This window comes from Ambystoma mexicanum (assembly GCF_040938575.1).
Source record: "Ambystoma mexicanum isolate Mex_15411 chromosome 12 unlocalized genomic scaffold, UKY_AmexF1_1 Mex_chr12_unloc.2, whole genome shotgun sequence".
Taxonomy (NCBI): Eukaryota; Metazoa; Chordata; class Amphibia; order Caudata; family Ambystomatidae; genus Ambystoma; species Ambystoma mexicanum.
Genome location: NW_027182323.1, coordinates 1,705,102 through 1,776,668, shown reverse-complemented (window position 1 = coordinate 1,776,668; position 71,567 = coordinate 1,705,102). Strand labels below are relative to the sequence as shown.

Genomic DNA, 71,567 nt, shown 5'->3' with positions numbered 1-71,567 from the left:
TTGGCCCGTGGCCGGGGCAAAATCGTCCCTGGGTGGTGGGGGCTGGTTTCTGGCCATGCCAGGGCTGGTTTGGAAGAAAAAAAAAAGATTTTTTTTTTTTCAAAAAGCTTTTCATCCTTCTTAGGTCGATACATGAGTACCACCACAGGTTGGGTGATATTGTATGCATATTCCTTCTACAAAATAAAGAGCTTAAGCGTAAGTGCTATACAATAACATTATCATTTGGCCTTGGACGTCTGCTTCGATTCACAGTAATTTAGTGTACTTAGGGACAATGCTATTTGATGCCACTTTCTGTTTTGTCAAGGGGTGAAAGGTTGTGTTTCATCACTTCCCAGGATGTCACTGTGGGGTCAATGGACATCACTTCTGGTGATGTCATCAGAGGTCAAGGGTCGTGCGGCAAGGGGTGGGCCACTTTTTTGAGGCGAGGGGTGGGCCCCTTTTTTTTGGGTGACCGGGCCTATTTCTTGTCCCAGTCCGACCCTGCTGAGGCCCCACAAAGGCCCGGCCTCTATCGCACTATGAGTGGTAGCAGCAGTGGTGTGGAACTGCCCAAGTGTCACAGAAGTGCTAGAACATATTTGGGCACAGGCACCTACTGTTTTACAAATTAAGCACTTGGTATACACATGCAGTTGCAATTAAATGTTAATTAAAAAAGTATGCCCTCAAGAGTATGCTATCACAAAGAAACGGGGACCCCAAAGCCAGTTCAACTACCCACTCCCAGGTGTGCTACTGAACAGGTAGATGTAAGTCGAGAACCAACCAACCTCTTTCTCCTATCTGTGCTACTGTACCATACAAATTAGGGGGAATCGCTCTCCTGCAGCCTCTCTCCCAGTCATCGTTTCTTGATGATTTACTAGTGCAGTCACAAAAAAAAGATTTTTTGGGGGCTCATTTTGTTTACAAAAGTAGCGCATTACTAAAACCCCCTGGCTGCCAGTTCGTTGTCCTTGGAGCATCCCAGGCTCCCTACCCCCTGAGAGCCACCAACCTTGGGTACTGTTTTATAACAAATGAAAGACGCAGACAGAACAATAACTGTGTGAGTCAACTGAGAGATGAATGCACTCATGCTCCATTCAGAGGGAGGCTTTGAAAATGTAGCTCTGAAAAATCAGAGAATCAGGGGGGCAAAGAAGCACTGCACATCGCTGCTCCCTCTTCATGGGTTTACGGTTGCCACCTGAAAGGTTGCCAGCAGCTAACCTGCCAACCTGTCCCAACTCCATGCCTCATGTGCTATTCCCTGGTCAACCAAACCCTGTGAACTCATAGGCCGCATACGACCCACAGAAGTCTTTTTACCGCCCGTCCTGAACGTCTGTTTCTTGCACTAGTGATATTAACACGTGCAGCTCCAAGGTATAATATTAACAACCAGTGTTTGTGGGTAAAGGGCCGGCATCAAGTCTCTATTTCAGAGCCAGAGTCCAATGATAAGGTGCTTGTGGCAGTATGGAGTTCCAGGCCTCTGCTTGGACACAGGGTTCTGCAACCTTTAGCTCTGCAGATGTGTTGGACTACAATGCTCATCAGCCCCAGCCAGCATTGTCAATTGTGATGGATCATAGGAGTCTTAGTCCAAAACATCTGGAGAGCCACATGTTTAAGACCCCTGGCTTTAAGGAACAGAAAGTAAAATAATCCATGAAAGTAACAGGAGTATGAGGTTCCTGGATCTACATGGGTAGAATAAAAGTAGACTAGAAGAACAGCCTGGGGGCATCAAGTTTATGTAGGATGGAATGGTGGGGGTCTGAGTCACCTGAGGAGACAGGGGTATCTTACAAGTCTGAAACCTGGTAATCCACTTTACAATAAAATACAACATGGCGAGGGGTGATGTCTCTGTGTGGCCTGTAAATCTGCCGAGATACCACCAAACTGTACTACCATTACTGCCACTTGGTCTGGCGGTATTACTGCCGGATTACAAGTGGTGGTAGGCAGTGTTAGTCCCCTAAAGTCATTAGGACTCCATGGTGGATTTCAGCGGTATTACTGCTGGTAGTAATTTTGCTGGTGGTAATACCCCAAATTGTTCTATTTCGTCTACCTTGTCATTGGCAATAGGGAGGTAATCCCAAGGACGAGATACCTCGTTCTTCGCACTTAAGGGGTTAATCCTCTGGTGGGATAATAGTCAGAGTGAATGCATTCAGCTTCCGATGCAACACAGCATTTTCCAGGTCAATTGGTTCAGAAAAGGTGGTGGAAAACACTATTACTGTCGCTTTTTCCCATTGGCCAGATTTTCGTGCATTTTCTGGGTGGAGTTCGGGAGCTGAGTGCACACACCAGGACCCCCTGTATGTTCCGCTCCACCAGACAAATGTGGCCTTAATGCCAGCATGGATTCTCATGCTGGAAATAAGGAAAGGGATTCCTCTGGGATCTGTTTGGAAATGAAACCTGGTAAAAGCGGGTGGAGTCCAGAGGAAGCCATTGTCAATTCTGCCAGCAATCGCTAATTGCACAAGGTATTTACACTCTTCCAAAGTGGAAAAGCAATGTGATTTCACCTGCCTTTTACGCTAAAATCTTCCATTTTGTGGCGCAAAAAGTAAAAACGTGCGCCAATGGAAGTGGTCCACTCCATGTAGTTTACTTTGCGCCTGGATGCTTGGGGGTTTTGTGTGATGCTACACATGTAATAAATAAATAAATACATTTAACATGACCCCAGATAAATTCCAATTCGTAATCAGAATGAGTGAGCATGGCATGTCGCTGATAAGAGGGTGTCCTGTGCTTCCTGAGTGCGTTGGCAAATGCCCTTAATTGCCATCTCGCGTTAAGCAGGTGCTTAAACCCATCTGTGTGAATTGCGCAATATTAAGCCAACAGAGGTATTTCAAATGGCCAATTTCGCTTTTTGGGTGACATTGTCAAAGTGGGAGAATGTTGCCCAGCATGTGCCCATTTCTCTGCAGAGTGAATTGTGCCCACCCTGAGGAAGAAGTGTGAAAAACCCACAAGGGCACTGTGCCCTGCTCTTTCTGCGTGTGTCTTCCCCATAGGGCGACAGATGCCGACTCAGACATGGGTAAGTCTCAGGTGGCAAGCTTGTACCCTAGTTGATGTGGCAAAGGATTCCAGACTTCTGAGGCTGATAATATTAGTAGCATTGAGTTACATGCCACCTGACAGGTATGTGTGATAAAGTTGCAAATCAGAGCTGTTAGTGGGCTAAAGCAGGAGGCATGTCTGCCCACCCTCAAAGGGTACGTACAACCAAAGGTAATAGGCCCCTCGCCCCATCATGGTTGTAGGGGCCAGGCTCCAAACCAGGGCAAGAATGCCCTCCAATCATCCATGCCCACGAGGAGGGTACCGCTCGTGCTGCAGGAACCCTGTTGAGCAACCTCTGTGCTTTCCAGGTGATACTAACGATATTTAAAGCCAGAAGTCTAAAAGGTAATCGCTTAATTGCAGCAGGAAATTAGCTCCTGGCGTGATCAAAATGTCTTAACCGAGTGTGACATCATCCCCTTCATTTATAAGCAATATGTGTGTTCTCGTGTTTCTTCATCCACTGAATTACTGTTAGAAACAAAGGCAAGAGTTGTGTCTCTTGTGTAGACATTAGGAAGGCAGTTGCCAACCACTGGCAGAAAAGCAGAAATAAGAGGCCAATTCAAGACACGGAACAAATAGAAGCTAAGACAGACTGCAACTGCCATTGCTGTGTTAGGGAGAATATGTTGAGTGTTCAAGCAAGGAGGTATGTATTAAGCAAGTATTAAGCAAGCAAGCAGTGAGACAAGGCAGAGGCAAAGAAAGACCAGAGGGGCTCTTTGAATAATGTAACAGGGCAGAGGACCCATGCTCTGCTGTCCTAGTAACATATGAGAGAATCAAATAGATCAGGCTTTGCAGCAAATGTTAAACGAGAAAGGAACAGAGTCCAGCTCTGCATTCAGAATAACAAAGGCAAAGAAAGGCTAGGCTCTGAAGCCAGCATGAGATAGAATAAGAGGGACCAGACTCATCGTGAGAGGCTGGCCTGGCCCTCGCAGGGGCGCTAGAGGGGCAGCCCCCTGGGTCCACATACACCCCACATACTAGGCATCCCCCGGGTCCGACACATCCGGCCATGGGCCTGGGGAATGCTTATAAGGGGGTGGGCTTGCGATCGCTCATCCTCCTTGTTTGCTGTACCCCACTCCCCCGGAGGACAGTCAAAGCAGCAACATCACACACCTGGTCCCTCTACTCCCATAACAGGGCTTACTCAGAGGTACAAACAAGATTTCCTCTTTCTTTGAAACCCCCATCTTTCCATTCCAAGAGACACACACATCTCCTTGCCCCACACAAAAAAAGTAGCAACTTGCAGTTGGTAGAAAAGGCTGCAACTCCTTTATTTGGCAGGAGTCCACTTACAGGTGATCTGCCTCTTAACGAGCTAGCGTCCTAGCTGTGGCCCACTGGAAGTAATTGTTATTTCCTCTCTCTTACCATGAGCTCATAGTCAGATGCAAAATCCAGAAATGCAACATTTAAAGGCATGTTCTTTGCTGTTGCATCCTTTAATTTTCTTCTGTTTTCTTTTCTTCGTTTCTCTTGTTTTATACAGTGATATTTGTAATTTAATACGTCCTGCTATTTTAATTCTAATTTTGTGAAAAGTCGAGTTCTTTGACTAAAACACAAAAAATAAATAAATAAAGCAAAGTCCCAAAGATGTCCCCTGTCTGCCCCAGATTTTGTGTCTCCTACGCCCCTGGCCATGGCTGTGTCATGGCCTGACCTAATAAAAGGAGCCCCTGCATGCACGTGCCTCAGAACGGCTGCAGACTCCAACAATGGAACTGTTGACTCTGTCTCTCATTTCGGGGCCTGCATGCCCATACCGCGTGATTACGGTCCTGCAGCCCTGGACTGAAGGCCCACTCCATGTGATCACGGTCCTGCAGGTCACGCTGGTCAGGGCCCCCCAGTTCAGCATGGTGCCCTGGGTCCACCCAGGCCACCCTCCATCCAGGATGCTCCCGGCATCCACAGTGCGCCCAGGCCCATGTCCCCATGGGCCATCGGGATCCCGTCCTGCAACAACAGAAAGTCTGGGTGATCCCGGCAATCTACCAAGATGCTGGCACCCCCAGCACTTGTGATGCTGGCCGTGTGTCCACTGTCGCCCGCCACCAATGGCGACGAGGAAGACGGACCCCTGCAGCACAATCTGTTGCCCTCAGGAGAAAGAAAAGGAAGCAGCACCCACTGCCACAAGAAAAGGAGAGAGTGGATGCCCAGTGAGCCACCGGCAGACCCTCCCTGGCCGCAGCCCTGTGTGAAGAGGGTGCTTGTGCCGCCGGAGTGCGGGTCAGCCTGCAGCAATGCGGCATCGGCCATCAAGTGTTTTGCCTGCTCCCGCTGAGGGAGAAAGTGCCCAGCTCCGCGATAGGAGCTCCAAACCAGAACACGCATGAAGGAGCATCCGCTGCAAAAGTAAAATGCAGAAGAGGCGGCATCCGCCGCCGGTCAGAAGAAATGTGCCCCAAGAAGAGAGTAGATGCTAAGGGGCCTCTGCCGCCTTACAGAGGGAGAACGCGTTGCCACAGCGTGGGTGGCGCTACCGTAATCAATAAATAAATCTCCTGCCGGAAAGTGGGAGGAAGTAAGGTGCACACCAGTCTTCAAGAGGTCAGATGTTTCTGTACGGTTTTCGCACTATTCTTTTGCAAAGGACCAGGTGTCTCCTGGAACAGCTACAACGAAGCAGGGCCTCAAGAATCGGTTGGATGATTATACTTGTGATTAGGGGTGTCACGGTATTCGTTTTATGACGGTACGATAACCTTCTTGCCAAATAACGGTATATCATGGTTATCGCGGTATAGCAGGTGGAGTTGACTGATCTTAACAAATATTTTCGAAAAGGTCATACATTGACAGATTTATCATCACAAACAAAACCAGGCACCAAGGGCCAGAATTGGGCTTTTCAACATACTTTCCACTGAAATGCCTTGCTTCCACCAAACACAAACACACGTGTGGAGAGGAGGGGGTGGGGTGGAGGCCTGCTGCAACTGGCAAAGCAAACTGAAAAGCTTTTCTTAAGTGGTCATTTAGGCTTTTTGCTTCCCCACTGGCTACTGGTGAAGATGAACATGTTGCCATCTTGATAACCTGCATGCCACAGATCAATGGAGGCTGATGGTAGTATACGCTTGTGCACATACACACACACACACACACACACACACACACGCACTTTCTTTTTACGTTACAGCCTTTAGTTTACTTGCGGGCCAAAAGGTGTTCAGTAATCACTGACATGTTACCCTTTGGTATGGCAGCAGGGAATACCCAGAGAGATGAGTGAATTTCGCAGTGTGACTTATTATATGTAAATTCAATGATAGAACCAGGGAAATCCCCCATTGCCATATGTTTAGAGAACATTATCCATTATAAATGTATAAACCCCAAAGCCGCCACCCCAAAGTAAACCCTTTTCCTTCTTGGCACTGTATCTATTCTTCCTATTGCTAACATATTGATTTTGTGTAAGGCACGTGTGGTTTATGGAATGGCATTAAAAACTGCTCCAACTGAAACTACTTGGCAGACGGCACATCCAACAGTGCAAAACCAAGACTGTGCAGCAATTGCTTACTGCATCCTTTCCAAATCAGATTGAAAAGCACACTTAACGGTATGAACGGTATAACCGTATAAATAATGTGACGGTTATTATTGTTCAATTAAGTGGTTCATGGTATCTTTAACGGTATACCGTTATACCGTTACATCCCTATTTGTGATGAGACAAAAGAGCTGAAAAGCAAGGGTTCAGTGGGTACTATGTAGCAGTTTTTAATCTAGAGATCATGCTAGACTCAACAGGGACACATTCCATGGAGCATCGATAAGTGGAGGAGTACCTAAGAAGAGCAATAGAGGCACGTAAATCCGCGGATTAATCGCTCATAACTCCACCACTAGTGCAGAGCTACCCAAGCCCAATGATAGAAGAAAGTGAAATTAGAGTGTGTATGTGGTTGTGCAAAGTGCAGACGCTAGCCACAGTCTACGCATTTGTACATGCATACATACATGCATGTGTCTGCTTCCACAGCAAGTGTACTGCAATGAGATCTAGTCGCTCAGAGGCTGCTGATGGGCCACTATCCTTGATGTGGTTTGCCCTTATATGCCAGTATCCATATATAAGAACATAGTCCTGCTGACGTTGTCAGTAAAAATGCCATGCCACAATAAGAAAACATGTCAAGACTGGCTGCACCCATATATGCCAGTATAGCGATATAGGAACGCTCATCATACTGGCTTTAATTTACCCTTGATGCCAGTACAAATGCAATGCCATGTCAGAAAATAGCTTCAGGCAGGATGCAACCAAATTAGCTAGTCTAGCCAAGTAATAACACTTACCATTCAGTATAAATCCCTTTTGTTTTCCAGTTCAGTCCACTTTATTTCCTCATGCATTCATCAATTATTTCCCCACACTTTTCCCTTCTCATTCTGAATCCTGTCTCCCTGTACTGAAATCTTTTTTTTCTCTGTATCCCTCTGTGCATCTCTATCACATCACAACTCAGATAACTTGGTTGGGGAGGGGGGCGCTATAGCTCTCATAGAAGATGGCCGCCTGATTGTGAGCTCCGCTTCGTGAGGCGCCTTCCTGTTTGAATCCTCCTTTGGTGCCCTATTAAAACCTGGGCCAGCTACCCTATTAAATTGCTGCAGGACCCGGGCGTGTGCTGCTCGAACCCTGCGTCCTGAATCAACCCTATCGCAGAGATCCAGTGCTTTGAAATTGGGCCGGGAGCTGGCGCCGTTCTGCCTCGCTCCTCTGCTCCAGAGTCATTTGGCTTGACTCTGAGGATCCGGGGCCTACTGGGGGGAGGGGCACTGTGCGGTGCGGCGTCACCTTCTCCCCACACCTCGAGGAACCGTTGCGGCCTGTGAGCAGACACCAGCCCCCTGACTGGACCCCGGGGTGCAACCCCGAATGTAGAGCTGTTGCTCCGCCGCCTCTCCCAGGGTGGCGTGTTGCCTATCAGTGCCTCTTGTGGATCCGGAGAGGAGGCTTCCTGATCTGGGACCGGATTGCGGGACGCTCCCGCTCCTGGCTACTGCGGTGAGTCCCTTCGGGTCCCACCAGACACTCTGCCCATCCGCACTGTAGTGCTGCCGGCGCTGGCACACGTCGCCTCCCTCCCTGGACTCACGACCGGAACCTGGACCTTCTGTGCCGGGACCCACAGTGGCTGTCGTCACGCTCCGCTGCCCTGCTACCCTGGCAGATGCACAGGGCCCCGCTCCTAACGCGACCTAGTGGGCCCTGTCGGGGGGGACACGGACTCCTCGGGCGCCGGCATCTATTAACCCGTGCACCACTTAGGTGTTGGCACACGCTGCCCGCTGCTGGCCCTTGGATTGGGCCCTCTTCTCCTGGTGTGGATCCTACTGCTCTCCACCGTAGTGCCTCCATGGGGTATTCGCTGTGGTGATACACCTCCCGCTCATTGCGCCACATACATCAGCTGGGTCACCTGGCCCCTGGGCCACACAGACCATGGTTAGTGGTGCACCAGGCTGGTCCCCCCTACCGTGGCGCGCGGTGACTGGACCCTCTGCTTTACTTGGATATACTGGGATCGAAGACCCCTGCAGTGACTGTCTCCTCGCTGACTGGCCGTGGGCGTCCTGCTAACCCCTCTGTGGTCCACCACTGCCTTGCTGGGAGCCTTGGCGGACCTCTCCTCCAACACAGGAAGTGGACTCCCCAGTTTTCTCAACCACATCAGTGCCCATAGCTGCTCCTACTTCCACCCCTGTCACGGCACACTGATCTCCGGTTCTTGGCCTTCACCCGTGATCTTCGGGGCGGTCGACACCAGGGGATCCGCTCACTGACCACTCAGTGCCCTCATACCACTGCCGGCCCGGGAGATCCCCCCGGTCCTGCGAACTGGCGGGCAGTGGTGACCAGAGACTCCACATCCTATTACACCACTACTTTCCACTTCAACCCTGTTGTCCTCTGGGTGCCCGAATGCTCTGAATAGCCTGTCCGACCATCCTCTGTGTCCTGCCCTCTGCCTCCCGACCTGCCTCGACACTCCTGCCGCCCGCCCAGGCCTTCGGGCCCCCACCCTCCGCCTGGCGCCATGACCAAGGGAGCTGGAAAGAAGCAATGCTCGATTAACATTTTCACAAAAACCCCGTCGGGGCCCGTGGGGGAGGTGTCCGGGTAGGAACCATCTATCCCCCTCGACCTCGGACCCGGCAACGCTCAAAAAATGAAAATGAAATGAAAAGGAATACATCCGGGAGGTGTTCACCACGCTCCACAGAAAGCTTGACGACATGAATGGCACTATATCCTCTATCAAGGCTCATATGGAGAGGACCGACGGCCGGGTTGCCGAGATCGAGACATGAGTGAGTTCCACCAAGGATAACTTGAGCTCTCTAAGGGCGGAGGTCTCCACACTTTCTGGCCGTGTCGCCGAGGTTGAGAAAAAGAACGAGGACCTCGAATCACGCTCGAGACGTAACAACCTCCGCATTATCGGAGTACCCGAAGATGGCATAAAGGAGCCCATGGAGGATTACGTAGAGTGCACTCTACTAAAATTGTTAGACTCCAAAACTCTCCCCACAGTTTGCGATCGAGAGAGCCCACCGTGCCCTCACTGCAAAGCCCAGACCGGGTGCACCACTACGACCCATTATAGGTAGAGTTCTAAACTTCTGTGACCGTGACGCCCTGCTCAGGCCGGCTAGAGCCAAGGGTGAACTCATTCTGGGCGCTGCCAGGATCCATCTATATCCTGATTTCTCAGTGGCAGTCCAACGTGAACGCAAAATCTTCCTGGAAGTAAAGAGGAGGCTTCGAGACCTGCAGGTCAAATACTCCATGTTATACCACGCTAAATTGAGCATTGAACATTCCAACCAGGTCTACTTCTTCACAATCCCTGAGGAGGCCTCCAGATTTATCGATGAACATTTCCCCGGCTGACCCCCTTTTGAAACACACATTGTCAATGTTATGTTTATTGGCTGATTGTTCATGATTTGGGACTCCGACTTGGTACAGAAATGTCTAGCCGGTGGTTGAGCGTGAGAAGGGGCTGTCTTCCGCCTACTCGAGTTTTTCGGTCTATGACATGTATGTTCTGGTCCTTAGGGCTGGCCTTATAATCCCATGGGAGACTCTTGTAGTTATCACTGAACGCCTCTCTGGTTCAATTCCTCTCCGCAGCGCTCATCCACTGTTGCAGTTTACTCTATTAGTTGCTGTTAAATTCAGTCACCTTCCTGGTCTAGTTGATTGATTAGGGGGCTACTTCCCCCATACGTGAGAAAATTGTTTCTATATTTTGCGATCATGCCCTTTCCACCCAGGTGGAGTCCTACCCGGGTGGCACAAGATGTCATCACTAGGCACCATGCTTATCCTTAAAATGTCTTCCGGTCCGGAGCACCGCCACCAGGCCAGCTCACAGGCCCCCCGGCGTTGATGCCATTGGTTTGGATTTGGTTGTTTGGGCATGGGGTTGTCATTCCTCTGTTTGTTTGGGGGCGGGACATGGGAGGGGGTGGGCGTTGTTGGGTTTTATGTTAAAAAAGGCTTGGTATCCACAGGGGAGGTAGAGTATGGGGCAATATTATTCAGTTATTATTGCAAGGCTGATCAAATGGTGCACCGATCATGGGGAGCACCACCCCGTTAACCCGTCACTTCTAATGACCGCCTCTGGACTGTCAACTGAGGATAACTTGACATTCATGAGTTGGAATGTGCGGGGGCTGGGAAACTATAAGAAGATGAGACAACTACAGCTTCAGGCCAAACGCCATGGGGTCAAAATCCTGTTTTTACAAGAAACGCACGCCTGCACTGAGTATTGTGAAAGATTTGCCAAAATGTGGGGCCCTCAGAGGTACTTTACTAATTATTCTACCCAAAGCCGGGGAGTTATGACTCTAATTCACAGGAGCCTTAAGTTTAACCCCATATCTACACAGATCGACCCCCTGGGCAGATATGTGTTAGTCCATGGTAGTCTGCAGAATAAGGAGGGGGTCCTATTAAACATCTATGGATCCAATATCGACGACCTGGAGTTCTATTCACATCTCACGTCTCTCCTTGACAGCTTCCTGCTAGTAATAATCCTCCGGGGAGGTGATTTTAATACGATATTTGACGTAGACCTTGACAGATCCGGCTCCAGACCTTGCCGACTTTCCAAAGCAGCCTACACTACACTGTCATCTCTCCCCAGTATTTTCCTGGTGGACGCATGGAGGCTTCTCTATCCCGACTCCCGCTCCTACTCCTTCTACTCTTTGGTGCATGACTCATATTCCTGAATCGATAGATGGCTAGTGTGTGACATACTTATAAGGAACATATCTCACCTATCGATCCTTCCCAGAACCCTCTCTGTTCATTCACCGGTGACTATTACCCTTTGTTGGGGCCCGGATCGTGACCACAGCAGACACTGGATAATGAAACCTCACTCTCTCCTCGACCCCGTCTTCAGCTCAGAGCTGGAGACCGCCATTGAGGAGTTCTTCGAAATTAACACCAACACGGTGTCCTCCCAGGCCACCCTCTGGGAATCTTTCAAAGCTTATATAAGAGGTATTGCCCTGTCTAAGGAGAACGGCATCCTTAAAACAATTCACAGAAATATTGCTGAAAGCAAAGCCATGCTGTCCGCACTGGAAGCTCAATGCTCGCTACACCAAACTCCGGAACTCCTGGCATCAATCGGTACGGAACTTGACACATTCCGTTTTCTTGCGAACCGCGAACTGAGGTTCCTGGACAGCCCGGGACTTGCGAGGAAATACGGCCAGTGGGAACGCCCAGGCCATCTTCTGGCCAGGCTTCTCCACCGAGAATTCGGTGCCCCTCCCATCCCTGGAGTGGAGAGACCCGATGGTACCCTAGCCACGTCCCTGCAAGATATTAACTCTGAATTCCTCTCTTTCTACGAATCCCTATATGCCAATGCAGACAATGTCCCGACAGCGGAGATTGAGTCTTACCTAGATAAGCTTCCCCTCTCGATCCTCTCCCCTGAGACCATTGGCTGTCTCGAGAATCCATTCACCCCTGGGGAATTCTTGGATGCCATAGACTCACTCTCATCAGGGAAATCCCCAGGCTCAGATGGCATTCCCGTTGAATTCTATAAACACTTCAAATCACTCCTACTCCCTCGCCTAATGGCCCTCTGGGAGGAATCAGTGGAGGTAGGTCTGTTTCCCCCTTCGCTCTGTGAAGCCACAATAACCGTTTTGCTGAAGCCCGGTAAACCCCCCACTCAATGCTGCTCTTATAGTCCACTCTCGTTTATCAACGGGGACGCCAAATTACTAGCCCTATGCCTTGCCCCCTACATGCCGCATATCATTCACCCCGATCAAGCGGGATTTATTCCGGGACGCTCCACCTCTCTGAACCTGAGGCGTCTCTTCAACATTATAAGCAGGGTTAACCCAAATCTCCACGCAGTAGCAGTGGCACTCAATATGCAAAAAGCCTTCGACTCTGTCTCGTGGGAGTATCTCTGGCGGGTTCTTAAAAAATGCAAATTCTGCCCCGCTTCCTTTCCTGGGTCGGGCTGCTGTACTACAACCCAGTGGCCAGGGTTCGTACTGAGGACCGATGCTCCCCCCTTTTCCAAATAACTAGGGGCACTAGGCAGGGCTGTCCCTTCTCTCCTCTGGTCTTTGCCATAGAGAAGGAACCTTTCGCGGACATAGTATCCCTGTATGCTGATGATGCCCTTCTCTTCATCCGTTCCCCCGACACCAATTTGGCTCCGATATTGGAAGATATCCTTTTTGGACAAGTTTCTGGCCTCAAAGTAAATTGCTCTAAATCTACCCTTTTGCCGCTCACTGCCTGCACACGCCCCCCTCCTGATACCCAGCGATTCACATGGGCCCAGTCCAGCTTTACCTACCTGGGCATAGTAGTGTCTCGCCGATTCGAACAGGTTTTTGAAGAGAACTACCAAAAATACCTCACTAGCCTTACGACAAAAGTCTCTGAAGTAGGCTCCCGATCTCACTTGCCGGCAGGATAGGGATACTAAAAATGGTAGTATTACCCCAGCTTCTGTACAGGTTCGCCAATATCCCCCAGTGGCCGAGCGGCGGGTTCTTCCGGGCGCTGACTCGTACCCTTAATACCTTTCTTTGGCACTGAGACGTGGTCCGGCTTAAACTCAAGACCTTGACCACCCCGATGGAGGTTGGCGGCTTCGGTGCTCCGGACTTCCTTAAGTACTGGCTGGTGTCCCAACTCCAATACACTTCACACTTGTTTAAAACATTGGACCCCCCACCTCATGTCAGACTCGAAAAGCTATCGATCAGCGATCGTGATATTTGCTCCCTGGTTATCTGGCCCATGCCGAGGGTATTAGACTCACTTGACCCGGCGGCCTCTACTTCTCTGGCCCTATCTAAAACATGGTAATTACTAGGCATCGCCCACCCCTTTCATGGTAACTTTCCACTTTGGAACTTCCTCCCGGAGGTCCCACATGTACCTCCCGTCACCGTTCGCCGGTGGACAGAGCCTGGATATGAACAACTACGGGACTTCTTCGAACAGGGTAACTTCATAGAGTGGCCAGATCTTCCACTGTCCTTGAAGCGGAGACCATCCGCTTGGCTTCAGTAGTCATCCCTCTGGAAAATCCTTAAACACAAATACCCCAGTTTCCCAGTGCTGCCACCTGATGAACCTGCAGTTACGGAGCTTTCCTCTCCCACCCCCATGAGGGGCAAAGTTTCCAGACTCTACACCCTGGTACAGGCTAGATCGGCCCCTACATTTAGCAAATTAAGACATACCTGGGAGGATGACCTTGGTCTCGAAATCACAGATGAACGATGGGCCCGAATGTGTGCATGTATTCATGGGGTATCCTTTAACTCCCGCTTTAAATTGATCCAATTCAAAGTACTTCACAGATGCCACTACACCCCGAGCAGACTACACCACATTTCAAATGACTTGTCCCCAAGGTGCCCCAGGTGTGGCTGCGACAACGCTGGCTATATCCACATGATTTGGTCCTGCCCCCGTCTCACTCAATTTTGGAGCGCAGTATGTGCTACTATGTCAGCTATCCTCGATCACCCTATTACCCTATCCCCAATGAGTTGTCTTTTCCATGACTTTTCTGAGCTCCGCTGAGATTCCAAAAAACTGGCTGGCCTTTGCATGCTACTTGCTGTACGCTCTATTTTACTCTGCTGGCTTCGGCCTACCACACCCACCCATGCACAGTGGCTCAGGGCGGTCACATGGGCCTCGGACACCGAAGAATCCTGGGCTATACAACAGCCAACCCACTAAAGACCCAGAGATGTTTGGTCAAGGTTTCTTTCATACATGGCTCCCATTGATTCTGCCTCGGACTCTACATCTCCAGTCCTCTCCCCCTGCTATTCCCGCACAACCTCCGGAATTGTTCACTCACTGCCCCCACACCCACCTTGGATGTCTGCCACATGTGCACAAACTGGTTTTGAATTTGCTTTATATGTTTGTATTACCTGCATTGCTCTGATTATACTTGTCCTGTATGTAGCTCACCTGTTCCTGTGCTGCCAAGCTAAATAAATAAAAGTAAAAAAATAAATAAAAAAAAGATAACTTGGTGGATGGGACAGAGAGGAAGAGGATGTGGGCAGCGGCAGACCCTAGACGGGCCTGCCACCTCCCCCCACTCACCTAAGTGCTCAACGGTTGCTCAGCCTGCTGACCAATTATTTTCCTGCAAAAGTCTAATAAACAATATCCCTTTTTCTATACTGTGTCAAGGAAACAGACACAGAAATGTGGCATGGCCCTTTCAGCTTTGGACTTAAAAACAGCTGTGCGCCAGCACTGAGAGGCAGACACTGTTGCCACCTAGATCCTTTATTACTTTGGGCTATTAGGTGGCACCCACCTATATGCTGAAACTATTGCATTAGAGTCCAGATCGGGGAAAAAGGCATCTGAGGAGGGAACCAAAGCTTGTAAGTGTTGTTTAGTTATTTGCCCACCCATTGACTGCCATGGCCATGTGGCCATTCCCACCCAGTCCTGCCCCTCCAGACCCAAAACTCCTAATTATGGGAACTCTTTGAGTTAACTTTAATCAAGACTTACCATCTAGCTTTGCACTCGAAATGTCTGCCAGTGTTTTTTCAAAGCAGTCTTCTGAGGGCTAATGTCTTAATTGCAGGAGTAAAGTGCCACCGGTGTAATAAAAATGTCGTAACCAAGTCTACATTCACAAGCACCATGCGTGTCCTTCACTGAAGTCTTGATAAAAACATGCATTGACAAAGCCTACTGTGATGGCTTGTGTTTTAAGATTTAAGTATTAGACGTTTGCCGGCACTATTATTAGATACCCAGGTACACACACCATTTTGCTGCTGGTACCATCAGTGGCCAGTTAATACCACTAGGGTGGTGCCTGGCAAGTGCCTTTCCCAGGCCTAGATAAAAGTCCAAACTGTTGGCATTGCCAGTGCTTGTTTAAAAGCAGCAGCACATGGTGCCAAGCAGTCACGTGGTGGTGCTTTGCTATTGGATCGGCCCTCTGTGGCACAACACCGGTGACACATATTCCTGCTAGTGAAGCCAGCTGTAATCCCTGAAAATCGATATTCTGCGGACAGAGATAAAACAGAAGAAAGATTGTGGGAAGTTCGCTCTATAGCAGGTGATGAGAATGTGGTGGCAAACGAAAGCCTGGCACATTCCTTCTGATTTCTGTGGCGAGGCGAGAGAGGAAACATCCCAAAGTAGAACAGTTCCCACATACAAAAAACTCCGTGCCGACTCTAACATTAGTGGAACGTTATCGTAAAGGGATGTAGCACAGCGACCAGCAGTCCCTATAGCAGAAGGGGGGCCCGGGGGGAACACGAAGCGTTTCCCCCGGGGAGTTTTTGGCGCTGCACACGGCCAGCGAGTGGCCGTGGGGGGCAGAGCGCCTCCCGGGGGTATTTAAGGGCTCGGGGAAGGTTCGGGAGGCAGGCGACGGTTAGGACTTGATGATTGTGGATCGGTCCTGTCGCCTGCTCCCGAGCCTTCCCTGGAGTAGCTGGGCCTTCGGTGCTGCAGGGTAGCGTAGGTGAGAGGGATAGTTGGTTAGTATTGGGGGAGGTTAGGTATAGTTAGCAAGCAGTAGTTCAAACTTTGTACGTTTATTAGTATAGCCGGGGGTACCGTAGATAAGGTACCCCCCCTTACTGTATCTGGCTCCGGTCCAAGCGTTACCCGCGGTCCGGTGCAGGGTTTTCTTTCGAGGCATTTTGTCCTGGCATTTTTTCCAGCTTGCAGCAGGGGTGGGGTTTAGGATTTAAGGGGCGGTGAACGTGGTCCGGGAGGGGGAGCGGGCAGGATATTGGGCAGCCAGGCTTGTGTGCCTCTTTTCCGTTAGGGTTGTGGGGATATTTCAGTTGGGGAGCGCCGGGTCCCGTGTTGCGCGTCTGCGAGGGGAATTAAACACGCGGTAGCCGTCGCATGACAGAGGGGGCAGTGTTCTCTTCTTAAAGGGACCGTTCTATTGTGGTTTCAGTGCGGTCGCGCTTACACGCATCCAGGGGGCAGTGTGACATGGCTCATCTCGGCCCCATTTCTGGTTGGGCTGTGGGTTTTTGGGGCTTTTCTTTATCTCGTGGCTTTTTGTTGCCAGGGTAAGGGTTTTTAAGGGATAGGGCAGTATTTAGGGGGGGTAATTAAAATTATTAAAAAAAATATATATATATTTTTTTTATAATAATAGTTTTTGGAATGTCATTTTTTGGGTATCATACACTAGCTTTTTGTGATAGCAAGTGCGTGGTTAACTCTGGGCAAAGTGTAGTTGTCATTGGGGGTATAGGTCCACGGGTAGATTTTGGCTCGGGAGCTTAGGTTAGCTAGATTAATTTTCTAGGGGTATATTTTTAGTGCACATCCAGATATTTGGGCACTATGGTGGGACAGGGAGCCACCAAGAAGGGTTTGGTTGATGCCAGGGCTCTGAGGGAGGCCCTGGAAATAATTAGCAGGGCATCTAAGGCCCAATTGGAAGGGGCGGTAGGGGAAGTAACCGGAGAGGGAGAGGTAGGTGGGGGCAGGCTGCAGCGTAGAGCTGCGGCAGACGGGGCTCTCGCGGCAGTGGTGGCTTGCACCCCCGCGGCGGGGAGAGGGGAGGTTTGGAAATCTAGGGGCAGGAAGATGAGGAAGGAGATAGACAGGAGGGCGTGCGGAGGAGAATTGATGTCGGGTGGGCATCCAGTGAGGGAGGCAGTGAATGATAGCCCTAGGGAAGCTGGGAATGCTCAAAAGAAGGTGGCTCGAGGGAACAACAGTGGGGGCAGGGATGGGGCACAGAAGGGGGTGACAGGGCAGAGGGGAAGAGGGAGTAAATACCTGCAGAAGAGTGCAGGTGGGAGAAGGAGGGAGAGGTCCCCATCAATTGAGGAGGTTAGAGGGGGGTGCAGAATGGCCCCCCCGGGTAGGAGGAGTGAGGGCGGAGGGTGCTGCGCAGCCCCCGCTGGTCAGGTGGAGGTGGAGGGTTTCAGTACGGCCCCTCCTCGGTCAGCGCAAGGAGAGCCTAGAGGGTGCAGCACAGCCCCTAGCAATGAGGATTCCAGGGTGGAGGACAGAACGCCTCGCCCGAGAGAAGAGGACCAGGCAGGGGTTTCCACAACCCCGCCGAGAAGACGTCAAAGGAGTGGCGGGGCGGATGCCCCGGGCTCGCAAGAAGATCATCAACTCAACTCGGGCATGAGCTCGCATCCGCAATGGTATTTAAGGGGTGATGAAGTTGGATGGGAGGAATATGTGGGGCAATGGGAAGTGGAAGATTATAGGGCGGAAAGGGAAAGGGGGGAGGAGAGAAGAAGTTTGAGGTGGGATCTGGAAAGGGAAGTGCAGGGCGAGGGGGGGTAAGGGGTCAGGGGAACTATTGGCTGGGTGAGTGTGCTGACATGTTTTGTCCCCTCAGTAGGAGCCCTCTAAGAAAGGAGATGAGGAGCATCGGTGTGGACGCCAGACCACAGGCGGCAGGTGTGGAAAGAGGTGAGCGGGAAAGGGAATGGTCATCTGCATGGCAGAGAGGGGCCACAAGAAGGGGGACAGGGGATGAAGGGTCTGGACTGCAAGATGTAAGGAAAGAAGTTGCTGTGCAGGCCATTGGAGCCGCAGGGGTTGAGAAGAGCATTGTCACGCTCACCTGATTCCCACGGAGGCGCAGGTCTGGCTTTGAGTGCTGATGCTTCTTCTATGGTGAAGCGCAGGACTCTGAAGATGGACTCACTGGCTCGCAGGAATATTCCCCTGTGCGTGAAAAGGGAGTATTACCTACTGACGGAATAATGCTCAAGCCTCCCACTCCCTTCCAGCCCTCCACGATACCCTTCCTCGATTCCCCGTGAAGTCTCACCTTAGGGTCTGGAAGGATGAGTTCTCCATCCTTCTTCTGATGCAGGGGCGCGTTGAAACCCAGTTACTTCACTGGATTGAGGTTTGATGGGAGTTCAAATAAGCTTGACTATTCAGGTAAGGCGCTGTAAGAGTTCTGTAGCAAGTTCAAAAGTTCAAGCCTTATAATAATGTTCATTGTCTTATTGCAGCAAGCGCTAATCGCTTATGTCTTTTTTCCCCTTAGGGCCCGGGGTTCGGAATGCCGGAGATATGGCGCCGACCCGAAGTGAAACGTGCAGTTCCAGTAAATGACAGGTAAGTTCTGGATGAGCGTTCGGGTAATGTCTTTCCATTCGCTCATTCAATGTCTTTGTCTTTTTTCCCCATAGGGGCCGGGGGCCAGAATGCCAGGAAGCGGCAGGACCCGAAATGAAATGGGAATGACCCAACAGGTAAATCTTAGAAGGAAACTGAGCTTTTCCTATTCCCTTCCTTCTCTCACCTTGTGTTCTTGTCTTTTTCTCTCTAGGCTCTGGGAAGTGGCTGCGGATCCGGATGATCGCTGCTGAAGATGGAGGTGCCCAGGAAAGGTGAGTGAAATGCAGCGCTGCAGCGATCGAAGCGAAATGCTTTTAAAATGATGTCTTCCTTTTCAGGATCGTCGGTGTGAAGTCTCCGTGATGCAGCTTTAGCAGGTAAGGTCTTCTTTCTCTCCAATTCTCTCTTAGCAGGTGACCCAGGATGCTAACAGGCGTGGCTGAAGTCCAGATGCAGGAGCTGACACAGTGAGCGTCCAGCTGCGAGGAGCAGAACAACGCGAAGCGTGAGTTGCTGATCGGGCGTGGTTTAAATAGCTTTGGAAGAAGTTCCAGGTATGTATCCTTCCACCGATCAGGTATGTATCCTTCCCCGACCACACCCAGGGGAAAGTAGGTCCACAGGTAAAGTAGTTCCATTCAGGCCTCAAGAGGGCCTGGATGTAGCAGCATGGTCTGCATCAGGTAAGTGCACCTTAAAACACTTGAACACATGTCTAGCTTTATGAGCCAGGCGCCTAAGGCGCCAGGACAGGGGTCCAACATGAGCCTGGCGCCTAAGGCGCCAGGACTGTGTCCAAAGGGCCCCAGCTTGGGCCCGCTGGCACTTCCCTGGGGGAAATGATGCCTGCCTCTGGGGTTGCTGGGTCGGACCTGGCTCCTTGGAGGTAGGCATCATGACAGTACCCCCCCTCAAGGCCCCTCCCAAGGTTGTTCCCTCAGGGGGTTTTGGCTTGTTCGGAAATCTCCGGTGGAACCTTTGTATTAATCGAGGTGCGTGAACATGGTTACTAGGCTCCCACGATCTCTCCTGAGGTCCATATCCCTTCCAGTCAACAAGATAGAAGAGTTTGGACTTTAACACCTTGGAGTCTAAAATGTCTTTAACTTCGAATTCTAATTCCCCTTCAATTTGAACGGGGTCTGGAGGCTTGGACAGTCGGGTCCCTGGTTGTACTGGCTTCAAAAGTGATGCATGAAAAACTGGATGAATACGCATGTTAGACGGTAAATCCAGTTTAAAGGACACGGGATTGATTATAGCCTTGATGGGATAAGGTCCTATGAATTTGGGATTGAAAGTTTGCGGGCCCTTGAGGGGTAAATGTTTTGTTGCTAGCCATACCTGATCTCCTACTTGGTAAGGAGGAGTTTTACTTCGGTGCAAATCAGCGTTTTCTTTATACTTTTTCTTGGCTTGCTGTAAATGAGTTGCAGCTTCTTTGAAGGCTTGGGTTATTGTGGAATGCAGATGATTTACTGCGGGCATTTCCAGGGTCAGAGGTGGATCTAGATCAGAGGTCCGAGGATGGTGACCATACAAAGTATAAAAAGGAGTTTGTCCGGTTCCAGAATGCACTGAATTGTTGTATACATATTCTGCGATCCAAAGGATGTCTTTCCAATTTAACTCGGATTGGTGTAACATGCACCGAAGATATTGCTCGAGAGTCTGATTGGTTCTCTCGGTTTGTCCGTCGGTCTGGGGGTGGTGGCTGGTGGATAGCCGCACATCTATTTGTGCTAGTTGGCAACACTTCGTCCAAAAATGGGAGATAAATTGACTTCCACGATCCGAGACTAATATGGAAGGGAAACCATGTATGCGAACTATATTATCCAGAAATTCCTTGGCCAAGGTGGAAGCTGAAGGCAAACCTTTTAAAGGGATAAAGTGGGCCATTTTGGAGAATAGATCCACAATTACAAGGATAGTGTTGTAACCAGCACAAGGAGGCAGGTCAGTTATAAAGTCCATTGACAAGGTGTGCCATGGTGCCAGTGGAATATCCAAGGGTTGAAGTAGGCCGGCTGGCCTTTTCTTTTGACCCTTGTTTTGGGCGCAAATTCCGCAAGACAAAACAAAAGACTTTATGTCTTTTCTCCAAGAAGGCCACCAGAAGTGGCGTTTGATTTTTTCCTCCGTTTTAGCGATACCAGGGTGTCCTTCCATTAATGATTCATGATGATGGGCAATAACAAGTTCTTGCAATTCTTTACTAGGCAGAAACAACCGCTCCTGGAAGTAGGGTAAGTCATCCTTAACGGTGTAATGAGGACCCTTTTGACTCCATTCCAGTAAGGCTGAAGAGTCTAGAAGTTGTTTTACTTGCGTTTGGATGTCCTCAATAGTTTGCAATGAAGTTAGGCCTAAGATTCTTTGTTCTGGTATGATTGGCACAGGTTCTAAACTCGAATTGGGTTCTTCCATGCCAATCCGGGATAAGGCGTCCGCTTTACCATTCTTGCAGCCAGGGCGATAGGTAATTACAAAATCAAATTCTGCAAAGAATAGAGCCCATCGGAGTTGTCGTGAAGATTGAGCCTTGGCCGTCTTTAAATACTGTAAATTTCTGTGGTCCGTAATTACGGTGATGGTGTGTCTTGCCCCAAGAAGGTAGTGAGGCCAAGCCTTGAAAGCAGATTTAATAGCCAGTAACTCTTTGTCGGTAATTGCGTAGTTGATTTCAGGAGGAGAACATTTCCTGGACCAAAAGGCCACAGGGTGTAGTTGGTTAGTTTCTGGGGCTCTTTGCGACAGGACAGCTCCCATGGCCGAACTGGATGCATCGGTTTCCACAATGTAAGGGAGATCTGGGTGCGGGTGCTTCAATATAGGTGCAGAGGTGAATTTGGTTTTCAGGTCCTGAAAGGCTTGTTCGGCCTCAAGAGTCCATTCAAAGCGTTTGTTTTTCTTTAAGAGAGCTGTGATGGGTTGGACTGTTCGGGAAAATTCCGGGATGAATCTTCGATAGAAATTGGCGAAGCCGAGCATGCTCTGAACTCCCTTCACCGAGCTAGGAGATGGCCATTTGAGGATGGCGTCCACCTTTCGCGAGTCCATTCGGACTCCTTGAGGTGTCCGGATAAATCCGAGAAACTCCACTTCTGTGGTATGAAAAACGCATTTTTCGAGCTTTGCAAATAGTCTGTGCTGGCGCAATTTCTCAAGAACTGCCCTAACATGTTTTCTGTGATCGGATTCTGAAGAGGAGTACACCAGGATGTCGTCAATATAAACAATGACACAAACGTCGATAAGTTCCAGAAGAACATCATTCATAAAGTACTGAAAGGCGGCAGGTGCATTGCACAAACCGAAGGGCATCACCTGATATTCGAAGAGCCCAAATTTGGTGCGGATTGCAGTCTTCCACTCGTCGCCTTCTTTTATACGCACCAGGTGATAAGCTCCTCGGAGATCTAACTTGGTGTACACACAAGCGTCTTTCACCTGGTCGATAAGCTCAGGGATCAGGGGCAGAGGATAACGTTTCTTAATCGTTATTTGATTTAGGGCGCGATAGTCTATACATGTTCTAAGGTCGCCCTCTTTTTTCGGCACGAAGAACAGAGCTGAGGAGACAGGAGACTTGGACGGGTGAATAAAACCATTGGCTAGGTACTGATCTAAATACTGACGCAAATGTAGGTTCTCAGGTTCCGTAAGAGCATAAATCCTACTACAAGGTAGTTGAGCATTGGGTACCAGATCGATTTGGCAATCGTAAGACCGATGGGGAGGTAACGTGTTAGCCTGTTCCTTCTGAAAAACGTCTTGGAATTCTTGGTATTCAGATGGTAGCTGTACAGGGGTGGAAGTTGCTGAGGCTAGACCCATAACTGGATTTCTTGGGTAACAAGTTGGTTCACAATCAGGAAAACGTATCTTCTTTGCTTGCCAGTCGATTCTGGGATTATGTGTTTCTAACCAAGGAATTCCAAGAATTACTTGAAATTGTGGGGCCTTGATCACATCAAACACGATTGCTTCCCGATGTCCATCCTGACCCACCAGTGTCATTTCAACAGTGGAATGCGTTACAGGCCCTGAGGCAATTTCGGTTCCATCTACTGTAGTAATGACATCTTGGGTTACTTTCGGGCGGAGAGGGAGCTTAATCCTGGAAGCCAATTCACGGTCTATGTAATTTCCAATAGCTCCATTGTCGATGTATGCTTTTATAGCATGCAACAGCTGAGGCTGTTTTGGGTCCACTAGCACCATTGGCATGACAAAATGCGAGGTCAAAGAGTTTGTTTTCAAGCTCGGCAAGCGGACCCCTACGCTTGTCGGGCTAGGTCGTTTCCCGAATCAGGTGTCAATAAATCGTTATCAGTGGCTCCAACCACCTTCTTCGGTGGTTTAACCGGACAATTTCGAAGAAAGTGACCGGAAGTCCCGCAATACAGGCAAAGTTGCATTTGCCGCCTTCTCTCTCGTTCCTTCTGTGTTAATGGTCCTTTAACACCGCCGATTTGCATAGGTTCGGATACGTCGGTACTCTTGGAGTTAGTGTGGGTTTTTATCGGTACTCGGGTTTCGTACTTGAACCGATCTGCTTTTCTATTTTGAAGTCTGTGATCAAGTTGAACCACCAAGTCTATGTAGTCTGCGCAGACCTGGGGTGGATCTACTATCTGAGCTAGAACATCCTTAAGCTCTCCGCGCAGGCCTCGATGAAACAATGTGATCCTTTTGTTTTCTGGCCATCCAGTTTCCACAACCAGTCTATTAAAGGTGGCAACGTAGGACAGAAGATCCTGATTACCTTGTCGTAAGGATAGCAGTTCGTTATCAAGGGCCTGTCCTTGAGAGTGTCGAGCAAACAATCTTTCCATGCTGGCCTGGAAACCCTGAAAATTCTGGAGAATGGGATCATCCTGATTTACCAATGGAATAGACCAATCGGCAGCACTGTCACTGAGGTAAGATAGTATAAAGGCTACCTTGGTCTGGTCCTTAGGGAAGGCCCCGGGTCTGCATAGAAAGTGTAAACGACATTGGTTCATAAAGACGGCATATTTCTTGGGATCCCCCGCAAAACGTTCAGGCGGGGCCAAAGGCATGGTAGATTGATTTGTACCGGGTTATTCAAACCCATTGATGTGGAAGTATCTCCGGAATTAGGTAAAGGAGTGTTCCCTGCCTGGGCCTGCAATAACCTTTTGGCCAGGTCATCTGTTCTTTCCTTAGATAGGATCAGTTCTCTTTTGAGAGCGTTAGTCTCCTGGCGGGCTGAGTGCACTTCTGCCCGTAATTCCCCCAAAAGCTGGGCCAGCTGATCTGTCTCGGAAGTCTCCATAGCGCCCGGGTGGGAAATTATGGGTAGGCTTCGCGTTCTGTCACGCTCACCTGATTCCCACGGAGGCGCAGGTCTGGCTTCGAGTGCTGATGCTTCTTCTATGGTGAAGCGCAGGACTCTGAAGATGGACTCACTGGCTCGCAGGAATATTCCCCTGTGCGTGAAAAGGGAGTATTACCTACTGACGGAATAATGCTCAAGCCTCCCACTCCCTTCCAGCCCTCCACGATACCCTTCCTCGATTCCCCGTGAAGTCTCACCTTAGGGTCTGGAAGGATGAGTTCTCCATCCTGCTTCTGATGCAGGGGCGCGTTGAAACCCAGTTACTTCACTGGATTGAGGTTTGATGGGAGTTCAAATAAGCTTGACTATTCAGGTAAGGAGCTGTAAGAGTTCTGTAGCAAGTTCAAAAGTTCAAGCCTTATAATAATGTTCATTGTCTTATTGCAGCAAGCGCTAATCGCTTATGTCTTTTTTCCCCTTAGGGGCCGGGGTTCGGAATGCCGGAGATATGGCGCCGACCCGAAGTGAAACGTGCAGTTCCAGTAAATGACAGGTAAGTTCTGGATGAGCGTTCGGGTAATGTCTTTGCATTCGCTCATTCAATGTCTTTGTCTTTTTTCCCCATAGGGGCCGGGGTCCGGAATGCCAGGAAGCGGCAGGACCTGAAATGAAATGGGAATGACCCAACAGGTAAATCTTAGAAGGAAACTGAGCTTTTCCTATTCCCTTCCTTCTCTCACCTTGTGTTCTTGTCTTTTTCTCTCTAGGCTCTGGGAAGTGGCTGCGGATCCGGATGATCGCTGCTGAAGATGGAGGTGCCCAGGAAAGGTGAGTGAAATGCAGCGCTGCAGCGATCGAAGCGAAACGCTTTTAAAATGATGTCTTCCCTTTCAGGATCGTCGGTGTGAAGTCTCCGTGATGCAGCTTTAGCAGGTAAGGTCTTCTTTCTCTCCAATTCTCTCTTAGCAGGTGACCCAGGATGCTGACAGGCGTGGCTGAAGTCCAGATGCAGGAGCTGACACGGTGAGCGTCCAGCTGCGAGGAGCAGAACAACGCGAAGCGTGAGTTGCTGATCGGGCGTGGTTTAAATAGCTTTGGAAGAAGTTCCAGGTTTGTATCCTTCCACCGATCAGGTATGTATGCTTCCCCGACCACACCCAGGGGAAAGTAGGTCCACAGGTAAAGTAGTTCCACTCACGCCTCAAGAGGGCCTGGATGTAGCAGCATGGTCTGCATCAGGTAAGTGCACCTTAAAACACTTGAACACATGTCTAGCTTTATGAGCCTGGCGCCTAAGGCGCCAGGACAGGGGTCCAACATGAGCCTGGCGCCTAAGGCGCCAGGACTGTGTCCAAAGGGCCCGAGCTTGGGTCCGCTGGCACTTCCCTGGGGGAAATGATGCCTGCCTCTGGGGTTGCTGGGTCGGACCTGGCTCCTTGGAGGTAGGCATCATGACAAGCATTTGCTCAGTGGAGGTCCAAACGGACAAGGTGGTGGAGCCATTGGTGCTCGAAGTGCAAGCTGGGAAAGATAAGGAGGTCGAAGTGAAAGGAAAGGAGAAAAAATTGCCATACATGGGGATAACAAAACCATTGGGGGCGCATTTGATGGCAGCGACCAGGGAGAAGATTCAGGCGGGGGAATTTGTGGATGTCTTTAAATTGCTCCATAGGGAAGTGAGAGCAAAGGAGGGGTCTAAGGAGGAAGAGAGGGAGCTGGCTTCACGGCCAAGGGTCCCGGTGACCATTGAGAATTGGACGTCGGCGTTTATCATTTATGCCAGTGTGTATTGTGAAAAATTCCCGGAGAGTTGCGTGGCCCTGCTTAAATATATGGATGTAATAAGGAAGGCTTTCACGAGTTTTGGGGGCTTTGCCTGTGTAAGGTATGATGAGGAATTCAGAGCGAGAATGGCAGAGGACAGTCAGGCGGTCTGGGGGGAGATAGACATGGATCTCTGGCTGCAATGGATGACCCCAACGAGGCCTGCCCCGACATTGCACACAGCAAGTGGGCTGCCCGTGCCTTTCCGGCCCTTTCTTGGTCGCCCCGCCCATGAGGGGGCAGGGGGAGGAGGCAGGGGTCAGTCCTCAGCAGCGTGCTGGGGGTATAATAAGGACAGCTGCACAAGGATCCTGTGTAGGTTCAGGCATGAGTGTAGCAAGTGTGGTGGAAAACACCCTCTCACTCAGTGTTTCCAACAGGGAGACAGGGGGAGGGGGAGAGGTTCAGGAAAAGGGGTTGTGGGGAAAAGCTTTTACTCCAATTAAAGTGGGGGTGTTGGAAAAATGGTTGCAATTTTATCCGGATAGGGAGGGGGCTAAGATTTTGAGTGAGGGGTTTTGTCAGGGGTTCAGATTAGGGTACCAGGGCCCAAGGGTGCGTCGGTGGGCTGAAAATTTGAAGTCGGCAAGAGAGAATGTTAAGGTGGTAAGACAAAAATTGAACAAGGAAATAGCGGCAGGAAGGATAGTGGGCCCATTTGATGACATGCCAGGTGATTTAGTGATATCCCCATTGGGGGTGGTGCCCAAGAAAGCTCCGGGGGAGTTCAGACTGATTCATCATTTGTCATGGCCGGAGGGTATGTCAGTTAATGATTTCATTGCCCCGGAAGAATGTGGGGTTGTGTATGCAAGTGTTGACCAGGCGGTTGAGCTGATAAGGAAGGAAGGGCGAGGGGCCTTCATGGCCAAGTGTGATATCAAGGTGGCTTTCAGGTTATTGCCAGTGCACCCGGAGGATTTTTGGTTGTTGGGTTTGCAGTTTGAGGACCGCATTTTCATAGACAAAGCCTTGCCAATGGGGTGCGCAATTTCCTGTGCTTTGTTTGAACGGTTCAGCTCTTTTTTACAGTGGGTTTTCTCATTTAGCTCGGGTTGGGAGAGTGTGATGCACTATCTGGATGATTTTCTGTTCATTAGCGGGGCAGAAAGGGAGGAGGACTGCAAAGAAATGCTAAGGTTGTTTCAGGAATTGATGAGGAGCTGGGTGTACCCTTAGCCGAAGACAAAACAGAAGGGCCGGCAGTGGTGTTAACATTTCTAGGAATTGAACTGGATTCAGTGGCCATGACCTCACGCTTGCCGTACGACAAGGTGAGCAAATTGGTGGTACTGTTGGAGAAAGCGGTGGGGGCCAAGAAAATGATGCTGGTGGAAATGCAGAGATTGGTTGGGCATCTGAATTTTGCATGTAAGGTGGTGGCCCCAGGACGGACATTTTGCAGGAACATGGCAAGGGCCATGGCGGGAGCAAAGTGCCCACATCATCGGATAAGAGTATCGGGGGCAGTGAGGGAGGATTGCAGAATATGGCTGCGCTTTTTGGAGAGTTTCAATGGAGTGTCAATGTGGTTGCAGGGAGACCCGGTGACATGGGAAGTTCAGATATTTTCGGATGCAGCAGGGGCCGGAGGTTTCGGAGTGTTTTGGGGGGGAAAGTGGTGTGCGGAGAAGTGGCCAGCGCGGTGGTTGAAGGAAGGAGTATAGCATTTCTTGAATTTTTTCCATTACTAGTGGCATTGGAGTTGTGGGGGAAGGAGTTGCAAAACAAGAAGGTGAACTTCAATGTTGACAACGAATGCGTGGTCCATGTGGTGAACAGGCAGTCAGCTAGGGATCAGAGGGTGGCAAGACTGATGAGAGAATTTGTTCTGCGTTGCATGGAATGGAATGTGGTGTTTAAGGCAACACATGTGCCGGGGAAGGATAATGGCATCGCTGATGCATTATCTCGTTTTCAATGGCAGAGATTCCGTGGATTGGCTCCAGATGCAGATCAGGAGGGGCAGCAGATTCCGGAGGAGCTGTGAAAGATAGGAATCTGAGAGCGCTTGCTTTGGTGGAGGGTTCATTGGCCTCGGCATCTAAGAAGCAATACAGGAGGGCCTGGGAGGATTTTATTAGAGGAGGAGCTTGTAGTTGGAAGGGTAGATGGGATGCGGAAGAGCGGAGGAGGGATGATGTCACAAATTTCCTACTGAGGTGCATGGACAGGGGCTGGTCAAGGGCAACGATAGCGGGAAAGCTAGCAGGGATTGCCTTTTTAAAGGAAATGGTTTTGGGGTTTTCAGCCAAGTGGGGGGGAAATGGCGAGTAGGATGTTGGAAGGATGGGCAAGGGAGAGTAAGAGGGACAAGGATAAGAGGAGGCCGCTATCGGCGGAATTGCTGCGGAGGTTAATTGAGGTGGTGGGGGGAGTTTGCTGGTCGGTATGGGAAGGGGAACTGTTTGCGACTTGTTTTACGTGGTTATTCTTTGGGGCTTTCAGGGTTTCTGAGTTGGTCGGGGGAAAAGGGGGGGTAGGGGGACTGCAATGGGAAGATGTTCAAATTACAGAAGAAGGTTTGGACATCAAGATTAAAAGGTCTAAGACGGACCAGAAGGGAAGGGGCTCTTGGGTTCTGCTGGGTAGAGGGAGCAAGGATTTATGCCCAGTTCTGGCAGGCAGGGCGTGGAAGGAGCGATGTGGCGGTAAGACAGGCTTGGTTTTTCAGCATGCGGATGGATCGCCGGTTTCAGCGGCCCAGGTGCTAGGGGTATTGCGGAAGGTGCTGGTGGCAGTGGGAGAAAAGGCAGAGATTTTGGGACTCATTCCTTTAGGATGGGCGCAGCATCTGAGGGTACTAGGCTGGGTTTTTCAGAGGACAAGGTGAAAAGATTGGGGAGTTGGAGGTCTGGGAAATACAAGGGGTACGTCAGGAAGTTTGATAAAGGGGAATGTTGAAGAAAGGTGGCGTAGGACTTTGGGGGTCAACTGTTTTTGTTGAAATATTTTACTTGACAGTGATTTTGCAATTTTCTTTTCCAGATGCTGCGCGAAAGAAGGGGGAGTTGGCGCAAGTGTGGATTGTTGGCCATTCAATTGTTAAGTGGGCTGGGAAAGAGGCGGAGAAAAGGGTGTTTGGCAGGCAACTGGGGTGCAGTTACAAGGAACTGGTGGTGAGATGGCACGGGTTGGGGGGCCTGCGGTGGGATCAGCTGCTTCCTATACTGGCAGGGATGAGGGAACGCAATGGGGTTCCAGAGGTGGTGATTATGCATGCAGGGGAGAATTACCTGGTGAGAGATACGGGGGTGGCTCTGCTAAAGAAAATGAAGAGGGATTTAGTGTGGGTACGGGGAATGTGGCCTCAAGCAGCGGTGGTGTGGACTAAGTTGTTGCCGCGCAGAGTCTGGAGGGGAGCGAGAAGTAAGGGAGCAATAGAGCGGGCCAGGAAGGGGATAAACAGAGAAATGGTTGAATTTTGTGCCTCGTGGCGGTGCAGGTCATGGACCATAAGGAAATAACATATGAGGGTCTCCTTATCTTTAGAGAGGATGGGGTACACTTGTCCGTGTATGGGAATAATCACTACCTGGCGGACTTAGGTTCTTGGCTGGGAGACTGGGTAAAAAGTTGGAGGTAGAAAAATTGGGGGTGGGGGGTGGGGTAGAAAGAACTCCTCGGGGGAGGGTTTCATGGCCCCTTTTGATGTGGGGGGAGGGAAGCACAATGGGGGAATGACACGGAAAAGGATAGGGTGGCGCTGTTTGCACAAGCAGGTCACCCCGGGGGAACAGGTATTGAGCCTGGAGGGGCATGGCCCCTGGGAGAAAGCGGGACGCCTGGAAAAGGGGCAACGAGACGGTATGGTCCAAGGGATAATTAGGGAGGAATATGGGTTATTTAATTATTTAATGGTTGGGGGAAAATGAAAATGAAAAGGAAAATGTTTAATTTATTTAATTGGTTGTTAAAATATTTCTTTAGTTTGTTAGGCCATGGAGCCAGTTAAGCGTTTTGATTGTAAGCTTTGGCCTGTCACATTAAAGCGACCTTTTCCACTTTTAAATGAGTCTGGGTTTTTGTGCAGTAAGCCAAAAACAATCTCGGTCCTGCATCGAATATCACTTTCGATTTCACTGCCGAGCCTTTTTTACAAACTAGATTTCATGTGCAGAATTACTGGGCCGAGGGTCAGACGGCACAGATATTACGATGGTGTGTTTTAGGTGAGGGGATGTAGCTCAGTGGTAGAGCGCATGCTTTGCATGTATGAGGCCCCTCCAGGTGCATATAATTTTTGGGGTACGCATGAACGTCAACATTTAAAGGATATACTGTTACATCCTCTTTGGGTTTCTGGTAAAGAGGACTATAATTTTATGTCGCATCTCACTACATTGAACATATTCCGTCGCTCACGTTTCAAGACTATCCTTCTTGTGACTAGTTCACATTACCAGACTGGGGCCCTGTCTAGACAACAAACAGCCGGAGCTGCCTCAGCAATACCGCGAATGGGGTTCACAGTAAACAAAACCCCTGGAGAGATGGTGACTGACAAATATAGATAGCATAGAACAAAGTGATCATGGGAAGCAGCAGCAGCAGGCAGGATTGGGCAGGCAAACATTCCACGTGACTTCTCTGAAGTGCCTGGAAGGAGTTCTTTAAAAGGGAAAAATAGAATTCAGTAAATGTTTTCTTTAAAAATAGCTGTAAATTATCATAACCTAATCGTTGATGTGTTTTTTTTAAACTTTGTTTCAACGCTCTTAACATGTACATAGTCAAAGTAAAACTGTGCACTTGATTCGCCGCCGTCTGCAAGCAGTAGTACATTCATTTCAGCATACGGCAATACATAACGCCTCACTGTGGCAGTGCACAAGGATCTTATAGCATAGCACAGGCATGTTTTATTGCATGTATGTATTGTGTTTTGTATGGCGCAAACCTTGCTGGGGCATAACAGAAAATTTTACATTCGGGGTGACGAAATGACTATTGCTCTGTAGGAGCACAGGGGTGAGTAGTGTCCAAAACACCTACTCAGCCCCAGACTGCTACTAAACCAGCAATGAGCGCAGTCATAAAGGGGAAGCCGACACACCCGACAGGTATACCCCCTATGCCTCTTTTGGTAACTGTGGCAAAGGGCAGTCTAAATTCTTTCTGAGGCGTTTGAGCTGTTACATTTGCACACAAACACCAATAGTATGGTGGTACCAACATGAATAAATGCCCAACCAAGGTTCTACAAAAAACAGGAACTTTAGGAAATATGTACAGTGCATACAACAAATTAAAAACAATAAAGACCCACCTCTCTAAAGGAAACGGAGAGAATACACACTATGGGAATAAAGGGGCATTCAGTGTGAAGACAGGGGTGCTGGCCAATGATTTTAACCAATGATTTTAGCAGCACATTTCAATGTTCAAGGATATGTCTTTTAAATGGCTAAGAAAGGTGGCTTAAAAGTTACTGAGGTGCCGAGGCAGACAAGGGGGACAAATATTCTTCAAATGCGCATGTCTATTGTGATTGGGGCTCAGCAGCATCGAGTCAGGCTTATTGGAGCTCTTTCTGGATCGAGTCAGTGTCAAGCCGTTTCAATTGGTGGTCCCACGAGATCATGGGCGCTGAGACAGGTTGAGTCCGCTCGAAGTGCTCAAATGGTACAGTGCAGACTTTTCAAAAATGATTGGCTAGATTGCGCAAGCTGGTCACCCCAAATGTGCCCTTGGGTGGGTTAGAGAGTAGAGCTTGCCTCTGCCCTGAAGCCTTCTGTCTTCAGCTCTATGGCAGAGAACTTTGGTATAAACTAACCATTCCCAACACATTTCCAATGAATCCTTCCTCTCCTTCTTCTGAGAATCCAAAGATGAATCAACGGAGGACCACATTTCCTGCCTTTATAAAGGCAACATTCTACAGCAGATTGGCCCAAAACAAGAATGTAGTCAGTGTCCAATCCAGGCTGCTATGACATGTGTACCTTGTCTTCCAATGTCATATATAGAGTGCCTGTGTCTGCAGAGAGTGGGGAGAGGGAAGGATGCGTGGGGAGGCCTGACAGAATCCAAAACAGTAAAACCCCTCTCTTGACCTAAGCCTGATCTCGTGGTACTCTAACTGCACCCACTATCCATGTCTGCATGCTTCAAAATGACTCTGTTGAACGACACCCTAATGTGAGAGTGGCTTTGTCATATCAGGGCTGCCGGTGAAACACTCTTTCGCAGGGGACCTCCCGGGAGAGAGTTCCAGTACGCTGAAGGGAGGTGTTACCATCTTCAGAGGCATAATAAGAAGAGCTTCCTGGGACAAGGTCCCACATGGATTGCCGGATGGAGGTCAGAGAGCCGCTACTGGGTGAAGAGTGACCCCCAGAGAGAATAATAACCCATCTGGGGGGGGGGGGGGACGATGTGGCACAGCTGGGAAGAAGGCAGCTGCTTAAGGAAATGTGCGCCACGTTCTGGGCACTGAGCGAGGAAGGGGGAGCTTGTGGACTCATATGGCCAGAATCGTGCCCAGATAAATATGGAGGGGTGCAAATTCACACATGGCTGTGGGGAAGTGCCAGAAAAAATGGAATATGGACATGACAACGTTTTGCAGGGGAGCATGTTTCTCAACGTTTAGGGATGGCCTAATGAATCGGGGTGTACCAGGATACTACGATAAAGATGGGGTTGACCTATCTCAGGTGGGCTCAGACATATTATTTAATTTTAACGACGGTTTGAGAGAGCATGGTTTTATTAAAAGAAAAAAAGAAGAAGCAAAGAGGAGGAGGATGGGGGCAGCGAAGGGGCGCCAACCCCTTCTGGCCGTTGCGGCCAGTCAAAAGTAGTACAATGTTGAAAAGAGAGCTGATGGCATTAGAATGAGCTGGGTGCTGGAGGACAGAAGTGCTGAAGCACGTACGCTACTGATCGTCTGTGTGGACTTGCATGTTGAATATTAATATTTTGTAAATAATTATGCCTGGGCTTAATTTGTTATGGGCTTCAGGCGAGGATAAATGCCAGGCCAACAGCAGGTTAAAGCTCGGGATGAGGGCATAGCAGCACCCGACGTCATATGTTAGAGAGATGGCACACCCACCCTGAAAGGGGGGCATGAGGGCACCAGGCAATAACATGGTGGAGGGCCAAGGCCCCTCCAACTCCAATTCACAGGGCGGCAAACACAAGGGTCACAAAGCAAAGGTAACCCAGGTGGAGAAAGGCAGCAGGACAGGAAGGGGTGGCTGTCCCGAGGGAGAGGGACTCACGATTGGAAGGGCAAGGTCTTCTTCACACCTTCCAGGTGACTTCAGAGACCCGGGGGCCATTTTGTTTATGTCTTGTCAGCGATGGATGTCACACCAACGATCGAGCAGAGAAACATCCTCTTTACAGAGGAAATGACCATGAGCAATTAGCCCCGTGTTTAGCCTAACACGGCAGGTGGACACATAGGGCTGGAAAAAGAGCAGCCCCCGTTTGCAGTTTCCAGCCCCGGCTGGTGAAAAGAATTAGATAATGTCACTCCCCACAGCCCAAAACCAGAGATACACAATTCGTCCTGAGCGGGAGGTTCAGGAAGGTTGCAGGAGTGAGACCTGGATTTTGGAAACAGTTAAATATTTTCAGCTGCCAGTCCCCAGCCCTGGCCTGCAGGCCCACACCATGTGATCACGGTCCGGCAGGTCTCGCTGGTCTGGGCCTCCTGCATCAGCATGGTGCCCTGGGTCCGCCCAGGCCACCCTCCACCCAGGATGCTCCCGGCATCCACAGTGCCCCCGGCACCTCAAGCCCATGCCCCCATGGGCCATCATGGTCCCGGCCTGCAACAATAGTAAGTTCGGGTGATCCTGGCAAACTACCAAGGTGCTGGCTCCCCCAGCACGTGAGAGGCCGGCAGTGTGTCCACCTGCGGCCCCCCAACAGTTAAGTACATTCCAAATATGTAAATGTCACACATACATAGACTGAAAACTTGGCAGCTGGGCAAGGGGGTGGGGGTGTCCCAAGAATACTGAATCTCTACTGGAACAAGATGTGGGGCTTTAAGGAGGCTCAGCAGGCATGGTTCAAAGGGAGGCTGGCTCTTTACTGAAACATATGGGGTACGTGCCTGGGATCTTCACTCCGTTTTGAACCAAGCAATGGGTTCTAGTGAGATTGCCTTTGTGCTAGACCAATGGGTGGGCACTGGGGCAGCCTGGTGTACTCGGCAGAAGAGCCAACAACCCAGTCCACCCCAGCAAGAGTCTTTTCAACTATTCCTTACATTATTCCTATTTCATTGTAGTAAGGCCAACACATCATACTGTTGTGTATAATCCACACTCATACAATCATATCAATCTTTCACAAGCTGTAAAATTCGAAATGTTCAGAGACTGTGCTAGATACTAAATTGCCTAATCTCACTTGGAGATATGGTAATTGAGGAGAAAACCCAAGAGTCTTTTCTGAACAGAGCCCAATGCAACAGCCATTTCAAGTCATTTTCCAGAATGGCATCATGACGGCAATGGGGAATTAACATAATTTTCCAGGCCTGTATTCTATGAGTGGTCCAAAGGCAAGAAAGAGTCATGAAATCCCATGCAGGTGAGATGGTAAGGTGCATATGTTAAGGGGTTTCAACCTCTGCTCAGTGCTCCCTGAGGTACTCATTCTCCGTGACAAGCTCTTTACAAAGACATAAGTATAATACAAAGTCCCAATGATTAAGAATTACTGATATCGGGAAAGGGTGTATTAGGCTATCATAAATCTCGTAGTACTGCAGATTTCAGGGCACCTGTGCTTAGCTAAAAATTAGGGGTACCGTGGCACTAAGTGTATGGTTCCATGGTGTAATGGTTAGCACTCTGGACTTTGAATCCAGCGATCCGAGTTCAAATCTCGGTGGAACCTCACATTTTTCACTGAAATGAGACGCTTTTCGGAATCTCAATTTTATTTCCCTTTATTTCATTCATTCCCGCTCCTAGTATTTACAATTCGAATACATCATGAACGAAAGTCGGTCTTAGTTTCGTCTGACTTTATTTTGTTCCGTGTTCTTTACATACTATCACTATAAAAAATGTAATCTGTATTAATTTTGCTACTAAATAGTTTTTAAAATAGTGTTCGTTCATATCACGTTGTGCATATGGACTTCACTATGGAAGATGAAAAGTGAGGATTAAAGAGGCTTTCGCTAAAAGTGTTTCCGCCCGGTTTCGAACCGGGGACCTTTCGCGTGTGAGGCGAACGTGATAACCACTACACTACGGAAACGGAACTGTACGTGTGCTTTTCTTTCCCATTATTATGATAGCGCATGGAAGGGGGTGCTGAAGCACGGCATATCAACACAGTAACATTTAAGCCAGCTGGCTCCTTCCATGCCAGTGAAGTCAGACAGATCATTGTACACTGGATTAAACTTGCGACCAAGATCCCGTTAATATATATGTCTTACTCCATGGACACTCCCCATCTTTTGAAGTTTTAAAGGAATGTATTGTTTCATTTTGAGTGCCCCAAATCAATCCAAAATCCTTTGTAAACGTGGATCTGTCTCCAGTGCTGCATCAACCACCTGTGCCCGCACCTGGCACAGGTGAGTGTCCCTGTATTAGATCACTACCACCACCTATGCACCTCATACCATGCGCCACACACCTGAACGATTTATCAGCAACAGAAGAGATATTGTTTTCCCTGGAAAATGCAATGCCCAGAGAGCCACATGAATTTGAATCACACACCCAAAGAGGACGACACATAGGGGGCCCAGTATGACACAGGGGGCGCAGGATGGCGGCTATAGCACAGCAGTGCACGTGCCAGAGGAAGACAGAGAGAAGCACGTGGATGCGGTGCTTTAAAGACATGCATCCTGTTTGAGCTTCCAGCATCACATAGACTCAATAGACAGCTGTGTGACTGTCTCCCAGGTGTCCTCTGCCATGTGTTGGTTTGGGGCTCTGCCGATGCAATTACCACAGAACAGCCAGAAGGCACCCCAGTAACTCAGCAGCCCAGGAACGCCATTGGTTGAATGTCATCACTTGTCTCAGAGAAAATGAATATCGTTAGAGGGCTTGAGCATGCGTGTGTGAAGTGTATTTCTGGTTGTGCATATTGTGACCAACCCCACAGATGTATCAACCTGTGACCGATAATGGCATTTTAACGAGTTGGTTGCAAGAGGGTGCCTGGGCAGTATGGCTGTGTGCTGGCCACAGCAGGCCTGAGCAATCTTATGCAAGGGAATTGTCTTTATTATTGTTATTTAGTATTGTGAACACTTTTCCCGCCCAAAAGGAACCAGAGGGCAATTTCCAGAGAAATAGAGAACTGCAACATACACGTACTAAATAATCACAAATACAGTAATTTCTTAATAAATCCAAAACATCCAATTGCAATTCAAGCTGCAGGAGCACTCCTCAAAAAGTCTTTTAAAACATGGTGGACGAGAATTCAGAGTGCACGGTAACAGTGCACAGCACAGGTTCAGATGCGTTCCACACTGCACAAGCCCCCTTAGAAAAGGAAAGGATCCACTTTTTAATGTTTGTTTTTAATAGAGAATCAACGTTTTTCTTCTAGATGACCTGATTACATATAATATGAATTAATCCAAATAGACAGAAACACTGGGCTGAACAGTTGTAAAGTTTTTAAAACAATATAGAGCTTTATTTATCATGTTGCTTGCCCCCCATTGTGACGCAGTGACCAGGAGAAATTTGACCTAACATCCTTAATGCATATACAAGCAGGGCTTCAGTATGTTAGACCGCCTTAGGGGTGCCAGATTTGACTTTGCGTGGAAATACAGAAGATAATTCATACAGTCCACTCTTAATCACACCAGTCCCTGAACTACTGTCCTAAAACCATCTTTAGGCAAAGAGGTGACATACATTTCAGTAGCTGTAGATTTTGTTCATCAGATTAGATAGTGAATACAACATGCTTTGCAAGGGACAGTCTGGGAACACAAAGAAGCCCAGGACTTAACTGTAGAATATATTGGCGCAGAAACAATATGTAAAGTGAACTCTCCCAGGCAGAGCTAAGGGATAGAACAAGAACTGAGTCTTGGAAGGGCTGCGTTTGTCCTCTTCCAGTCTCTAATGTTCTGGGAGGGTTGTTTGAGCTGCCGGATGCTCTCCTCGGTTGACACCATTAGATAAATATGGGCATCTTGCACACACTGCTTCATGAAGAATCCCAGCTGGTCAACCATCATCACCAGTGGCTCCATACATAGAGTTTTACTAACGGCTGTCTCCTAGGAAACCTAAGCTGGTGTAGGGCTAGAGGAGAGCTGTTACTCCGCACCCTGACCAGTTCAGACAGCTTTGGCCATAAAGAAGATTAACCAGTCCCTCAAGCTCTTTCACTTCCAATACGGGCAGGAGTATGTCAGTCCAAAAGACATTGGGCCTCATTATGAGTTGGCCGGTAACCCGCCTGAGCCACCGGCCGGCTACCAGCAAACTCACCTTACCATTACCGGTGCCTGAAATCCGTGTGTTACCGGGATATTACGGGTGCCAGCAACGGTGGTAAGTTCCCATTCTCGGGAGTCCCATAGGGGCCCCCCAGTTCAGCATGGTGCCCTGGGTCCACCCAGGCCACCCTCCATCCAGGATGCTCCCGGCATCCACAGTGCGCCCAGGCCCATGTCCCCATGGGCCATTGGGATCCTGTCCTGCAACAACAGAAAGTCTGGGTGATCCCGGCAATCTACCAAGATGCTGGCACCCCCAGCACTTGTGATGCTGGCCGTGTGTCCACTGTCGCCCCCCACCAATGGCGACGAGGAAGACGGACCCCTGCAGCACAATCTGTTGCCCGCAGGAGAAAGAAAAGGAAGCAGCACCCACTGCCACAAGAAAAGGAGAGAGTGGATGCCCAGTGACCCACCGGCAGACCCTCCCTGGCCGCAGCCGTGTGTGAAGAGGGTGCTTGTGCAGCCGGAGTGCGGGTCAGCCTGCAGCACTGCGGCATCGGCCATCAAGTGTTTTGCCTGCTCCCGCCGAGGGAGAAAGTGCCCAGCTCCGCGATAGCAGCTCCAAACCAGAACACGCATGAAGCAGCATCCGCTGCAAAAGTAAAATGCAGAAGAGGCGGCATCGGCCGCCGGTCAGAAGAAATGTGCCCCAAGAAGAGAGTAGATGCTAAGGGACCTCTGCCGCCTTACAGAGGGAGAGCGCGATGCTGCAGCGTGGGTGGCGCTACCGTAATCAATAAATAAATCTCCTGCCGGAAAGTGGGAGGAAGTAAGGTGCACACCAGTCTTCAAGAGGTCAGATGTTTCTGTACGGTTTTCGCACTATTCTTTTGCAAAGGACCAGGTGTCTCCTGGAACAGCTACAGCGAAGCAGGGCCTCAAGAATCGGTTGGATGATTATACTTGTGATGAGACAAAAGAGCTGAAAAGCAAGGGTTCAGTGGGTACTATGTAACAGTTTTTAATCTAGAGATCATGCTAGACTCAACAGGGACACATTCCATGGAGCATCGATAAGTGGAGGAGTACCTAAGAAGAGCAATAGAGGCACATAAATCCGCGGATTAATAGCTCATAACTCCACCACTAGTGCAGAGCTACCAAAGCCCAATGATAGAAGAAAGTGAAATTAGAGTGTGTATGTGGTTGTGCAAAGTGCAGACACTAGCCACAGTCTACGCATTTGTACATGCGTACATACATGCATGTGTCTGCTTCCACAGCAAGTGTACTGCAATGAGATCTAGTCGCTCAGAGGCTGTGATGGGCCACTATCCTTGATGTGGTTTGCCCTTATATGCCAGTATCCATACATAAGAACATAGTCCTGCTGACGTTGTCAGTAAAAATGCCATGCCACAATAAGAAAACATGTCACGACTGGCTGCACCCATATATGCCAGTATAGCGATATAGGAACGCTCATCATACTGGCTTTAATTTACCCTTGATGCCAGTAAAAATGCAATGCCATGTCAGAAAATAGCTTCAGGCAGGATGCAACCAAATTAGCTAGTCTAGCCAAGTAATAACACTTACCATTCAGTATAAATCCCTTTTGTTTTCCAGTTCAGTCCACTTTATTTCCTCATGCATTCTTCAATTATGTCCCCACTCTTTTGCCTTCTCATTCTGAATCCTGTCTCCCTGTACTGAAATCTTTTTTTTCTCTGTATCCCTCTGTGCATCTCTATCACATCACAACTCAGATAACTTGGTTGGGGAGGGGGGCGCTGTAGCTCTCATAGAAGATGGCCGCCTGATTGTGAACTCCGCTTCGTGGGGCGCCTTCCTGTTTGAATCCTCCTTTGGTGCCCTATTAAAACCTGGGCCAGCCACCCTATTAAATTGCTGCAGGACCCGGGCGTGTGCTGCTCGAACCCCGCGTCCTGAATCAACCCTATCGCAGAGATCCAGTGCTTTGAAATTGGGCCGGGAGCTGGCGCCGTTCTGCCCCGCTCCTCTGCTCCAGAGTCATTTGGCTTGACTCTGAGGATCCGGGGCCTACTGGGGGGAGGGGCACTGTGCGGTGCGGCGTCACCTTCTCCCCACTCCTCGAGGAACCGTTGCGGCCTGTGCGCAGACACCAGCCCCCTGACTGGACCCCGGGGTGCAACCCCAAATGTAGAGCTGTTGCTCCGCCGCCTCTCCCAGGGCGGCGTGCTGCCTATCAGTGCCTCTTGTGGATCCGGAGAGGAGGCTTCCTGTTCTGGGACCGGATTGCGGGACGCTCCCGCTCCTGGCTACTGCGGTGAGTCCCTTCGGGTCCCACCAGACACTCTGCCCATCCGCACTGTAGTGCTGCCGGTGCTGGCACGCGTCGCCTCCCTCCCTGGACTCACGACCGGAACCTGGACCTTCTGTGCCGGGACCCACTGTGGCTGTCGTCACGCTCCGCTGCCCTGCTACCCTGCCAGACGCACAGGGCCCCCGCTCCTAACGCGACCTGGTGGGCCCTGTCGGGGGGGACACAGACTCCTCGGGCGCCGTCATCTATTAACCCGTGCACCACTTAGGTGTTGGCACAAGCTGCCCGCTGCTGGCCCTTGGATTGGGACCTCTTCTCTTGGTGTGGATCCTACTGCTCTCCACCGTAGTGCCTGCATGGGGTATTCGCCGTGGTGATACACCTCCCGCTCATTGCGCCACATATATCAGTTGGGACACCACACAGACCATGGTTAGTGGTGCACCAGGCTGGTCCCCCCTACCGCGGCGCGCAGTGACTGGACCCTCTGCTTTACTTGGATATACTGGGATCGAAGACCCCTGCAGTGACTGTCTCCTCGCTGCCTGGCCGTGGGCGTCCTGCTAACCCCTCTGTGGTCCACCACTGCCTTGCTGGGAGCCTTGGCGGACCTCTCCTCCGACACAGGAAGTGGACTCCCCAGTTTGCTCAACCACATCAGTGCCCATAGCTGCTCCTACTTCCACCCCTGTCACGGCACACTGATCTCCGGTTCTTGGCCTTCACCCGTGATCTTCGGGGCGGTCGACACCAGGGGATCCACTCACTGACCACTCAGTGCCCTCATACCACTGCCGGCCAGGGAGATCCCCCCCGGACCTGCGAACTGGCGGGCAGTGGTGACCAGAGACTCCACATCCTATTACAGCACTACTTTCCACTTCAACCCTGTCGTCCTCTGGGCGCCCGAATGCTCTGAATAGCCTGTCCGACCATCCTCTGTGTCCTGCCCTCTGCCTCCCGACCTGCCTCGACACTCCTGCCGCCCGCCCAGGCCTTCGGGCCCACCCTCCGCCTGGTGCCATGACCAAGGGAGCTGGAAAGAAGCAATGCTCAATTAACATTTTCACAAAAACCCCGTTGGGGCCGGTGGGGGAGGTGTCCGGGTAGGAACCATCTAACCCCTCGACCTCGGACCCGGCAGACGCTCAAAAAATGATGGAATACATCCGGGAGGTGTTCACCACGCTCCACAGAGAGCTTGACGACATGAATGGCACTATATCCTCTATCAAGGCTCATATGGAGAGGACCGACGGCCGGGTTGCCGAGATCGAGACACGAGTGAGTACCACCAAGGATAACTTGAGCTCTCTAAGGGCGGAGGTCTCCACACTTTCTGGCCGTGTCGCCGAGGTTGAGAAAAAGAACGAGGACCTCGAATCACGCTGGAGACGTAACAACCTCCGCATTATCGGAGTACCCGAAGATGGCATAAAGGTACCCATGGAGGATTACTTAGAGTGCACTCTACTAAAATTGTTAGACTCCAAAACTCTCCCCATAGTTCGCGATCGAGAGAGCCCACCGTGCCCTCACTGCAAAGCCCAGACCGGGCGCACCACTACGACCCATTATAGGTAGAGTTCTAAACTTCCGTGACCGTGACGCCCTGCTCAGGCCGGCTAGAGCCAAGGGTGAACTCATTCTGGGCGCTGCCAGGATCCATCTATATCCTGATTTCTCGGTGGCAGTCCAACGTGAACGCAAAACCTTCCTGGCAGTAAAGAGGAGGCTTCGAGACCTGCAGGTCAAATACTCCATGTTATACCCCGCTAAATTGAGCATTGAACATTCCAACCAGGTCTACTTCTTCACAATCCCTGAGGAGGCCTCCAGATTTATCGATGAACATTTCCCCGGCTGACCCCCTTTTGAAACACACATTGTCAATGTTATGTTTATTGGCTGATTGTTCATGATTTGGGACTCCGACTTGGTACAGAAATGTCTACCCGGTGGATGAGCGTGAGAAGGGGCTGTCTTCCGCCTACTCGAGTTTTTCGGTCTATGACATGTATGTTCTGGTCCTTAGGGCTGGCCTCATAATCCCATGGGAGACTCTCGTAGTTATCACTGAACGCCTCTCTGGTTCAATTTCTCTCCGCAGCGCTCATCCACTGTTGCTAGTTTACTCTATTAGTTGCTGTTAAATTCAGTCACCTTCCTGGTCTAGTTGATTGATTAGGGGGCTACTTCCCCCATACGTGAGAAAATTGTTTCTATATTTTGCGATCATGCCCTTTCCACCCAGGTGGAGTCCTACCCGGGTGGCACAAGATGTCATCACTAGGCACCATGCTTATCCTTAAATTGCCTTCCGGTCCGGAGCACCGCCACCAGGCCAGCTCACAGGCCCCCCGGCGTTGATGCCATTGGTTTGGATTTGGTTGTTTGGGCATGGGGTTGTCATTCCTCTGTTTGTTTGGGGGCGGGACGTCGGAGGGGGTGGGCGTTGTTGGGTTTTATGTTAAAAAAGGCTTGGTATCCACAGGGGAGGTAGAGTATGGGGCAATATTGTTCAGTTATTATTGCAAGGCTGATCAAATGGTGCACCGATCATGGGGAGCACCACCCCGTTAATCCGTCACTTCTAATGACCACCTCTGGACTGTCAACTGAGGATAACTTGACATTCATGAGTTGGAATGTGCGGGGGCTGGGAAACTATAAGAAGATGAAACAACTACAGCTTCAGGCCAAACGCCATTGGGTCAAAATACTGTTTTTACAAGAAACGCACGCCTACACCGAGTATTGTGAAAGATTTGCCAAAATGTGGGGCCCTCAGAGGTACTTTACTAATTATTCTACCCAAAGCCGGGGAGTTATGACTCTAATTCACAGGAGCCTTAAATTTAACCCCATATCTACACAGATCGACCCCCTGGGCAGATATGTGTTAGTCCATGGTAGTCTGCAGAATAAGGAGGTGGTCCTATTAAACATCTATGGATCCAATATCGACGACCTGGAGTTCTATTCACATCTCACGTCTCTCCTTGACAGCTTCCTGCTAACAATAATCCTCTGGGGAGGTGATTTTAATACGATATTTGACGTAGACCTTGACAGATACGGCTCCAGACCTCGCCGACTTTCCAAAGCAGCCTACACTACACTGTCATCTCTCCCCAGTCTTTCCCTGGTGGACGCATGGAGGCTTCTCTATCCCGACTCCCGCTCCTACTCCTTCTACTCTTCGGTGCATGACTCATATTCCTGAATCGATAGATGGCTAGTGTGTGACATACTTATAAGGAACATATCTCACCTATCGATCCTTCCCAGAACCCTCTCTGTTCATTCACCGGTGACTATTACCCTTTGTTGGGGCCCGGATCGTGACCGCAGCAGACACTGGATAATGAAACCTCACTCTCTCCTCGACCCCGTCTTCAGCTCAGAGCTGGAGACCGCCATTGAGGAGTTCTTCGAAATTAACACCAACACAGTGTCCTCACAGGCCACCCTCTGGGAATCTTTCAAAGCTTATATAAGAGGTATTGCCCTGTCTAAGGAGAACAGCATCCTTAAAACAATTCACAGAAATATTGCTGAAAGCAAAGCCATGCTGTCCGCACTGGAAGCTCAATGCTCGCTACACCAAACTCCGGAACTCCTGGCATCAATCGGTACGGAACTTGACACATTCCGTTTTCTTGCGGACCGCGAACTGAGGTTCCTGGACAGCCCGGGACTTGCGAGGAAATACGGCGAGTGTCAACGCCCAGGCCATCTTCTGGCCAGGCTTCTCCACCGAGAATTTGGTGCCCCTCCCATCCCTGGAGTGGAGAGACCCGATGGTACCCTAGCCACGTCCCTGCAAGATATTAACTCTGAATTCCTCTCTTTCTACGAATCCCTATATGCCAATGCAGACAATGTCCCGACAGCGGAGATCTAGTCTTCCCTAGATAAGCTTCCCCTCTCGATCCTCTCCCCTGAGACCATTGGATGTCTCGAGAATCCATTCACCACCGGGGAATTCTTGGATGCCATAGACTCACTCTCATCAGGGAAATCCCCAGGCTCAGATGGCATTCCCGTTGAATTCTATTAACACTTCAAATCACTCCTACTCCCTCGCCTAATGGCCCTCTGGGAGGAATCAGTGGAGGTAGGTCTGTTTCCCCCTTCGCTCTGTGAAGCCACAATAACCGTTTTGCTGAAGCCCGGTAAACCCCCCACTCAATGCTGCTCTTATAGTCCACTCTCGCTTATCAACGGGTACGCCAAATTACTAGCCCTACGCCTTGCCCCCTACATGCCGCATATCATTCACCCCGATCAAGCGGGATTTATTCCGGGACGCTCCACCTCTCTGAACCTGAGGCGTCTCTTCAACATTATAAGCAGGATTAACCCAAATCTGCATGCAGTAGCAGTGGCACTCGATATGCAAAAAGCCTTCGATTCTGTCTCGTGGGAGAATCTCTGGCGGGTTCTTAAAAAATGCAAATTCTGCCCCGCTTCCTTTCCTGGGTCGGGCTGCTGTACTCCAACCCAGTGGCCAGGGTTCGTACTGAGGACCGATGCTCCCCCCTTTTCCAAATAACTAGGGGCACTAGGCAGGGCTGTCCCTTCTCTCCTCTGGTCTTTGCCATAGAGATGGAACCTTTCGCGGACATAGTATCCCTGTATGCTGATGATGCCCTTCTCTTCATCCGTTCCCCCGACACCAATTTGGCTCCGATATTGGAAGATATCCTTTTTGGACAAGTTTCTGGCCTCAAAGTAAATTGCTCTAAATCTACCCTTTTGCCGCTCACTGCCTGCACACGCCCCCCTCCTGATACCCAGCGATTCACATGGGCCCAGTCAAGCTTTACCTACCTGGGCATAGTAGTGTCTCGCCGATTCGAACAGGTTTTTGAAGAGAACTACCAAAAATACCTCACTAGCCTTACGACAAAAGTCGCTGGAGTAGGCTCCCGATCTCACTTGCCGGCAGGATAGGGATACTAAAAATGGTAGTATTACCCCAGCTTCTGTACAGGTTCGCCAATATCCCCCAGTGGCCGAGCGGCTGGTTCTTCCGGGTGCTGACTCGTACCCTTAATACCTTTCTTTGGCACTCAGACATGGTCCGGCTTAAACTCAAGACCTTGACCATCCCGATGGAGGTTGGCGGCTTCGGTGCTCCTGACTTCCTTAAGTACTGGCTGGTGTCCCAACTCCAATACACTTCACACTTGTTTAAAACATTGGACCCCCCACCTCATGTCAGACTCGAAAAGCTATCGATCAGCGATCGTGATATTTGCTCCCTGGTTATCACGCCCATGCCGAGGGTATTAGACTCACTTGACCCGGCGGCCTCTACTTCTCTGGCCCTATCTAAAACATGGTAATTACTAGGCATCGCCCACCCCTTTCATGGTAACTTTCCACTTTGGAACTTCCTCCCGGAGGTCCCACATGTACCTCCCGTCATCGTTCGCCGGTGGGCAGAGCCTGGATATGAACAACTATGGGACTTCTTCGAACAGGGTAACTTCATAGAGTGGCCAGATCTTCCACTGTCCTTGAAGCGGAGACCATCCGCTTGGCTTCAGTAGTCACCCCTCCGGAAAATCCTTAAACACAAATACCCCAGTTTCCCAGTGCTGCCACCTGATGAACCTGCAGTTACGGAGCTTACCTCTCCCACCCCCATGAGGGGCAAAGTTTCCAGACTCTACACCCTGGTACAGGCTAGATCGGCCCCTACATTTACCAAGTTAAGACATACCTGGGGGGATGGCCTTGGTCTCGAAATCACAGATGAACGATGGGCCCGAATGTGTGCATGTATTCATCAGGTATCCTTTAACTCCCGCTTTAAATTGATCCAATTCAAGGTGCACCACAGATACCACTACACCCCGAGCAGACTACACCACATTTCAAATGACTTGTCCCCAAGGTGCCCCAGGTGTGGCTGCGACAACGCTGGCTATATCCACATGATTTGGTCCTGCCCCCGTCTCACTCAATTTTGGAGCGCAGTATGTGCTACTATGTCAGCTATCCTCGATCACCCTATTACCCTATCCCCAATGAGTTGTCTTTTCCATGACTTTTCTGAGCTCCGCTGAGATTCCAAAAACCTGGCTGGACTTTGCATGCCACTTGCTGTACGCTCTATTTTACTCTGCTGGCTTCGGCCTACCACACCCACCCATGCACAGTGGCTCAGGGCGGTCACATGGGCATCGGACACCGAAGAATCCTGGGCTATACAACAGCCAACCCACTAAAGACCCAGAGATGTTTGGTCAAGGTTTCGTTCATACATGGCTCCCATTGATTCTGCCTCGGACTCTACATCTCCAGTCCTCTCCCCCTGCTATTCCCGCACAACCTCCGGAATTGTTCACTCACTGCCCCCACACCCACCTTGGATGTCTGCCACATGTGCACAAACTGGTTTTGAATTTGCTTTATATGTTTGTATTACCTGCATTGCTCTGATTATACTTGTCCTGTATGTAGCTCACCTGTTCCTGTGCTGCCAAGCTAAATAAATAAAAGTAAAAAAATAAATAAAAAAAAGATAACTTGGTGGATGGGACAGAGAGGAAGAGGATGTGGGCAGCGGCAGACCCTAGACGGGCCTGCCACCTCCCCTCACTCACCTAAGTGTGCCAGCACTGAGAGGCAGACACTGTTGCCACCTAGATCCTTTATTACTTTGGGCTATTAGGTGGCACCCACCTATATGCTGAAACTATTGCATTAGAGTCCAGATCGGGGAAAAAGGCATCTGAGGAGGGAACCAAAGCTTGTAAGTGTTGTTTAGTTATTTGCCCACCCATTGACTGCCATGGCCATGTGGCCATTCCCACCCAGTCCTGCCCCTCCAGACCCAAAACTCCTAATTATGGGAACTCTTTGAGTTAACTTTAATCAAGACTTACCATCTAGCTTTGCACTCGAAATGTCTGCCAGTGTTTTTTCAAAGCAGTCTTCTGAGGGCTAATGTCTTAATTGCAGGAGTAAAGTGCCACCGGTGTAATTAAAATGTCGTAACCAAGTCTACATTCACAAGCACCATGCGTGTCCTTCACTGAAGTCTTGATAAAAACATGCATTGACAAAGCCTACTGTGATGGCTTGTGTTTTAAGATTTAAGTATTAGACGTTTGCCGGCACTATTATTAGATACCCAGGTACACACACCATTTTGCTGCTGGTACCATCAGTGGCCAGTTAATACCACTAGGGTGGTGCCTGGCAAGTGCCTTTCCCAGGCCTAGATAAAAGTCCAAACTGTTGGCATTGCCAGTGCTTGTTTAAAAGCAGCAGCACATGGTGCCAAGCAGTCACGTGGTGGTGCTTTGCTATTGGATCGGCCCTCTGTGGCACAACACCAGTGACACATATTCCTGCTAGTGAAGCCAGCTGTAATCCCTGAAAATCGATATTCTGCGGACAGAGATAAAACAGAAGAAAGATTGTGGGAAGTTCGCTCTATACCAGGTGATGAGAATGTGGTGGCAAACGAAAGCCTGACACATTCCTTCTGATTTCTGTGGCGAGGCGAAAGAGGAAACATCCCAAAGTAGAACAGAGATAGAGAATGAAAACAGTTCCCACATACAAAAAACTCCGTGCCGACTCTAACATTAGTGGAACGTTATCGTAAAGGGATGTAGCACAGCCACCAGCAGTCCCTATAGCAGAAACAATCTCGGTCCTGCATCGATTATCACTTTCGATTTCACTGCCGAACCTTTTCTACAAACTAGATTTCATTTGCAGAATTACTGGGCCGAGGGTCGGACGGCACAGATATTACGATGGTGTGTTTTACGTGAGGGGATGTAGCTCAGTGGTAGAGCGCATGCTTTGCATGTATGAGGCCCCGGGTTCAATCCCCGGCATCTCCAGGTGCATATATTTTTTGGGGTACGCATGAACGCCAACATTTAAAGGATATACTGTTACATCCTCTTTGGGTTTCTGGTAAAGAGGACTATAATTTTATGTCGCATCTCACTACATTGAACATATTCCGTCGCTCACGTTTCAAGACTATCCTTCTTGTGACTAGTTCACATTACCAGACTGGGGCCCTGTCTAGACAACAAACAGCCGGAGCTGCCTCAGCAATACCGCGAATGGGGTTCACAGTAAACAAAACCCCTGGAGAGATGGTGACTGACAAATATAGATAGCATAGAACAAAGTGATCATGGGAAGCAGCAGCAGCAGGCAGGATTGGGCAGGCAAACATTCCACGTGACTTCTCTGAAGTGCCTCGAAGGAGTTCTTTAAAAGGGAAAAATAGAATTCATTAAATGTTTTCTTTAAAAATAGCTGTAAATTATCATAACCTATTCGTTGATGTGTTTTTTTTAAACTTTGTTTCAACGCTCTTAACATGTACATAGTCAAAGTAAAACTGTGCACTTGATTCGCCGCCGTCTGCAAGCAGTAGTACATTCATTTCAGCATACGGCAATACATAACGCCTCACTGTGGCAGTGCACAAGGATCTTATAGCATAGCACAGGCATGTTTTATTGCATGTATGTATTGTGTTTTGTATGACACAAACCTTGCTGGGGCATAACAGAAAATTTTACATTCGGGGTGACGAAATGACTATTGCTCTGTAGGAGCACAGGGGTGAGTAGTGTCCAAAACACCTACTCAGCCCCAGACTGCTACTAAACCAGCAATGAGCGCAGTCATAAAGGGGAAGCCGACACACCCGACAGGTATACCCCCTATGCCTCTTTTGGTAACTGTGGCAAAGGGCAGTCTAAATTCTTTCTGAGGCGTTTGAGCTGTTACATTTGCACACAAACACCAATAGTATGGTGGTACCAACATGAATAAATGCCCAACCAAGGTTCTACAAAAACAGGAACTTTAGGAAATACGTACAGTGCATACAACAAATTAAAAACAATAAAGACCCACCTCTCTAAAGGAAACGGAGAGAATACACACTATGGGAATAAAGGGGCATTCAGTGTGAAGACAGGGGTGCTGGCCAATGATTTTAGCAGCACATTTCAATGTTCAAGGATATGTCTTTTAAATGGCTAAGAAAGGTGGCTTAAAAGTTACTGAGGTGCCGAGGCAGACAAGGGGGACAAAGATTCTTCAAATGCGCATGTCTATTGTGATTGGGGCTCAGCAGCATCGAGTCAGGCTTATTGGAGCTCTTTCTGGATCGAGTCAGTGTCAAGCCGTTTCAATTGGTGGTCCCACGAGATCATGGGCGCTGAGACAGGTTGAGTCCGCTCGAAGTGCTCAAATGGTACAGTGCAGACTTTTCAAAAATGATTGGCTAGATTGCGCAAGCTGGTCACCCCAAATGTGCCCTTGGGTGGGTTAGAGAGTAGAGCTTGCCTCTGCCCTGAAGCCTTCTGTCTTCAGCTCTATGGCAGAGAACTTTGGTATAAACTAACCATTCCCAACACATTTCCAATGAATCCTTCCTCTCCTTCTTCTGAGAATCCAAAGATGAATCAACTGAGGACCACATTTCCTGCCTTTATAAAGGCAACATTCTACAGCAGATTGGCCCAAAACAAGAATGTAGTCAGTGTCCAATCCAGGCTGCTATGACATGTGTACCTTGTCTTCCAATGTCATATATAGAGTGCCTGTGTCTGCAGAGAGTGGGGAGAGGGAAGGATGCGTAGGGAGGCCTGACAGAATCCAAAACAGTAAAACCCCTCTCTTGACCTAAGCCTGATCTCGTGGTACTCTAACTGCACCCACTATCCATGTCTGCATGCTTCAAAATGACTCTGGTGATCGACACCCTAATGTGACAGTGGCTTTGTCATATCAGGGCTGCCGGTGAAACACTCTTTCGCAGGGGACCTCCCGGTAGAGAGTTCCAGTACGCTGATGGGAGGTGTTAACATCTTCAGAGGCATAATAAGAAGAGCTTCCTGGGACAAGGTCCCACATGGATTGCCGGGTGGAGGTCAGAGAGCCGCTACTGGGTGAAGAGTGACCCCCAGAGACAATAATAACCCATCTGGGGGGGAACGATGTGGCACAGCTGGGAAGAAGGCAGCTGCTTAAGGAAATGTGCGCCACGTTCTGGGCATTGAGCGAGGAAGGGGGCGCTTGTGGACTCATATGGCCAGAATCGTGCCCAGATAAATATGGAGGGGTGCAAATTCACACATGGCTGTGGAGAAGTGCCAGAAAAAATGGAATATGGACATGACAAAGTTTTGCAGGGGAGCATGTTTCTCAATGTTTAGGGATGGCCTAATAAATTGGGGTGTACCAGGATACTACGATAAAGATGGGGTTGACCTATCTCAGGTGGGCTCAGACATATTATTGAATTTTAACGACGGATTGAGAGAGCATGGTTTTATTAAAAGAAAAAAAGAAGAAGCAAAGAGGAGGAGGATGGGGGCAGCGAAGGGGCGACAACCCCTTCTGGCCGTTGCGGCCAGTCAAAAGTAGTACAATGTTGAAAAGAGAGCTGATGGCATTAGAATGAGCTGGGTGCTGGAGGACAGAAGTGTTGAAGCACGTACGCTACTGATCGTCTGTGTGGACTTGCATGTTGAATATTAATATTTTGTAAATAATTATGCCTGGGCTTAATTTGTTATGGGCTTCAGGCGAGGATAAATGCCAGGCCAACAGCAGGTTAAAGCTCGGGATGAGGGCATAGCAGCACCCGACGTCATATGTTAGAGAGATGGCACACCCACCCTGAAAGGGGGGCATGAGGGCACCAGGCAATAACATGGTGGAGGGCCAAGGCCCCTCCAACTCCAATTCACAGGGCGGCAAACACAAGGGTCACAAAGCAAAGGTAACCCAGGTGGAGAAAGGCAGCAGGACAGGAAGGGGTGGCTGTCCCGAGGGAGAGGGACTCACGATTGGAAGGGCAAGGTCTTCTTCACACCTTCCAGGTGACTTCAGAGACCCGGGGGCCATTTTGTTTATGTCTTGTCAGCGATGGATGTCACACCAACGATCGAGCAGAGAAACATCCTCTTTACAGAGGAAATGACCATGAGCAATTAGCCCCGTGTTTAGCCTAACACGGCAGGTGGACACATAGGGCTGGAAAAAGAGCAGCCCCCGTTTGCAGTTTCCAGCCCCGGCTGGTGAAAAGAATTAGATAATGTCACTCCCCACAGCCCAAAACCAGAGATACACAATTCGTCCTGAGCGGGAGGTTCAGGAAGGTTGCAGGAGTGAGACCTGGATTTTGGAAACAGTTAAATATTTTCAGCTGCCAGTCCCCAGCCCTGGCCTGCAGGCCCACACCATGTGATCACGGTCCGGCAGGTCTCGCTGGTCTGGGCCTCCTGCATCAGCATGGTGCCCTGGGTCCGCCCAGGCCACCCTCCACCCAGGATGCTCCCGGCATCCACAGTGCCCCCGGCACCTCAAGCCCATGTCCCCATGGGCCATCATGGTCCCGGCCTGCAACAATAGTAAGTTCGGGTGATCCTGGCAAACTACCAAGGTGCTGGCTCCCCCAGCACGTGAGAGGCCGGCAGTGTGTCCACCTGCGGCCCCCCAACAGTTAAGTACATTCCAAATATGTAAATGTCACACATACATAGACTGAAAACTTGGCAGCTGGGCAAGGGGGTGGGGGTGTCCCAAGAATACTGAATCTCTACTGGAACAAGATGTGGGGCTTTAAGGAGGCTCAGCAGGCATGGTTCAAAGGGAGGCTGGCTCTTTACTGAAACATATGGGGTACGTGCCTGGGATCTTCACTCCGTTTTGAACCAAGCAATGGGTTCTAGTGAGATTGCGTTTGTGCTAGACCAATGGGTGGGCACTGGGGCAGCCTGGTGTACTCGGCAGAAGAGCCAACAACCCAGTCCACCCCAGCAAGAGTCTTTTCAACTATTCCTTACATTATTACTATTTCATTGTAGTAAGGCCAACACATCATACTGTTGTGTATAATCCACACTCATACAATCATATCAATCTTTCACAAGCTCTAAAATTCGAAATGTTCAGAGACTGTGCTAGATACTAAATTGCCTAATCTCACTTGGAGATATGGTAATTGAGGAGAAAACCCAAGAGTCTTTTCTGAACAGAGCCCAATGCAACAGCCATTTCAAGTCATTTTCCAGAATGGCATCATGACGGCAATGGGGAATTAACATAATTTTCCAGGCCTGTATTCTATGAGTGGTCCAAAGGCAAGAAAGAGTCATGAAATCCCATGCAGGTGAGATGGTAAGGTGCATATGTTAAGGGGTTTCAACCTCTGCTCAGTGCTCCCTGAGGTACTCATTCTCCGTGACAAGCTCTTTACAAAGACATAAGTATAATACAAAGTCCCAATGATTAAGAATTACTGATATCGGGAAAGGGTGTATTAGGCTATCATAAATCTCGTAGTACTGCAGATTTCAGGGCACCTGTGCTTAGCTAAAAATTAGGGGTACCGTGGCACTAAGTGTATGGTTCCATGGTGTAATGGTTAGCACTCTAGACTTTGAATCCAGCGATCCGAGTTCAAATCTCGGTGGAACCTCACATTTTTCACTGAAATGAGACGCTTTTCGGAATCTCAATTTTATTTCCCTTTATTTCATTCATTCCCGCTCCTAGTATTTACAATTCGAATACATCATGAACGAAAGTCGGTCTTAGTTTCGTCTGACTTTATTTTGTTCCGTGTTCTTTACATACTATCACTATAAAAAATGTAATCTGTATTAATTTTGCTACTAAATAGTTTTTAAAATAGTGTTCGTTCATATCACGTTGTGCATATGGACTTCACTATGGAAGATGAAAAGTGAGGATTAAAGAGGCTTTCGCTAAAAGTGTTTCCGCCCGGTTTCGAACCGGGGACCTTTCGCGTGTGAGGCGAACGTGATAACCACTACACTACGGAAACGGAACTGTACGTGTGCTTTTCTTTCCCATTATTATGATAGCGCATGGAAGGGGGTGCTGAAGCACGGCATATCAACACAGTAACATTTAAGCCAGCTGGCTCCTTCCATGCCAGTGAAGTCAGACAGATCATTGTACACTGGATTAAACTTGCGACCAAGATCCCGTTAATATATATGTCTTACTCCATGGACACTCCCCATCTTTTGAAGTTTTAAAGGAATGTATTGTTTCATTTTGAGTGCCCCAAATCAATCCAAAATCCTTTGTAAACGTGGATCTGTCTCCAGTGCTGCATCAACCACCTGTGCCCGCACCTGGCACAGGTGAGTGTCCCTGTATTAGATCACTACCACCACCTATGCACCTCATACCATGCGCCACACACCTGAACGATTTATCAGCAACAGAAGAGATATTGTTTTCCCTGGAAAATGCAATGCCCAGAGAGCCACATGAATTTGAATCACACACCCAAAGAGGACGACACATAGGGGGCCCAGTATGACACAGGGGGCGCAGGATGGCGGCTATAGCACAGCAGTGCACGTGCCAGAGGAAGACAGAGAGAAGCACATGGATGCGGTGCTTTAAAGACATGCATCCTGTTTGAGCTTCCAGCATCACATAGACTCAATAGACAGCTGTGTGACTGTCTCCCAGGTGTCCTCTGCCATGTGTTGGTTTGGGGCTCTGCCGATGCAATTACCACAGAGCAGCCAGAAGGCACCCCAGTAACTCAGCAGCCCAGGAACGCCATTGGTTGAATGTCATCACTTGTCTCAGAGAAAATGAATATCGTTAGAGGGCTTGAGCATGCGTGTGTGAAGTGTATTTCTGGTTGTGCATATTGTGACCAACCCTACAGATGTATCAACCTGTGACCGATAATGGCATTTTAACGAGTTGGTTGCAAGAGGGTGCCTGGGCAGTATGGCTGTGTGCTGGCCACAGCAGGCCTGAGCAATCTTATGCAAGGGAATTGTCTTTATTATTGTTATTTAGTATTGTGAACACTTTTCCCGCCCAAAAGGAACCAGAGGGCAATTTCCAGAGAAATAGAGAACTGCAACATACACGTACTAAATAATCACAAATACAGTAATTTCTTAATAAATCCAAAACATCCAATTGCAATTCAAGCTGCAGGAGCACTCCTCAAAAAGTCTTTTAAAACATGGTGGACGAGAATTCAGAGTGCACGGTAACAGTGCACAGCACAGGTTCAGATGCGTTCCACACTGCACAAGCCCCCTTAGAAAAGGAAAGGATCCACTTTTTAATGTTTGTTTTTAATAGAGAATCAACGTTTTTCTTCTAGATGACCTGATTACATATAATATGAATTAATCCAAATAGACAGAAACACTGGGCTGAACAGTTGTAAAGTTTTTAAAACAATATAGAGCTTTATTTATCATGTTGCTTGCCCCCCATTGTGACGCAGTGACCAGGAGAAATTTGACCTAACATCCTTAATGCATATACAAGCAGGGCTTCAGTATGTTAGACCGCCTTAGGGGTGCCAGATTTGACTTTGCGTGGAAATACAGAAGATAATTCATACAGTCCACTCTTAATCACACCAGTCCCTGAACTACTGTCCTAAAACCATCTTTAGGCAAAGAGGTGACATACATTTCAGTAGCTGTAGATTTTGTTCATCAGATTAGATAGTGAATACAACATGCTTTGCAAGGGACAGTCTGGGAACACAAAGAAGCCCAGGACTTAACTGTAGAATATATTGGCGCAGAAACAATATGTAAAGTGAACTCTCCCAGGCAGAGCTAAGGGATAGAACAAGAACTGAGTCTTGGAAGGGCTGCGTTTGTCCTCTTCCAGTCTCTAATGTTCTGGGAGGGTTGTTTGAGCTGCCGGATGCTCTCCTCGGTTGACACCATTAGATAAATATGGGCATCTTGCACACACTGCTTCATGAAGAATCCCAGCTGGTCAACCATCATCACCAGTGGCTCCATACATAGAGTTTTACTAACGGCTGACTCCTAGGAAACCTAAGCTGGTGTAGGGCTAGAGGAGAGCTGTTACTCCGCACCCTGACCAGTTCAGACAGCTTTGGCCATAAAGAAGATTAACCAGTCCCTCAAGCTCTTTCACTTCCAATACGGGCAGGAGTATGTCAGTCCAAAAGACATTGGGCCTCATTATGAGTTGGCCGGTAACCCGCCTGAGCCACCGGCCGGCTACCAGCAAACTCACCTTACCATTACCGGTGCCTGAAATCCGTGTGTTACCGGGATATTACGGGTGCCAGCAACGGTGGTAAGTTCCCATTCTCGGGAGTCCCATAGGGGCCCCCCAGTTCAGCATGGTGCCCTGGGTCCACCCAGGCCACCCTCCATCCAGGATGCTCCCGGCATCCACAGTGCGCCCAGGCCCATGTCCCCATGGGCCATTGGGATCCTGTCCTGCAACAACAGAAAGTCTGGGTGATCCCGGCAATCTACCAAGATGCTGGCACCCCCAGCACTTGTGATGCTGGCCGTGTGTCCACTGTCGCCCCCCACCAATGGCGACGAGGAAGACGGACCCCTGCAGCACAATCTGTTGCCCGCAGGAGAAAGAAAAGGAAGCAGCACCCACTGCCACAAGAAAAGGAGAGAGTGGATGCCCAGTGACCCACCGGCAGACCCTCCCTGGCCGCAGCCGTGTGTGAAGAGGGTGCTTGTGCAGCCGGAGTGCGGGTCAGCCTGCAGCACTGCGGCATCGGCCATCAAGTGTTTTGCCTGCTCCCGCCGAGGGAGAAAGTGCCCAGCTCCGCGATAGCAGCTCCAAACCAGAACACGCATGAAGCAGCATCTGCTGCAAAAGTAAAATGCAGAAGAGGCGGCATCCGCCGCCGGTCAGAAGAAATGTGCCCCAAGAAGAGAGTAGATGCTAAGGGACCTCTGCCGCCTTACAGAGGGAGAGCGCGATGCTGCAGCGTGGGTGGCGCTACCGTAATCAATAAATAAATCTCCTGCCGGAAAGTGGGAGGAAGTAAGGTGCACACCAGTCTTCAAGAGGTCAGATGTTTCTGTACGGTTTTCGCACTATTCTTTTGCAAAGGACCAGGTGTCTCCTGGAACAGCTACAGCGAAGCAGGGCCTCAAGAATCGGTTGGATGATTATACTTGTGATGAGACAAAAGAGCTGAAAAGCAAGGGTTCAGTGGGTACTATGTAACAGTTTTTAATCTAGAGATCATGCTAGACTCAACAGGGACACATTCCATGGAGCATCGATAAGTGGAGGAGTACCTAAGAAGAGCAATAGAGGCACATAAATCCGCGGATTAATAGCTCATAACTCCACCACTAGTGCAGAGCTACCAAAGCCCAATGATAGAAGAAAGTGAAATTAGAGTGTGTATGTGGTTGTGCAAAGTGCAGACACTAGCCACAGTCTACGCATTTGTACATGCGTACATACATGCATGTGTCTGCTTCCACAGCAAGTGTACTGCAATGAGATCTAGTCGCTCAGAGGCTGTGATGGGCCACTATCCTTGATGTGGTTTGCCCTTATATGCCAGTATCCATACATAAGAACATAGTCCTGCTGACGTTGTCAGTAAAAATGCCATGCCACAATAAGAAAACATGTCACGACTGGCTGCACCCATATATGCCAGTATAGCGATATAGGAACGCTCATCATACTGGCTTTAATTTACCCTTGATGCCAGTAAAAATGCAATGCCATGTCAGAAAATAGCTTCAGGCAGGATGCAACCAAATTAGCTAGTCTAGCCAAGTAATAACACTTACCATTCAGTATAAATCCCTTTTGTTTTCCAGTTCAGTCCACTTTATTTCCTCATGCATTCTTCAATTATGTCCCCACTCTTTTGCCTTCTCATTCTGAATCCTGTCTCCCTGTACTGAAATCTTTTTTTTCTCTGTATCCCTCTGTGCATCTCTATCACATCACAACTCAGATAACTTGGTTGGGGAGGGGGGCGCTGTAGCTCTCATAGAAGATGGCCGCCTGATTGTGAACTCCGCTTCGTGGGGCGCCTTCCTGTTTGAATCCTCCTTTGGTGCCCTATTAAAACCTGGGCCAGCCACCCTATTAAATTGCTGCAGGACCCGGGCGTGTGCTGCTCGAACCCCGCGTCCTGAATCAACCCTATCGCAGAGATCCAGTGCTTTGAAATTGGGCCGGGAGCTGGCGCCGTTCTGCCCCGCTCCTCTGCTCCAGAGTCATTTGGCTTGACTCTGAGGATCCGGGGCCTACTGGGGGGAGGGGCACTGTGCGGTGCGGCGTCACCTTCTCCCCACTCCTCGAGGAACCGTTGCGGCCTGTGCGCAGACACCAGCCCCCTGACTGGACCCCGGGGTGCAACCCCAAATGTAGAGCTGTTGCTCCGCCGCCTCTCCCAGGGCGGCGTGCTGCCTATCAGTGCCTCTTGTGGATCCGGAGAGGAGGCTTCCTGTTCTGGGACCGGATTGCGGGACGCTCCCGCTCCTGGCTACTGCGGTGAGTCCCTTCGGGTCCCACCAGACACTCTGCCCATCCGCACTGTAGTGCTGCCGGTGCTGGCACGCGTCGCCTCCCTCCCTGGACTCACGACCGGAACCTGGACCTTCTGTGCCGGGACCCACTGTGGCTGTCGTCACGCTCCGCTGCCCTGCTACCCTGCCAGACGCACAGGGCCCCCGCTCCTAACGCGACCTGGTGGGCCCTGTCGGGGGGGACACAGACTCCTCGGGCGCCGTCATCTATTAACCCGTGCACCACTTAGGTGTTGGCACACGCTGCCCGCTGCTGGCCCTTGGATTGGGACCTCTTCTCTTGGTGTGGATCCTACTGCTCTCCACCGTAGTGCCTGCATGGGGTATTCGCCGTGGTGATACACCTCCCGCTCATTGCGCCACATATATCAGTTGGGACACCACACAGACCATGGTTAGTGGTGCACCAGGCTGGTCCCCCCTACCGCGGCGCGCAGTGACTGGACCCTCTGCTTTACTTGGATATACTGGGATCGAAGACCCCTGCAGTGACTGTCTCCTCGCTGCCTGGCCGTGGGCGTCCTGCTAACCCCTCTGTGGTCCACCACTGCCTTGCTGGGAGCCTTGGCGGACCTCTCCTCCGACACAGGAAGTGGACTCCCCAGTTTGCTCAACCACATCAGTGCCCATAGCTGCTCCTACTTCCACCCCTGTCACGGCACACTGATCTCCGGTTCTTGGCCTTCACCCGTGATATTCGGGGCGGTCGACACCAGGGGATCCACTCACTGACCACTCAGTGCCCTCATACCACTGCCGGCCAGGGAGATCCCCCCCGGACCTGCGAACTGGCGGGCAGTGGTGACCAGAGACTCCACATCCTATTACAGCACTACTTTCCACTTCAACCCTGTCGTCCTCTGGGCGCCCGAATGCTCTGAATAGCCTGTCCGACCATCCTCTGTGTCCTGCCCTCTGCCTCCCGACCTGCCTCGACACTCCTGCCGCCCGCCCAGGCCTTCGGGCCCACCCTCCGCCTGGTGCCATGACCAAGGGAGCTGGAAAGAAGCAATGCTCAATTAACATTTTCACAAAAACCCCGTTGGGGCCGGTGGGGGAGGTGTCCGGGTAGGAACCATCTAACCCCTCGACCTCGGACCCGGCAGACGCTCAAAAAATGATGGAATACATCCGGGAGGTGTTCACCACGCTCCACAGAGAGCTTGACGACATGAATGGCACTATATCCTCTATCAAGGCTCATATGGAGAGGACCGACGGCCGGGTTGCCGAGATCGAGACACGAGTGAGTACCACCAAGGATAACTTGAGCTCTCTAAGGGCGGAGGTCTCCACACTTTCTGGCCGTGTCGCCGAGGTTGAGAAAAAGAACGAGGACCTCGAATCACGCTGGAGACGTAACAACCTCCGCATTATCGGAGTACCCGAAGATGGCATAAAGGTACCCATGGAGGATTACTTAGAGTGCACTCTACTAAAATTGTTAGACTCCAAAACTCTCCCCATAGTTCGCGATCGAGAGAGCCCACCGTGCCCTCACTGCAAAGCCCAGACCGGGTGCACCACTACGACCCATTATAGGTAGAGTTCTAAACTTCCGTGACCGTGACGCCCTGCTCAGGCCGGCTAGAGCCAAGGGTGAACTCATTCTGGGCGCTGCCAGGATCCATCTATATCCTGATTTCTCGGTGGCAGTCCAACGTGAACGCAAAACCTTCCTGGCAGTAAAGAGGAGGCTTCGAGACCTGCAGGTCAAATACTCCATGTTATACCCCGCTAAATTGAGCATTGAACATTCCAACCAGGTCTACTTCTTCACAATCCCTGAGGAGGCCTCCAGATTTATCGATGAACATTTCCCCGGCTGACCCCCTTTTGAAACACACATTGTCAATGTTATGTTTATTGGCTGATTGTTCATGATTTGGGACTCCGACTTGGTACAGAAATGTCTACCCGGTGGATGAGCGTGAGAAGGGGCTGTCTTCCGCCTACTCGAGTTTTTCGGTCTATGACATGTATGTTCTGGTCCTTAGGGCTGGCCTCATAATCCCATGGGAGACTCTCGTAGTTATCACTGAACGCCTCTCTGGTTCAATTTCTCTCCGCAGCGCTCATCCACTGTTGCTAGTTTACTCTATTAGTTGCTGTTAAATTCAGTCACCTTCCTGGTCTAGTTGATTGATTAGGGGGCTACTTCCCCCATACGTGAGAAAATTGTTTCTATATTTTGCGATCATGCCCTTTCCACCCAGGTGGAGTCCTACCCGGGTGGCACAAGATGTCATCACTAGGCACCATGCTTATCCTTAAATTGCCTTCCGGTCCGGAGCACCGCCGCCAGGCCAGCTCACAGGCCCCCCGGCGTTGATGCCATTGGTTTGGATTTGGTTGTTTGGGCATGGGGTTGTCATTCCTCTGTTTGTTTGGGGGCGGGACGTCGGAGGGGGTGGGCGTTGTTGGGTTTTATGTTAAAAAAGGCTTGGTATCCACAGGGGAGGTAGAGTATGGGGCAATATTGTTCAGTTATTATTGCAAGGCTGATCAAATGGTGCACCGATCATGGGGAGCACCACCCCGTTAATCCGTCACTTCTAATGACCACCTCTGGACTGTCAACTGAGGATAACTTGACATTCATGAGTTGGAATGTGCGGGGGCTGGGAAACTATAAGAAGATGAAACAACTACAGCTTCAGGCCAAACGCCATTGGGTCAAAATACTGTTTTTACAAGAAACGCACGCCTACACCGAGTATTGTGAAAGATTTGCCAAAATGTGGGGCCCTCAGAGGTACTTTACTAATTATTCTACCCAAAGCCGGGGAGTTATGACTCTAATTCACAGGAGCCTTAAATGTAACCCCATATCTACACAGATCGACCCCCTGGGCAGATATGTGTTAGTCCATGGTAGTCTGCAGAATAAGGAGGTGGTCCTATTAAACATCTATGGATCCAATATCGACGACCTGGAGTTCTATTCACATCTCACGTCTCTCCTTGACAGCTTCCTGCTAACAATAATCCTCTGGGGAGGTGATTTTAATACGATATTTGACGTAGACCTTGACAGATACGGCTCCAGACCTCGCCGACTTTCCAAAGCAGCCTACACTACACTGTCATCTCTCCCCAGTCTTTCCCTGGTGGACGCATGGAGGCTTCTCTATCCCGACTCCCGCTCCTACTCCTTCTACTCTTCGGTGCATGACTCATATTCCTGAATCGATAGATGGCTAGTGTGTGACATACTTATAAGGAACATATCTCACCTATCGATCCTTCCCAGAACCCTCTCTGTTCATTCACCGGTGACTATTACCCTTTGTTGGGGCCCGGATCGTGACCGCAGCAGACACTGGATAATGAAACCTCACTCTCTCCTCGACCCCGTCTTCAGCTCAGAGCTGGAGACCGCCATTGAGGAGTTCTTCGAAATTAACACCAACACAGTGTCCTCACAGGCCACCCTCTGGGAATCTTTCAAAGCTTATATAAGAGGTATTGCCCTGTCTAAGGAGAACAGCATCCTTAAAACAATTCACAGAAATATTGCTGAAAGCAAAGCCATGCTGTCCGCACTGGAAGCTCAATGCTCGCTACACCAAACTCCGGAACTCCTGGCATCAATCGGTACGGAACTTGACACATTCCGTTTTCTTGCGGACCGCGAACTGAGGTTCCTGGACAGCCCGGGACTTGCGAGGAAATACGGCGAGTGTCAACGCCCAGGCCATCTTCTGGCCAGGCTTCTCCACCGAGAATTTGGTGCCCCTCCCATCCCTGGAGTGGAGAGACCCGATGGTACCCTAGCCACGTCCCTGCAAGATATTAACTCTGAATTCCTCTCTTTCTACGAATCCCTATATGCCAATGCAGACAATGTCCCGACAGGGGAGATCTAGTCTTCCCTAGATAAGCTTCCCCTCTCGATCCTCTCCCCTGAGACCATTGGATGTCTCGAGAATCCATTCACCACCGGGGAATTCTTGGATGCCATAGACTCACTCTCATCAGGGAAATCCCCAGGCTCAGATGGCATTCCCGTTGAATTCTATTAACACTTCAAATCACTCCTACTCCCTCGCCTAATGGCCCTCTGGGAGGAATCAGTGGAGGTAGGTCTGTTTCCCCCTTCGCTCTGTGAAGCCACAATAACCGTTTTGCTGAAGCCCGGTAAACCCCCCACTCAATGCTGCTCTTATAGTCCACTCTCGCTTATCAACGGGTACGCCAAATTACTAGCCCTACGCCTTGCCCCCTACATGCCGCATATCATTCACCCCGATCAAGCGGGATTTATTCCGGGACGCTCCACCTCTCTGAACCTGAGGCGTCTCTTCAACATTATAAGCAGGATTAACCCAAATCTGCATGCAGTAGCAGTGGCACTCGATATGCAAAAAGCCTTCGATTCTGTCTCGTGGGAGAATCTCTGGCGGGTTCTTAAAAAATGCAAATTCTGCCCCGCTTCCTTTCCTGGGTCGGGCTGCTGTACTCCAACCCAGTGGCCAGGGTTCGTACTGAGGACCGATGCTCCCCCCTTTTCCAAATAACTAGGGGCACTAGGCAGGGCTGTCCCTTCTCTCCTCTGGTCTTTGCCATAGAGATGGAACCTTTAGCGGACATAGTATCCCTGTATGCTGATGATGCCCTTCTCTTCATCCGTTCCCCCGACACCAATTTGGCTCCGATATTGGAAGATATCCTTTTTGGACAAGTTTCTGGCCTCAAAGTAAATTGCTCTAAATCTACCCTTTTGCCGCTCACTGCCTGCACACGCCCCCCTCCTGATACCCAGCGATTCACATGGGCCCAGTCAAGCTTTACCTACCTGGGCATAGTAGTGTCTCGCCGATTCGAACAGGTTTTTGAAGAGAACTACCAAAAATACCTCACTAGCCTTACGACAAAAGTCGCTGGAGTAGGCTCCCGATCTCACTTGCCGGCAGGATAGGGATACTAAAAATGGTAGTATTACCCCAGCTTCTGTACAGGTTCGCCAATATCCCCCAGTGGCCGAGCGGCTGGTTCTTCCGGGTGCTGACTCGTACCCTTAATACCTTTCTTTGGCACTCAGACATGGTCCGGCTTAAACTCAAGACCTTGACCATCCCGATGGAGGTTGGCGGCTTCGGTGCTCCTGACTTCCTTAAGTACTGGCTGGTGTCCCAACTCCAATACACTTCACACTTGTTTAAAACATTGGACCCCCCACCTCATGTCAGACTCGAAAAGCTATCGATCAGCGATCGTGATATTTGCTCCCTGGTTATCACGCCCATGCCGAGGGTATTAGACTCACTTGACCCGGCGGCCTCTACTTCTCTGGCCCTATCTAAAACATGGTAATTACTAGGCATCGCCCACCCCTTTCATGGTAACTTTCCACTTTGGAACTTCCTCCCGGAGGTCCCACATGTACCTCCCGTCATCGTTCGCCGGTGGGCAGAGCCTGGATATGAACAACTATGGGACTTCTTCGAACAGGGTAACTTCATAGAGTGGCCAGATCTTCCACTGTCCTTGAAGCGGAGACCATCCGCTTGGCTTCAGTAGTCACCCCTCCGGAAAATCCTTAAACACAAATACCCCAGTTTCCCAGTGCTGCCACCTGATGAACCTGCAGTTACGGAGCTTACCTCTCCCACCCCCATGAGGGGCAAAGTTTCCAGACTCTACACCCTGGTACAGGCTAGATCGGCCCCTACATTTACCAAGTTAAGACATACCTGGGGGGATGACCTTGGTCTCGAAATCACAGATGAACGATGGGCCCGAATGTGTGCATGTATTCATCAGGTATCCTTTAACTCCTGCTTTAAATTGATCCAATTCAAGGTGCACCACAGATACCACTACACCCCGAGCAGACTACACCACATTTCAAATGACTTGTCCCCAAGGTGCCCCAGGTGTGGCTGCGACAACGCTGGCTATATCCACATGATTTGGTCCTGCCCCCGTCTCACTCAATTTTGGAGCGCAGTATGTGCTACTATGTCAGCTATCCTCGATCACCCTATTACCCTATCCCCAATGAGTTGTCTTTTCCATGACTTTTCTGAGCTCCGCTGAGATTCCAAAAACCTGGCTGGACTTTGCATGCCACTTGCTGTACGCTCTATTTTACTCTGCTGGCTTCGGCCTACCACACCCACCCATGCACAGTGGCTCAGGGCGGTCACATGGGCATCGGACACCGAAGAATCCTGGGCTATACAACAGCCAACCCACTAAAGACCCAGAGATGTTTGGTCAAGGTTTCGTTCATACATGGCTCCCATTGATTCTGCCTCGGACTCTACATCTCCAGTCCTCTCCCCCTGCTATTCCCGCACAACCTCCGGAATTGTTCACTCACTGCCCCCACACCCACCTTGGATGTCTGCCACATGTGCACAAACTGGTTTTGAATTTGCTTTATATGTTTGTATTACCTGCATTGCTCTGATTATACTTGTCCTGTATGTAGCTCACCTGTTCCTGTGCTGCCAAGCTAAATAAATAAAAGTTAAAAAATAAATAAAAAAAAGATAACTTGGTGGATGGGACAGAGAGGAAGAGGATGTGGGCAGCGGCAGACCCTAGACGGGCCTGCCACCTCCCCTCACTCACCTAAGTGTGCCAGCACTGAGAGGCAGACACTGTTGCCACCTAGATCCTTTATTACTTTGGGCTATTAGGTGGCACCCACCTATATGCTGAAACTATTGCATTAGAGTCCAGATCGGGGAAAAAGGCATCTGAGGAGGGAACCAAAGCTTGTAAGTGTTGTTTAGTTATTTGCCCACCCATTGACTGCCATGGCCATGTGGCCATTCCCACCCAGTCCTGCCCCTCCAGACCCAAAACTCCTAATTATGGGAACTCTTTGAGTTAACTTTAATCAAGACTTACCATCTAGCTTTGCACTCGAAATGTCTGCCAGTGTTTTTTCAAAGCAGTCTTCTGAGGGCTAATGTCTTAATTGCAGGAGTAAAGTGCCACCGGTGTAATTAAAATGTCGTAACCAAGTCTACATTCACAAGCACCATGCGTGTCCTTCACTGAAGTCTTGATAAAAACATGCATTGACAAAGCCTACTGTGATGGCTTGTGTTTTAAGATTTAAGTATTAGACGTTTGCCGGCACTATTATTAGATACCCAGGTACACACACCATTTTGCTGCTGGTACCATCAGTGGCCAGTTAATACCACTAGGGTGGTGCCTGGCAAGTGCCTTTCCCAGGCCTAGATAAAAGTCCAAACTGTTGGCATTGCCAGTGCTTGTTTAAAAGCAGCAGCACATGGTGCCAAGCAGTCACGTGGTGGTGCTTTGCTATTGGATCGGCCCTCTGTGGCACAACACCAGTGACACATATTCCTGCTAGTGAAGCCAGCTGTAATCCCTGAAAATCGATATTCTGCGGACAGAGATAAAACAGAAGAAAGATTGTGGGAAGTTCGCTCTATACCAGGTGATGAGAATGTGGTGGCAAACGAAAGCCTGACACATTCCTTCTGATTTCTGTGGCGAGGCGAAAGAGGAAACATCCCAAAGTAGAACAGAGATAGAGAATGAAAACAGTTCCCACATACAAAAAACTCCGTGCCGACTCTAACATTAGTGGAACGTTATCGTAAAGGGATGTAGCACAGCCACCAGCAGTCCCTATAGCAGAAACAATCTCGGTCCTGCATCGATTATCACTTTCGATTTCACTGCCGAACCTTTTCTACAAACTAGATTTCATTTGCAGAATTACTGGGCCGAGGGTCGGACGGCACAGATATTACGATGGTGTGTTTTACGTGAGGGGATGTAGCTCAGTGGTAGAGCGCATGCTTTGCATGTATGAGGCCCCGGGTTCAATCCCCGGCATCTCCAGGTGCATATATTTTTTGGGGTACGCATGAACGCCAACATTTAAAGGATATACTGTTACATCCTCTTTGGGTTTCTGGTAAAGAGGACTATAATTTTATGTCGCATCTCACTACATTGAACATATTCCGTCGCTCACGTTTCAAGACTATCCTTCTTGTGACTAGTTCACATTACCAGACTGGGGCCCTGTCTAGACAACAAACAGCCGGAGCTGCCTCAGCAATACCGCGAATGGGGTTCACAGTAAACAAAACCCCTGGAGAGATGGTGACTGACAAATATAGATAGCATAGAACAAAGTGATCATGGGAAGCAGCAGCAGCAGGCAGGATTGGGCAGGCAAACATTCCACGTGACTTCTCTGAAGTGCCTCGAAGGAGTTCTTTAAAAGGGAAAAATAGAATTCATTAAATGTTTTCTTTAAAAATAGCTGTAAATTATCATAACCTATTCGTTGATGTGTTTTTTTTAAACTTTGTTTCAACGCTCTTAACATGTACATAGTCAAAGTAAAACTGTGCACTTGATTCGCCGCCGTCTGCAAGCAGTAGTACATTCATTTCAGCATACGGCAATACATAACGCCTCACTGTGGCAGTGCACAAGGATCTTATAGCATAGCACAGGCATGTTTTATTGCATGTATGTATTGTGTTTTGTATGGCACAAACCTTGCTGGGGCATAACAGAAAATTTTACATTCGGGGTGACGAAATGACTATTGCTCTGTAGGAGCACAGGGGTGAGTAGTGTCCAAAACACCTACTCAGCCCCAGACTGCTACTAAACCAGCAATGAGCGCAGTCATAAAGGGGAAGCCGACACACCCGACAGGTATACCCCCTATGCCTCTTTTGGTAACTGTGGCAAAGGGCAGTCTAAATTCTTTCTGAGGCGTTTGAGCTGTTACATTTGCACACAAACACCAATAGTATGGTGGTACCAACATGAATAAATGCCCAACCAAGGTTCTACAAAAACAGGAACTTTAGGAAATACGTACAGTGCATACAACAAATTAAAAACAATAAAGACCCACCTCTCTAAAGGAAACGGAGAGAATACACACTATGGGAATAAAGGGGCATTCAGTGTGAAGACAGGGGTGCTGGCCAATGATTTTAGCAGCACATTTCAATGTTCAAGGATATGTCTTTTAAATGGCTAAGAAAGGTGGCTTAAAAGTTACTGAGGTGCCGAGGCAGACAAGGGGGACAAAGATTCTTCAAATGCGCATGTCTATTGTGATTGGGGCTCAGCAGCATCGAGTCAGGCTTATTGGAGCTCTTTCTGGATCGAGTCAGTGTCAAGCCGTTTCAATTGGTGGTCCCACGAGATCATGGGCGCTGAGACAGGTTGAGTCCGCTCGAAGTGCTCAAATGGTACAGTGCAGACTTTTCAAAAATGATTGGCTAGATTGCGCAAGCTGGTCACCCCAAATGTGCCCTTGGGTGGGTTAGATAGTAGAGCTTGCCTCTGCCCTGAAGCCTTCTGTCTTCAGCTCTATGGCAGAGAACTTTGGTATAAACTAACCATTCCCAACACATTTCCAATGAATCCTTCCTCTCCTTCTTCTGAGAATCCAAAGATGAATCAACTGAGGACCACATTTCCTGCCTTTATAAAGGCAACATTCTACAGCAGATTGGCCCAAAACAAGAATGTAGTCAGTGTCCAATCCAGGCTGCTATGACATGTGTACCTTGTCTTCCAATGTCATATATAGAGTGCCTGTGTCTGCAGAGAGTGGGGAGAGGGAAGGATGCGTAGGGAGGCCTGACAGAATCCAAAACAGTAAAACCCCTCTCTTGACCTAAGCCTGATCTCGTGGTACTCTAACTGCACCCACTATCCATGTCTGCATGCTTCAAAATGACTCTGGTGATCGACACCCTAATGTGACAGTGGCTTTGTCATATCAGGGCTGCCGGTGAAACACTCTTTCGCAGGGGACCTCCCGGTAGAGAGTTCCAGTACGCTGATGGGAGGTGTTAACATCTTCAGAGGCATAATAAGAAGAGCTTCCTGGGACAAGGTCCCACATGGATTGCCGGGTGGAGGTCAGAGAGCCGCTACTGGGTGAAGAGTGACCCCCAGAGACAATAATAACCCATCTGGGGGGGAACGATGTGGCACAGCTGGGAAGAAGGCAGCTGCTTAAGGAAATGTGCGCCACGTTCTGGGCATTGAGCGAGGAAGGGGGCGCTTGTGGACTCATATGGCCAGAATCGTGCCCAGATAAATATGGAGGGGTGCAAATTCACACATGGCTGTGGAGAAGTGCCAGAAAAAATGGAATATGGACATGACAAAGTTTTGCAGGGGAGCATGTTTCTCAATGTTTAGGGATGGCCTAATAAATTGGGGTGTACCAGGATACTACGATAAAGATGGGGTTGACCTATCTCAGGTGGGCTCAGACATATTATTGAATTTTAACGACGGATTGAGAGAGCATGGTTTTATTAAAAGAAAAAAAGAAGAAGCAAAGAGGAGGAGGATGGGGGCAGCGAAGGGGCGACAACCCCTTCTGGCCGTTGCGGCCAGTCAAAAGTAGTACAATGTTGAAAAGAGAGCTGATGGCATTAGAATGAGCTGGGTGCTGGAGGACAGAAGTGTTGAAGCACGTACGCTACTGATCGTCTGTGTGGACTTGCATGTTGAATATTAATATTTTGTAAATAATTATGCCTGGGCTTAATTTGTTATGGGCTTCAGGCGAGGATAAATGCCAGGCCAACAGCAGGTTAAAGCTCGGGATGAGGGCATAGCAGCACCCGACGTCATATGTTAGAGAGATGGCACACCCACCCTGAAAGGGGGGCATGAGGGCACCAGGCAATAACATGGTGGAGGGCCAAGGCCCCTCCAACTCCAATTCACAGGGCGGCAAACACAAGGGTCACAAAGCAAAGGTAACCCAGGTGGAGAAAGGCAGCAGGACAGGAAGGGGTGGCTGTCCCGAGGGAGAGGGACTCACGATTGGAAGGGCAAGGTCTTCTTCACACCTTCCAGGTGACTTCAGAGACCCGGGGGCCATTTTGTTTATGTCTTGTCAGCGATGGATGTCACACCAACGATCGAGCAGAGAAACATCCTCTTTACAGAGGAAATGACCATGAGCAATTAGCCCCGTGTTTAGCCTAACACGGCAGGTGGACACATAGGGCTGGAAAAAGAGCAGCCCCCGTTTGCAGTTTCCAGCCCCGGCTGGTGAAAAGAATTAGATAATGTCACTCCCCACAGCCCAAAACCAGAGATACACAATTCGTCCTGAGCGGGAGGTTCAGGAAGGTTGCAGGAGTGAGACCTGGATTTTGGAAACAGTTAAATATTTTCAGCTGCCAGTCCCCAGCCCTGGCCTGCAGGCCCACACCATGTGATCACGGTCCGGCAGGTCTCGCTGGTCTGGGCCTCCTGCATCAGCATGGTGCCCTGGGTCCGCCCAGGCCACCCTCCACCCAGGATGCTCCCGGCATCCACAGTGCCCCCGGCACCTCAAGCCCATGTCCCCATGGGCCATCATGGTCCCGGCCTGCAACAATAGTAAGTTCGGGTGATCCTGGCAAACTACCAAGGTGCTGGCTCCCCCAGCACGTGAGAGGCCGGCAGTGTGTCCACCTGCGGCCCCCCAACAGTTAAGTACATTCCAAATATGTAAATGTCACACATACATAGACTGAAAACTTGGCAGCTGGGCAAGGGGGTGGGGGTGTCCCAAGAATACTGAATCTCTACTGGAACAAGATGTGGGGCTTTAAGGAGGCTCAGCAGGCATGGTTCAAAGGGAGGCTGGCTCTTTACTGAAACATATGGGGTACGTGCCTGGGATCTTCACTCCGTTTTGAACCAAGCAATGGGTTCTAGTGAGATTGCCTTTGTGCTAGACCAATGGGTGGGCACTGGGGCAGCCTGGTGTACTCGGCAGAAGAGCCAACAACCCAGTCCACCCCAGCAAGAGTCTTTTCAACTATTCCTTACATTATTCCTATTTCATTGTAGTAAGGCCAACACATCATACTGTTGTGTATAATCCACACTCATACAATCATATCAATCTTTCACAAGCTGTAAAATTCGAAATGTTCAGAGACTGTGCTAGATACTAAATTGCCTAATCTCACTTGGAGATATGGTAATTGAGGAGAAAACCCAAGAGTCTTTTCTGAACAGAGCCCAATGCAACAGCCATTTCAAGTCATTTTCCAGAATGGCATCATGACGGCAATGGGGAATTAACATAATTTTCCAGGCCTGTATTCTATGAGTGGTCCAAAGGCAAGAAAGAGTCATGAAATCCCATGCAGGTGAGATGGTAAGGTGCATATGTTAAGGGGTTTCAACCTCTGCTCAGTGCTCCCTGAGGTACTCATTCTCCGTGACAAGCTCTTTACAAAGACATAAGTATAATACAAAGTCCCAATGATTAAGAATTACTGATATCGGGAAAGGGTGTATTAGGCTATCATAAATCTCGTAGTACTGCAGATTTCAGGGCACCTGTGCTTAGCTAAAAATTAGGGGTACCGTGGCACTAAGTGTATGGTTCCATGGTGTAATGGTTAGCACTCTGGACTTTGAATCCAGCGATCCGAGTTCAAATCTCGGTGGAACCTCACATTTTTCACTGAAATGAGACGCTTTTCGGAATCTCAATTTTATTTCCCTTTATTTCATTCATTCCCGCTCCTAGTATTTACAATTCGAATACATCATGAACGAAAGTCGGTCTTAGTTTCGTCTGACTTTATTTTGTTCCGTGTTCTTTACATACTATCACTATAAAAAATGTAATCTGTATTAATTTTTCTACTAAATAGTTTTTAAAATAGTGTTCGTTCATATCACGTTGTGCATATGGACTTCACTATGGAAGATGAAAAGTGAGGATTAAAGAGGCTTTCGCTAAAAGTGTTTCCGCCCGGTTTCGAACCGGGGACCTTTCGCGTGTGAGGCGAACGTGATAACCACTACACTACGGAAACGGAACTGTACGTGTGCTTTTCTTTCCCATTATTATGATAGCGCATGGAAGGGGGTGCTGAAGCACGGCATATCAACACAGTAACATTTAAGCCAGCTGGCTCCTTCCATGCCAGTGAAGTCAGACAGATCATTGTACACTGGATTAAACTTGCGACCAAGATCCCGTTAATATATATGTCTTACTCCATGGACACTCCCCATCTTTTGAAGTTTTAAAGGAATGTATTGTTTCATTTTGAGTGCCCCAAATCAATCCAAAATCCTTTGTAAACGTGGATCTGTCTCCAGTGCTGCATCAACCACCTGTGCCCGCACCTGGCACAGGTGAGTGTCCCTGTATTAGATCACTACCACCACCTATGCACCTCATACCATGCGCCACACACCTGAACGATTTATCAGCAACAGAAGAGATATTGTTTTCCCTGGAAAATGCAATGCCCAGAGAGCCACATGAATTTGAATCACACACCCAAAGAGGACGACACATAGGGGGCCCAGTATGACACAGGGGGCGCAGGATGGCGGCTATAGCACAGCAGTGCACGTGCCAGAGGAAGACAGAGAGAAGCACGTGGATGCGGTGCTTTAAAGACATGCATCCTGTTTGAGCTTCCAGCATCACATAGACTCAATAGACAGCTGTGTGACTGTCTCCCAGGTGTCCTCTGCCATGTGTTGGTTTGGGGCTCTGCCGATGCAATTACCACAGAGCAGCCAGAAGGCACCCCAGTAACTCAGCAGCCCAGGAACGCCATTGGTTGAATGTCATCACTTGTCTCAGAGAAAATGAATATCGTTAGAGGGCTTGAGCATGCGTGTGTGAAGTGTATTTCTGGTTGTGCATATTGTGACCAACCCTACAGATGTATCAACCTGTGACCGATAATGGCATTTTAACGAGTTGGTTGCAAGAGGGTGCCTGGGCAGTATGGCTGTGTGCTGGCCACAGCAGGCCTGAGCAATCTTATGCAAGGGAATTGTCTTTATTATTGTTATTTAGTATTGTGAACACTTTTCCCGCCCAAAAGGAACCAGAGGGCAATTTCCAGAGAAATAGAGAACTGCAACATACACGTACTAAATAATCACAAATACAGTAATTTCTTAATAAATCCAAAACATCCAATTGCAATTCAAGCTGCAGGAGCACTCCTCAAAAAGTCTTTTAAAACATGGTGGACGAGAATTCAGAGTGCACGGTAACAGTGCACAGCACAGGTTCAGATGCGTTCCACACTGCACAAGCCCCCTTAGAAAAGGAAAGGATCCACTTTTTAATGTTTGTTTTTAATAGAGAATCAACGTTTTTCTTCTAGATGACCTGATTACATATAATATGAATTAATCCAAATAGACAGAAACACTGGGCTGAACAGTTGTAAAGTTTTTAAAACAATATAGAGCTTTATTTATCATGTTGCTTGCCCCCCATTGTGACGCAGTGACCAGGAGAAATTTGACCTAACATCCTTAATGCATATACAAGCAGGGCTTCAGTATGTTAGACCGCCTTAGGGGTGCCAGATTTGACTTTGCGTGGAAATACAGAAGATAATTCATACAGTCCACTCTTAATCACACCAGTCCCTGAACTACTGTCCTAAAACCATCTTTAGGCAAAGAGGTGACATACATTTCAGTAGCTGTAGATTTTGTTCATCAGATTAGATAGTGAATACAACATGCTTTGCAAGGGACAGTCTGGGAACACAAAGAAGCCCAGGACTTAACTGTAGAATATATTG

The 71,567-nt window shown here is 49.4% G+C and overlaps 8 non-coding genes across 8 annotated transcripts; 5 read left to right on the top strand and 3 right to left on the bottom strand.

Annotated features, from left to right (window-relative positions):
• The first annotated feature begins 34,697 nt into the window (after positions 1-34,697).
• TRNAQ-UUG (transfer RNA glutamine (anticodon UUG)) lies at positions 34,698-34,769 on the top strand. The gene has a single exon. It is a non-coding gene; the product is annotated as a tRNA-Gln (tRNA).
• A 296-nt stretch (positions 34,770-35,065) lies between these two features.
• Positions 35,066-35,138, bottom strand: TRNAV-CAC (transfer RNA valine (anticodon CAC)). The gene has a single exon. It is a non-coding gene; the product is annotated as a tRNA-Val (tRNA).
• A 12,283-nt stretch (positions 35,139-47,421) lies between these two features.
• On the top strand, positions 47,422-47,493 carry TRNAA-UGC (transfer RNA alanine (anticodon UGC)). The gene has a single exon. It is a non-coding gene; the product is annotated as a tRNA-Ala (tRNA).
• A 4,544-nt stretch (positions 47,494-52,037) lies between these two features.
• On the top strand, positions 52,038-52,109 carry TRNAQ-UUG (transfer RNA glutamine (anticodon UUG)). Its single transcript has one exon. It is a non-coding gene; the product is annotated as a tRNA-Gln (tRNA).
• A 296-nt stretch (positions 52,110-52,405) lies between these two features.
• TRNAV-CAC (transfer RNA valine (anticodon CAC)) lies at positions 52,406-52,478 on the bottom strand. Its single transcript has one exon. It is a non-coding gene; the product is annotated as a tRNA-Val (tRNA).
• Positions 52,479-64,761: 12,283 nt separating this feature from the next.
• On the top strand, positions 64,762-64,833 carry TRNAA-UGC (transfer RNA alanine (anticodon UGC)). The gene has a single exon. It is a non-coding gene; the product is annotated as a tRNA-Ala (tRNA).
• Positions 64,834-69,377: 4,544 nt separating this feature from the next.
• TRNAQ-UUG (transfer RNA glutamine (anticodon UUG)) lies at positions 69,378-69,449 on the top strand. The gene has a single exon. It is a non-coding gene; the product is annotated as a tRNA-Gln (tRNA).
• Positions 69,450-69,745: 296 nt separating this feature from the next.
• Positions 69,746-69,818, bottom strand: TRNAV-CAC (transfer RNA valine (anticodon CAC)). The gene has a single exon. It is a non-coding gene; the product is annotated as a tRNA-Val (tRNA).
• Between the last annotated feature and the right edge of the window lie 1,749 nt (positions 69,819-71,567).